This window comes from Astyanax mexicanus, chromosome 14 (genome assembly GCF_023375975.1).
Source record: "Astyanax mexicanus isolate ESR-SI-001 chromosome 14, AstMex3_surface, whole genome shotgun sequence".
Lineage (NCBI taxonomy): Eukaryota > Metazoa > Chordata > Actinopteri > Characiformes > Acestrorhamphidae > Astyanax > Astyanax mexicanus.
In genome coordinates this window covers 3,808,962-3,881,050 of record NC_064421.1, presented here as the reverse complement: position 1 = coordinate 3,881,050, position 72,089 = coordinate 3,808,962, and the positions used below count along the sequence as shown (strand labels likewise).

The window sequence follows — 72,089 nt, the reverse complement described above, 5'->3', positions numbered from 1 at the left end:
TTAATATAATATATATATATATATATATATATATATATATATATATATGTGTGTATGTGTGATGTATAGTGCTATTGATTATTTGATGATATTTTTATGATGTGTATTGTGTGTATTTTTGAGTATGTGCAGTAAGTAGTGTGTGTGTGTGTGTGTTTGTGCATATAGGGGATGTGACTTCTGCTTTTTCTATTTCTGATTTATAATATTTATTCAACACACAAAAGCTCCGCAGATAAAGAGGCAGTGTTAGTCAGACAGCACTTAATCTGTGATATAGCACTTTAGCCCAGAGGAGTTGGCAAGAAATGATGAATTATCAGGTTGTCACAGGCTGCTCTCGCGCAGCGCCGCCGAGCAGGCCGTAATCTCGGCGTACGGGTTAAAAATAACCGTGACTGATTCACTCAGAGTGGCACTGACATCAAAGTCCTCTTACTGCAGAAAATGAATTATGAAAACCTTAAAATCTGCAGTGAGGGAACATCTCAATCTCATATTCCTCTGCAGCCTATCAGCCTCGCTCAGGGGGAACCGTGGGCCTGCTGGAGAACGTTCTGGTGTTCCTCACCAGCCATTCTTTACTGGAAACACAGTTACAGACTGGGAATTGTGGGATTGTATTTAAGATATATTGGGATTTAAAACGTGTATCTCAAGAATAATATCCATACCAGCCCATAACGGCTCCAAGTATTTGTTATAATGAACAAAAGAATGAATTAATAAAGTTGCATCCAATAACACATATATCACAATCACGTTTCACACTCACTTTTACACTCATGCAGTCATCCTCACACCCACACACCACTGAGAAGCGACAGTCAATCATGCACAGCCTACTCTCAACCGAAAACCACTGTCCACCTGGAGGACTGCATCCAGCAGTGGTCCTCAAGAGGTATACATTTCATCTGAATATCAATAAATATAAACATCTGCTACAGCATTTCCTCTTACTAATATTTAAAAGATTAATGCCTCATTCACACATTCACAGCTGATGTTAAGCAGAGTAATAGTGGTTGATGAGGCAGATTTTACATATAACTGCTGGTATATATATATATATATATATATAGATAGATAGATAGATAGATAGATAGATAGATAGATAGATTAATCTAAATAAAATAGAATATCATTAAAAAGTTACTTTATTTCAGTAATTCACTTAAAAATGTGAAACTCTATATATATTATATAGATGTATTACACGCATAGTGATCTATTTTAAGCCTTTGTTTCTCTTATTGTTGATGGTCATGGCTTACAGCCAAAAATAAAAAATAAAAAATCAGTGTCTCAGAAAATTTCCTGCTGGAAAATAAAATCTGCATCTTCATAAAAGTTTCATAAAAACGGATTTCATTTTCCAGCAGGACCTGGCACACTGCCCACACTGCCAAAAGTACAAATTGGTCTTATTATATAATATTCAAATTTTCTGATATTCTGACTTTTGTGTTTTTATTGGTTTTATTGGTAGATTCATTTTTAATGTTTTAAATTGATCCTTGCTATAGCTTTTTTGTTTCAAAACCTTTTGGGGTCTATTTTATAGTTAACATTTTCATCTATTTTAGCTCAATTTATTTAAGTTGTGTTTATCTAGATAAGTAGATAAGTTTACTGAAGTGTCAGGGTGCTTTTTCTATGTTTTCTTTACAGGTCTGAACAAAACAGGCATAAGAGGAGAGTTTTGCTCTTGGCTTTGTTGGGTGCCATTGAATGGGTAAAGTGCATAAGTGCTTTATAAAGAACTTTATTCATTTTTATTGTTTTATTTTGAGTGTAATTATTATTTTCAGCAGCTCTGACTGCTTTTGAACTGTCCTGATAGACTAACAGCGCCTCTCGGTGGCAGCTCAGCATAACTGCAATTTCCGAATAATGTGCCATTATTATTAACTGGTATACAGTGTAAAATTAAACACCAGTATGTTTGGGATATGCTTGTAATGTATTCCAAACGTACTGTTGTAATATGTTTGTAATGAGATAGTTGGTCGATTTTTTTAAAGGAGGGATAAAAAAATATTTGAAATTCTACATACTGTGGATGTTTGACATATTATAATAATGTTCAATAATTAATAATAACTTACCAACTAGAACATTTCATAAAGAAAATGTTTATAAAAAAACAACATAATAAGAACTACCTACTACTAACTAACTGCACCAGGAGTAAAGCAGCATAAAGTTATCCAAAAGCAGTGTGTAAGACTGGTGGAGGAGAACATGATGCCAAGATGCATAAAAACTGTTAAAACTCTTAAAACTTTATGAATATGAACTTGTTTCCTTTGCATTATTTGAGGTCTGAAAGCTCTTCATCTTTATTTGATATTTCAGCCATTTCTCATTTTCTGCAAATAAATGCTCTAAATGACAAAATTTTTATTTGGAATTTGGGAGAAATGTTGTTTGTAGTTTATAGAACAAAAAAACAATGTTCATTTTACCTATAAATAGCAAAATCAGAGAAATATTTCAGAAACTAAAGTGGTCTCTTATTTTTTTCTAGAGCTGTATATTGTGGAACATCAAAATATTGCAATCTGATTTTTTTCTTCCAATATCTTCAAGGGCATTCACCACAAATACAGTCAATATTATATTATAATGATTAAACTGGCACTCATCAGGACTGCACCAGGAAAGAAAGATTATAGCACCCCAGATAAGAGCGCCTAACTGTTTGACAGAGTATTATGGGTTGTTTAACACTGGTTTAAAACTACATTTCCCAGCACAACACTGAGTTCTAAACTGTATTCACGTGATTTTTCCCGTTTATTTATCCACCCGTTTTTCATGTAGCCCAGCCTTTATGCGCCAAAACTGTACGACAATTGGTTGATTATTTTTAACGCCTGACTGTTTGTCCAATCCCGTTGCAGAACGAGAGGAACAGGCAACCAATCATGTCACAGGAAGGCGGGGTATGTATGAATACGGGTGGACAAGGAAAAGCGTGCGATCCTCCTGATCAGCAGGGCGCGCTGTGGCGCTGTCAGTCTGCAGCTCTGAGCGCAGATCTACAGCTCATACACAGCGCTGGTCAGTGCGCGGAGATGATGTGGACATCTGCGAAAGGGCAGCCGCGACACTGCAGGACTTCCGTATACACAGTTGTGGACAGCAGTGTGATTTTGTCTAATGTTTTTTAACGAAACTATAACATTTATAACATTACTGACGATGATTATCACCTTTTTGACCCCTCTTACATAAGGTAGTTCACCTGTAATTATCATTGTATTGCTTATTAGCTGATATTTTATTAATTAAGTCAGGATATGTGTGTTTTTTACGGTTTATGTAGCCGTGTTTAACGTTAGATAATATTTATTAAGCTAGTTTTAGCCTTAATTTGCTGTAATTTAGATTTTTCCCAATCTGAATGATCGGCTTTAGCTCTTTCTGTAATATAAATATATAGCTAGCTATATGTTGTGAGGGTTGACCTTCACCTACAAGCCTGCACTGTATACTGCCATTCATAAGCCTATTCATATTCTATATATTCTATATGGCCCATATAGCTTGTGCATCTTTTGAATATATTTGAATATAATTAAATACAATTTGAATATAATTTAAAAAATGTTTATTTCAGTAATTCAGATCACAATTTAGATGTATTACACACAGAGTGATCTATTTTAAGCGTTTATTCTGTTATTGTTGATGATTATGGATTACAGCCAATGAAAACCCAAAAATCAGTGTCTAAGAAAATTAGAATATTATATAATAAGATCAATTGGTACTTTTGTCAGTGTGGGCAGTGTGCCAAGTCCTGCTGGAAAATAAAATCCACATCTCCATGAAAGTTGTCAGTAGCAGAGGGAAGCATGAAGTGCTGTAAGATTTTGTGGGAAAACAAAACTGCACTGACTTTAGACTTGATAATAAAACACAGTGGATCAACACCAGCAGATGACATGTCTCTCCAAACCATCACTGATTGGTGGAAACTTCACACTAGACCTCGAGCAGTTTGGACTGTGTGTCTCTCCACTCTTCCTCCAGACTCTGATCCCTTGATTTACTTTAAATGAAATGTAAAATTTACTGATGATCAGTGATGGTTTGGAGAGTCATGTCTGTCATCTGCTGGTGTTGATCCACTGTGTTTTATTATCAAGTCTAAAGTCAGTGCAGTTTTGTTTTCCCACAAAATCTTACAGCACTTCATGCTTCCCTCTGCTACTGACAACTTTTATGGAGAGGAGGATTTCATTTTCCTGCAGGACTTGGCACACTGCCAAAAGTTGGTCTTTTATAATATTCCCATTTTCTGAGACACTGATTTTTCTTTGGCTGTAAACCATAATCATCAACTTTTATGAAGATGCAGATTTCATATGAATTTTACTGAAATAATTATTTAGTAAATTCTGTGATATGCCATGGTAATAATATGTACTGTGGTATATACAGCCCTGGAAAAAAATAAAGAGAGCACTTCAGTTTCTGAATCAGTTTCTCTGATTTGGCTATTTATAGGTTTATGTTTGAGTAAAATGAGCATTGTTGTTTTATTCTATAAACTACAGACAACATTTCTCCCAAATTCCAAACAAATATATTGTTGTTTAGTGCCTTTTTTGCAGAAAATGAGAAATGGCTGAAATAATAAAAAGGATGAGGCGCTTTCAGACCTCAAATAATGCAAAGAAAACAAGTTCATATTCATAAAGTTCAGAAATCAATATTTGGTGGAATAATCCTGGTTTTTAATCACAGTTTTCATGCATCTTGGCATCATGTTCTCCTCCACCAGTCTTACACACTGCTTTTGGATAACTTTATGCTACTCACCCCTGGTGCAAAAAATCATTCAAGCAGTTCAGTTTGGTGGTTTGATGGTTTGTGATCATCCATCTTCCTCTTGATTATATTCCAGAGGTTTTCAATTTGGTAAAATCAAAGAAACTCATTATTTTTAAGTGCTCTCTTTTTTTTCCAGAGCTGTAGCAGATGTGGGCCTACTTCAGATATAATGATCAAGAGAGGATAGATCAGGATTAAAACAGAAAATAAAAAAATATATACATGCATTAAGCTCTAGTTTTACAGTAAATTAATGGTAGGTGTCAGTGTAGTGGTATCAATTAGGGGTCGGCAATATTATATCGTATACAATATATCGAGACACAGAAATATCATGATATTTAAAATCCATATCGTGATAATAGGGCTGTTCTGTCTTAAAAGTAGTCTATTATTTACTGTGAAGCTTTAGGTGTATTTATTGTATAATTGTTTTAGTTTGCAGTTTATATGCATGCACTAAATAATCTGCAATATTATTTGCTGCATTATATTATTTTATGCTATATTATTTATTTTGCCACATTATGATTATACTGTTATACTATTATACTATATTCCTGAAATGAATTAATTATTTTAGTTTTCCTATATCGCCGAATATATCGTTATCGCAAAAATACCCTGAAATATTGTGATATTATTTTAGAGCCATATCGCCCACCCCTAGTATCAATGTTGGACTATGGATTTTTACTATTTGAGTAGATGTGTATGTGTATGTGTGTTTATCTAATTCAGTCCTCCTCTAATGTTTAATAACAATGTCTTTGTTCATTTGCTTTAAGCTAGTCTTTTATCTTTTATCTTTTATCTATGTTAAATATACGGGTGGAGGAGGTTGACCTTAACCTATAAGCTTGTAATGTTGATCCTGCGTTTAGAGAAAGAAGTGGGTCATCAAGCAAAACATGATCAGCAGAGGTAAAGAAAAGTGTGCAGTTCAGTAGTTTAGGAAATGTACTTTTTTGACAAAAATAAAGAAAACTGTAGAAAATTACATAATCTGCAATCAGTATTGCATATGTTAATATACCACTTCTTTAACTGTATGGAAAACAAACTATTTAATGGAACCTTTAATGTCCTTTAATTTTTTTAACCCAAAATATAAATTATACTATGAAATGTGGAACTTTTAAATTTTTTTTAATTAAACCAATAAAATCAATAAAACATTAAATAACAATAACCAATAAAAAGCTAATTTAAAGATAATAAATTAATAAACTGTTTTTAGTAAGAATTTTGTCTTGCCAAGCATTGTAGGTGTATATATTTAAATATTTCATTAAATATATATATATTTTTAAATATTTATATAATAAGCAGAGAAAGTTATTTTGATATTCTGATTCTTGTGTCCAAATTTAAGATGTTTTTTTTTTTTACTTAATATAAATTTTAACTTCAAGGATTTTTAGAATAGCTTTTTTTATTTGCCCAATAATTAATTTGCTTCTGTCAAGAACCACAACAATTATTTTAATATATTGATTATAATATAATATTATACCCTGAAATAACATGCCATATTACCCACCCCTAATTATCACATCAAAAGACAAATTTACACTGTTCTCATTTCCCTTTATATATCTACTAGATACTATAGATTATATCTGTCCAGTATCATTTATTTTACTTGAATCCTGGATATATATGGAGATATTTGGAGTGCGTTATTAATATTATTAGTATAATGACATTCTGGATCATTGACTTCTGTTACAAATCTGATCAGATTATTGTATTTTTTAATATCTCAGTTAGGGGTGTGCCATATCATATCGAATGCAATAATAAAATTTAAGTTTCTTTTTTTTTTTATTCAATGTTCTGTCATATCGGCAAGAGTATCGTTATTGCAAAAATAGCATATCGCCCACCCCGAGTTTGCATGCACACTTTTACTTCCACTGCATACAATTGATTGATTGATATCATTTTACTGGGTGCTCTTGTTGTTTCCACAGTGCAAAGGAACAAAATGATCCAGACACATTTTCAGAACTTCAGAACCTCTACTATCATCATCAAAACTCTACTTATAAAGCCTTTCACTCTGGAATGGACCATCTTCCAGAAGAATGGCGAGGTTTAAGCGTAAATCCTGCGTCACACTAACTGCTCTGGCCCTGCTCATATTCGTGATCACTGTGATTCTGAAAACCCTGACCCCGGACGACACCAGCGCTGTGGATGCTTTCGGACTCGGGCTCTTTGCTGTTAAGAGCCAGAGAGAAGAAGATCACCTGCTGAGGAACCGGGTAAACGTTGAGATACGGACCAGAGCTCCACACGTCATGACCAGGAAGGTTCCGGAAGAGAAGGAACTGAGTTTCCAGAGCGAAGATCATGCTTTCCCACCGCCCAACTATAACATGCACGTTTTCTACTACATATGGTACGGAAACCCTCAGTTTGATGGGAAGTTCATTCACTGGGATCACCCTCTCCTCCCACACTGGGACGCTAAAGTGGCCGCTGGATACCCAAAAGGACGCCACGAGCCTCCAGATGATATCGGTGCCAACTTCTACCCAGCTCTGGGAGCGTACAGCTCCAGAGACCCGTCTGTTATAGAGGCTCATATGCAGCAGCTGAGAACAGCAGCCATCGGTGAGATTTCAGCTGCATTTACACTCTGAAGCTACCAGTTTTCTTAGACACTTTCTGTCTAACAAATCTATCTAATCCAGGGGTGTCCAAACTTTTTTTGTTGGGGGCCAGAAGGAGAAATATATTTGAAGTCACGGGCCACAGACTCTGTAATAAAACAAATAATGAAATATACCACTTTAAATAATAATTTTTTCCTGATTATTTCATATACAGTTGTGGTCAAAAGTTTACATACACTTGTAAAAAAACATAATGTTATGGCTGTCTTGAGTTTTCAATAAGTTCTACAACTCTTATTTTTCTGTGATAGAGTGATCGGAACACATACATGTTTGTCACAAAAAACAGTCATAAAATTTGGTTCTTTCATAAATTTATTATGGGTCTGCTGAAAATGTCACCAAATCTGCTGGGTCAAAAATATACATACAGCAACATTAGTATTTGGTTACATGTCCCTTGGCCATTTTCACAGCAACTAGGCGCTTTTGGTAGCCATCCACAAGCTCCTGGCAAGCTTCAGGTCGAATGTTTGACCACTCTTCTTGACAGAATTGGTGCAGTTCAGCTAAATGTGATGGTTTTCTTGCATGAACCCGTTTCTTTAGCACTGTCCACATGTTCTCAATGGGGTTTAAGTCAGGACTTTGGGAAGGCCATTCTAAAACCTTAATTCTAGCCTGGTTTAGCCATTCCTTTACCACTTTTGATGTGTGTTTTGGGTCATTGTCTTGTTGGAACACCCAACTGCGCCCAAGACCCAACCTTCGGGCTGATGGTTTTAAGTTTTCCTGCAGAATTTGGAGGTAATCCTCCTTCTTCATTATCCCATTTACTTTCTGCAAAGAACCAGTTCCACTGGCAGCAAAACATCCCCAGAGCATAATACTACCACCACCATGCTTGACAGTAGGCATGGTGTTCCTGGGATTAAAGGCCTCACCTTTTCTCCTCCAAACATATTGCTGGGTGTTGTGGCCAAACAGCTCAATTTTTGTTTCGTCTGACCAGAGAACTTTCCTCCAGAAGGTTTTATCTTTGTCCATGTGATCAGCAGCAAACTTCAGCCGAGTCTTAAGGTGCCTTTTCTGGAGCAAGGGCTTCTTTCTTGCACGACAGCCTCTCAGTCCATGCCGATGTAAAACACGCTTGACTGTGGAGACTGACACCTGTGTTCCATCAGCTTCCAAATCCTTGCAGACCTGCTTCTTGGTGATTCTTGGTTGACTCTTGACCATCCTGACCAATCTCCTCTTGGCAGCATGTGATAGCTTGCGTTTTCTTCCTGATCGTGGCAGTGACACAACTGTTCCATGCACTTTATACTTGCGTATAATTGTCTGCACAGTTGCTCTTGGGACCTGTAGCTGCTTTGAAATGGCTCCAAGTGACTTCCCTGACTTGTTCAAGTCAATAATTCGCTTTTTCAGATCCACACTGAGTTCCTTTGACTTTCCCATTGTAGCTTTTGTAGCTGAGTCTAATCACTGGGTCAAATGAGCCCTATTTAAATGGGCTCATGAGAAGTCAACAGCTGTAGTCAATCAGAATCACTTACAAGAAGTGAAGAGGCCATGACATGAAGCTAATTTGATTGACACAACTCGCTACATCACCAAAATTGACAAATTTTGTTGCTGTATGTATATTTTTGACCCAGCAGATTTGGTGACATTTTCAGCAGACCCATAATAAATTTATGAAAGAACCAAATTTTATGACTGTTTTTTGTGACAAACATGTATGTGTTCCGATCACTCTATCACAGAAAAATAAGAGTTGTAGAACTTATTGAAAACTCAAGACAGCCATAACATTATGTTTTTTTACAAGTGTATGTAAACATTTGACCACAACTGTACATACCATTTTACATGACTTTCTCTCTTTATCTTTGACAGTGTTGTGTAAACTAAGATTTTTCAAATTGATGTTTAATTTCATGATGTCTCTTAATATTAAACTCCTTAATTACGGCAACTTTTAGACTCTTTGCCCCGTTTTTCTGCGCTAGAAATGCGCACCCTCTCCGCTTTTAGACTCTTTGCCCCGTTTTTCTGCGCTAGAAATGCTCACTCTCTCCGCTTTTAGACTCTTTGCCTCGTTTTTCTGCGCTAGAAATGCGCACTCTCTCCGCTTTTAGACTCTTTGCCCCGTTTTTCTGCGCTACAAATGCACACTCTCTCCGCTTTTAGACTTTTTGCCCGTTTTTCAGCGCTAGAAATGCGCACCCTCTCCTCTTTTAGACTCTTTGGCCCATTTTTCTGCGCTAGAAATGCGCACTCTCTCCGCTTTTAGACTCTTTTGCCCCGCTTTTCTGCGCTAGAAATGCGCACTCTCTCCGCTTTTAGACTCTTTGGCCCGTTTGTCTGAGCTAGAAACGCGCACCCTCTCCGCTTTTAGACTCTTTGGCCCGTTTTTCTGCGCTGAAATGTGCATCCTCTTAGCTTTTAGACTCTTTGGCCTGTTTTTCTGCGCTAGAAATGTGCACTCTCTCCGCTTTTAGACTCTTTGGCCCGTTTCTGACACCTAGTGTTCAAACTTTGAATCTCACATTATAAAATCCTGCTTAACAGCGGGCCAACTTATATTTCTAAAATACCTCGCGGGCCGCTCCAAAAAAGGAAACGGGCCGCAGTTTGGACACCCCTGATCTAATCCATGAAGGAACAAATTAGGAATCATGTAGTAACATGATTAAAAGTCTTAAATAAAACAAACAAACAAAAATACCCTGTGAAGCATTCAGTTGCTCTTATCTGGGGTTCGGTAAGGTTAAAGGAGAACTCCAGTGAAAAAAGTACTTACTTTAATGAATAGCACACCTCTATTCTCCGACCGCTTTTCTTTGCACTCTGTACAACGGCCATATTGGGGCATATCTTGCCCTGATAAATCGCTTTTTCCACCGTTATCCAGCTCAAAGTAGCTTCACACCTCTTTGCTAGAATCCAGAAGAGAGCCCTGATATTTAAAACGAGGCATTAATAACTTAAAAAGTGAACAAGAAGCTCATTAAAAACCACTGTTTACATCCTATAACGCTAGCTTTCAGCTCAGAGCGCTACCATCACTGTACTGATAATGACAGGAGGCAGGCTATGCAGAGGTCGGCTCGTGCCTACGACCAAATCACAGCCCTGTGGGCGGTCCTGAGCCGAGGTGGGCGAGGCCATGAACTCACTGGTTGACGTGGACACCCTAACGTCTTTCTAATCAACTTGTATTTCTGAGGATTTTCTTTTTCTAGATACTGCAGACAAGGGAGGCTGAGACACAGTTTCATATGCAGCATCCATATACAACTTAGAGAGACCTATAATATTATACAAAAAACAAGAAAAAGTGGATTTTAGCAGAATGAGGCCTTTAACATGTTTTTCTTCATAGTTTGGATGACTTGAGTATTAATTTACAAAGCAGAACATTTAAAAAATTATAAAAAACACTACATTTAAGGTAAATCCAAAAGGATTGTTTTATAATTGGCTATTTTATCTAGCTTGTGTTCTGCTATGAACTGTAGCCCATCTGGTGTTTGCTGGGGGGTTGGGGGGTAAATAAATTGTGCATCAGTGGAGAAGGACCACCATAGGACTTTCACTTAACCAGAAATGATTTAGGTGGTGGTCCATTCCCAGCCTAACACTGGCATGGCATCTTAACCAGACTAGAACCCTTACTTTACTACAGAACCCTTTATACAGGGGTGTATAGAACATTTGTGATACTATATATAGTAGTATTAGGCAATGTAACCTAAAATATGTATTAATTTAAATTATTAATTAATCATTTTACCTCATTTTTGATTAAATTTCAAATTAACCCGTATTTTAATGAATGATAGAGACCTAATTTATATATAGTGGTGCCTTTCCATTGATAATTGGGGTAGGAGGGGGTTAAAGCCTGTGTAGTGACAGATGGGCTACAATCTGTTAATGAAAACATGCATTGTGCACCAAATAGCAGGTGTTTATGATAAGATGGCATCTTAACTTATATTTAAAATGCATATAAAAAGAAAAAAATATTCCAACATTTAACTTAATTGAATTTAATTAGCAATGTCTAATAGTTTGCAAATAACTGTGAATAATAATTAATGATGTGCATTAGGCCTGTTACTATAATTAAATTGTTGCCTTATTGTACAATAAATAGACAAACTCTTAATAATTTTACTTTATGAGTAGAGTCCATTAGTATAAATGAGTCTGTATGTCAACTTAGCATCTAAACACTATTTTTATTTTATTCTATTTTATTCTATTCTGTTATTTATGGATAAAATACAATTAATACAATGTCAGCTTTGTTTAAAAACAGCAGTTTTAAATATTAGTATAAGTATAATATAATAATATAATAAGTATAATATAAGTATTTTAATATTATTTCTATTATAGTATTTAAAAATTTTAAGGTTTTCAAATAGATAAATAGTCATTACTATTTAAAACGATATATTAAAATTATCATGTTATTTACTGTAATTATTATTATAAATAATAATTTTATAATATTATATTATAAAAATAGTCTTAAAATCACAGTTATAACAATTATCACAGTTATTTCTATGACTATGTCGTACATACAAAGTAGTTATCGTGACAGGCCTAATATGCATAATTATATATTGAAGAATTTTTAATGCGATCAGATTTTGTGAGTTTGTTAAATGTTGTTGTTAAACAAAATCAAAAAGTCCCTAAAATATTGTGACACAGTATAGAGAACACCTGTCAGAATTACAGTCCCCTCTAAAGTATTTGAACAGTGAGGCCGACCTCTTTATTTCTGCTGTAGACTAAAAACATTTAAATTTGACATTAATAGATTGTTTGGAGACAAAAGATCAACATTTCAGCTTTTATTTTCAGATTTTTACATCTGTATTTGATACACAGTTCAGAAGATTCAGCTCCTTCTGTCTGAACCCACAATTTTTGCTTGTGAGCAAAAGAATTGGAACAGATAATCCTAAAGAGTAAAGTAAAGTGAATAAGACTTAATATTTAGTTGTTCAATTGTTTTAGGGTTTTCCTTTACAGATGTTACAGATGAGCCAGGTGTTGCACCCCCACGCCTCAGGAGGTCACTCTCACCTCAGTTTTTGCTCCTGCACACCTGCGTTCTATTGTTCATTACTCTGTGTATATATTGGCGTCTCACCTGGATTCTGGTGCGACGTCTTGTCTGGTTTACCTTGCATTTCGAAGCGTTTATATACTCTGTCTATCCTGGTTACTGTATCCTTGCTCACGTTTTTTGATTCTGATTTTTCGGTTTGCCGCTGTCTGCTACTGTCTGCCTGGATATTGTTTTTGTTGGAAAATAAACCTGCTTTTGGATCCTTACCCTGGTTTCGTGTGACAACAGCACTTACAATAATTCTGTCATCAACTGCTGTGGTTTCCTTGTTCAACCTGTTCAACATCTGTTACTTAGTACACCAGTGACGACTTTCTTCTTCAGGACATTTCATACAGTTGTTTTGAACAAATATTGAACAATATTTGTGCTGTAATAGCTCTGAATGATTTTCCATTTCCTCTCAGCTTCTCATTGTTTTTTTTTTATCCATTACCCATATCCTTTTAGTCTGCACAGATAAAACATTTAGCACTGTTTAATGTTTGAATAATTAATGTATGAGGACACACCTGGTCAATAAAACACACCTGACAATCAATACTTTTGCTCATAAGAAAAATAGGTGGGTTCAGACAGAAGGTGCCGTATCTTCTGAACTCTGTATCAGATCCAGATGTAAATAAATGTAAATTAAAGCTGAAATGTTGATGTTTTGTCTCGTATTAATAATTTAATATTAAACTCAAATGTTTTCAGTCTACAGCAGAAATAATACTTTTGGAGGGCACTGTGCTGATTATAATATCTATTTCTGTATGTTCAGGTGTTCTGGCAGTATCCTGGTACCCGGCTGGGATGAAGGATGATAATGGTGAACCGGTCGATGACATCATCCCTCTGATACTGGAAGTTGCTGATAAGTATAAAGTGAAGGTACGACTGACTGTGTTTAGGTGTTCAGGTGTTTAGGAGAACTAAGGTAATGTAATTCATCTGTAGTGTATCTGTGAGAAGATGCTTCATACCTCTTGTATTCAAATCTACACATTTCTCCTCCACAGGTCGTCTTTCATATCGAACCGTACAAAGGCAGAGATGAAAACAGCATGCTGGAAAACATCAAATACATTGTGGATAAGTGAGTATCTGCTACAGCTTTTATACAGAAACTTTCTATTTTAATATCTTCATATTTGGCACAACTTGATGAGATGAGGATGAGTCTTTCCACAGGGTTGTAAAACAAATGAGAAGCTACTCCCTGCATCAGTTACAGTTAAATAACTTGTTGCCAGCTGAAGCATAATTATCACCCATATAGTAATTATTATCCAATTGGAGGCTCTCATCTATTTGCACAGTTAAATCCAGGTGGTGAACTTTTTTGGGCTGGGCAGTGTAGTCTAAATGGTTATTTCTTTTGGGACTGTATTTTTCAGAGGTGAGTATTATCAGCCTGTAGCCTGCTGCTAACCCCGGCTAGCACTGCTGGAGCATCATTAGCATTAGCCACTAACCGTGCTAAGCACTAGCTCTTTCGCCATTCAGGTTAAGTACGCTAGCTAATATCCCGCTGGCTTACCGGAACACTCAGTGTTCCTTGGTGTAGCACTGTCAGGTGGCATTAGCCACTAACCGCAGCTAGCGGTAGCGGTTAGCTGCTAATGATAATATTGCTGCACTTAGCCTAAGTGGAAATCTACAAATCTAAGCTTATTGTAAATAAATGGAAGCGCTTTACTCACCAAAATAAAAGTTTTCAGGAGAGAAATCTGTGTAGATTAACATCCAGTACTCGTTTGACTTTAATTTTTTTTTTTTTTAAGAATTATTATTTTTATTATTATTTTTAGAATTATAATTATTTTAGAATTATTATTTTTAATTTTAAGAATTACAGTTTTGTTTACTTAACTTAGCTTAGCTTTATAGGTCTTGTAAAAAAGAGGACACCCCTGTTCCTTACTAGTGTCGCATAATGCGCCTTCAAATCCATTCCTCCTTATGTATGAAAATAGATCAGAAAATAGATGTGTATTTTGTAAAATATACAGATTTTTTTTTTTGGTATATGGTGTTTGATTGCTGAACTACACTGTATGTGCAATATATTTGGAACAGATATAGAACAGAATAGAAGTACTGACAATACAATAGGGCTCTCTAGAGAACATAAAGCTCTATATTGAGCTGTCTCAGGCATACATTGGAATTTAGATACATTTTTCCATCTTCTATATGTATTATATCAGAGATATGCATTGTAAGAGATATGCAATTGGATATTTTCTTGTCACATGCTTCTAAACACAGTCACACACGCTCTGAATGGGGTTTAAATCTGGTGATTTTGTTGCCATGACATCATCTTCACTCCTCAACCCACTCCATTGGCTGATGAGTGGTGTGGGGTCCTGCATTGTCTGTTTTGGCAGATCAACAGAGAGAGACCCTTTAACATTGCATTAGAGGAGACCATCTGAACCTTTTTGAGCAGAAACACGTGGTTATGTTCACATTTCTATTTGGAAAGCCAATTAACTAATCCCTGTTCATATGAACATATGAACCCTGCCAATGCTGGTAATGGTAATCACTGGTAATGCCAAGGATACGCACAAGGACAAGCCTCTTCCCATAAATGTGAAGTCAGACTCCTCCTCTTTTTGATCTGATGCTAATGCAGCATCACTAGGTAGCACTGAGTAACTACTGTCACAATTGGAGTTATATATAAAGGGAGAGAGGACCATCTACCCACCCAGAGAGAGAATAGCCAATCCTGCTCTCTTAGACTCTGAGATCTGGGGGACCAAGAGCTCAACAATAAACTACATGAAATTCAACTTTTTTAAAACGGACAACCTTCAAACACAACTCAAGATCAGATCAGACAGTTTACACAAGATGCCGAATAGGCCACTCAAAAATAACACATGGACATCTTTTAAAAAACACTGAAATACCATCTTGTCAATCTTGTAACACCCCACTAACTATGAAACACATCCTCATCGACTGTCCAGCCCATAACGATATAAGAAAATTTTACTATCAAGAAAATAACATGAAGGACCTTTTTGGAAAAAACCCACCAGGGAAGATTTTAAAGTTTTTATCGGATCTTAATCTTAAACATCAAATTTTACACATATGTAGTGACTTATGTAATCTTTGAATCAACTATACTATATCTACACATATAAATCCAAGTTCATGCCACAAATAGCCTAATTTTGTGCTGGAATGGCAATGAAACCCCAACAACCAACCAACCAACCAACCAACCAACTGAGATCTGGGAATCAAACCCGTAACCCTTCGACCACTGTGAAAACATGGTGTCCTTTACCTCGTTTACCTTTAGCAAAAAGAGCCAATCAGTTTGCTGGTTACACCACAAGTGGAGGAGGGTTAACATGCTCATGGAGAAGCTTCCACTTGATGTGGAGATCTGCACAAGCGCAGTAGCCATAACAACATAACTGCTGAAAATTGACAATTTTATCAAGTTTGTTTGGTGATCTAAAACATAAAATTTGACAACAAGATAATGCACTGGGAGTAGAGAACGCAATGCCATAAGTGACTACAAGAAAACTCCTGAGCACACTATCTTTAAATATCTTTAAAAATTAATAAAAATTAATTTATTGAAACGTGGCAAAGTAGTAAAAACTGCACTTTTTACAGTGTTTCCTTGCTCTGGGTAATTATTCACTTTTTTCTCTTGTGGATTTTTCTTGTGGATGCCTATGGATGGCATAGCCTTCTCTACTTCCACCCCTGCAGTGCTTCTTCTTTCTATAAAATTTGACCTTCAGTTTTCAATTGTTTGTTTTTTTTCCCATTCACTGAGAGCCTGGTCTTGTGTGACGAAAAATTACCACATTTTTCGGACTATAAGACACACCAGATTATAAGGTTCACTATCAATGAACATCTATTTTCTGGACTATTTTCATACATAAGGTGCACCAGATTATAAAGCGCATTAAACAACACTAGTAAGCATGCTTATATTGAAGTGAGAGCAAGGGTGTCATCATGTTTCCCTTCCAATGGGAGGAAGCGAAGTAAACAAAACAAAACTGTAAAAAAACAAAACAAAACTGTAATTCTTAAAAAAACATTTTTTTAAAAGTCAAATGAGCGCTGCATTCTAATCTACACAGATTTCTCTCATGAGAACTGTTTATTTGGGCGAGTAAAACGCTTCTGTTTATTTATAGTAAGATTAGCATTAGCATTAGCCGCTAACCGCAGCACTAGCAGGATGTAAATGATGCCCGATAGCGTTAGACTGAGGAACCCTGAGTGTTCTGGGAACCCAAGGTGCTTGCTATCAGCTAGCAGTTCGTCCCACATAGCTTGTTTTAATACGGCATGCAAACTACAGTCCAATAAACTCACCTTTAAATGGCGAAAGATCTAGTGCTGTGGTTAGCGGCTAATGCTAATACTGTTGCTTCCAGCCTTAGTGCTGGAGAAACTTCACTGAAAACTAAACAGAGTGGCTTTACTGCTTCTTAATACCTGACTGGTAGAATGCATAGATAGAATGCATAGATACATAAGATGCATAGGATTATAAGGTGCAATTTCGAAATTTCGTGGGAAAATTAAAGGATTTTAATATCTGCCTAATAAGTGTATTATAAAGTGCATTACAGTGTGTAAACAGCAGTGTATAGACAAGATAGGAGCCTGAGAGTCCCTGGAGTAGAGCCTGTTGTTATGCCAGGCCAGTGGATAAGTATTATGATGAGTTGGGGTTATGATCTTCATGATCACTCACTGTAATCTTCTCCACAGCCTGACCCTGACCTTCTGCACCAGCATCTAACCATTCCTACAGTGACTCATTACTCACGCTCTTCTCTGACACACAGGTACGGAGAACATCCAGCCTTCTTCAGATACAGATCTCCCTCAGGGAAGCTCCTTCCTCTCTTTTACATTTACGACTCCTACTTGCAGAATCCGGATATCTGGGCCCAGATGCTGAAGACCACCGGCAAGAAGAGCATCAGGAACACGCCGTACGACGGCGTCTTCATCGGCCTGCTCGTGGAGGAGAAGCACAAGAAGGAAATGCTGGCCGCCGGCTTTGACGGCATCTACACCTACTTCGCCACTAACGGCTTCTCCTACGGCTCCTCCTACCATAACTGGAAGTCCATTAAGGACTTCTGTGATAGAAACAACTTGATCTTCATACCTAGCGTAGGTCCGGGCTACATCGACACCAGCATCCGCCCCTGGAACTCTCAGAACACGAGGAACCGCCTCAACGGGAAGTACTACGAGACGTCTCTGAGCGCGGCGGTGGCGACCATGCCTCAGGTGATCTCCATTACGTCGTTTAACGAGTGGCACGAGGGCACTCAGATTGAGACGGCCATTCCTAAAACAGGAGGCCAGACTGCGTACCTGGACTACCTGCCCCATAAACCTGCTGTTTAATTAGAGATCACACGTAGATGGGCCATAAAGTTCAGCGAAGAGCAAGAGAAGTGGCTGGAGAGACAAGATCAACTGTGAGAGAATGATGAGTGAAGACACCTGTGACTAATAACAGACTGATCTTAAACTTAATCCTAATCTTAATAAATAAATTAATGAAAATTCTGCAACAATTCTACTGGCTTTTATATGATTAATGTATATGAGGTTTAAAATTGAGATGTTGAATTGCTGATTTTAGTACAGTGATTACAGTACAGTCAATTACAGTCTGAATTTAAGCCATATACAGGGGTTGGACAATGAAACTGAAACACCTGTCATCATTTTAGTGTGGGATTTTAGGTTTCATGGTTAAATTGGAGCAGCCTGGTGTTCAATCTTCATTAATTGCACATTATTGCACCAGTAAGAGCAGTAAGAGTGTGAAGGTTCAATTAGCAGGGTAAGAGCACAGTTCTGCTCTAAATATTGCAATGCGCACAACATTATCCAAAAAACATAAAACCACGGCTGATCAAATCACGACAGAATTCAATGTGCACCTCTCCTGGTTCCAGTTTCATTGTCCAACCCCTGTATACTGTTCAGTAGTATGAAAATTTATATAGTTTCTCCTAATACACTATACAAATTAAACCACGTTACTTGATCTTTGATACACTGTATATCCAGTTGCACTTAAGCCTGTTACAATAATAATTACATTATTGACTAACAATAAATACAATAAATGGACATGGCCTTAATAATGTTGAACAAGCTGATATAGTGTGTCTATTGTGTTCATTTTAGTGGTGTCACTCGATTAAAATATTTATTTTCAGATTAATCACAACAATATTCTGTGATTAAAAATGATTAATCGCACTTGTTCTTCTTAAGACACACAAGTTTTTTTTAATAGTGGATATTTAAATGTTAATAAAAGAATGAATGTAAGAAATGTAAAATGCAATTATATTTATATTAGTGGTGAAAATATATTAAAATACTGATTATAATGTTTGAGGTGGGATAAAGTTGAAGAATGCATGATAAATTGAATAGAGGTAACTTTTTTTTACTTTATTATAAAAATCTCAGCTTGGTTTTAAGGATTTCTGAATTATAACTTAATTAACTGAGTATAAAAGAGCGTTTTCACACCTGTAATTGTTAAAGTATCTATAGTCTGGATCAGTTGATGAGTTTGTTTGTTTACTTGGAGCGTTTCTCCCTCTGTCTGGTTTGTTTTCACACAGGCAAAAACTAAAATATGCACCAATAAACCACACAAGCACGTTGTCTTCTCTGATTGGTCAGAGATGTCTGGCACGAGAGCAAGAAAAAATATATATATAGTGAGAAGAATATGTGTTTTGGTGTATATCTGTATATCTATGCAGTGTACAGAAAAATGAAAATTTGCCGCTGCGCTTTTAAACACAGTGTTTTCAATGGGAAGCACAGCACAGATGTGAGCAGTGAACGCTGCACATACTGTGCTTGTAAACAGCATGGAGCAGCAGAGATAGTGTTAAGTCATAGCAGTATATTATCTGGCTAATTTATCAGACTAAACGGCACCATATTAGCAGTTTAGCTCAATTAAAAAGATGTATATTTGATAGCTGGGTCAGATCGAGACCAGATCTTACCACTTGACGTATTTAATTGCCATAAAAAAATAATAATGTGTAATTAATTCCAAATTAATCACATGCAATTACGCTTTAACATGAACAGCCTTATTTTATTTGTATGTTTTTACACATACATAACAGTAAACAGTATTTAAGTTATTCATGCTAAATGACCAATCTGTGCTTTAATAACTGTGGCTTCATACACACAGTGTGCACAGACTGCTGAAGTGCTGTTTAATATTGTTTTTGTTATACCTGTATATAATCGTTATGTCAGTTGAATTTTATGGTTTTAAAATTACAATAATATTGTTTATCACGTTTGTTTCTTTGACAACATATCGTCCAAAAACAATTGTTATTGTGACAGGCCTTGTGTCACCCATTGCTGACACAGATGTGCAAATGCACACAGCTTGTCTAAACTAAATTAAATTAAATTGGTAATCAATATCCCATTATGTTCAGAATCATAATCTCATTATTTTGAGATACTAAGTATTATGTTGAGATGTAGTCTCTTTATTTTGAGATACGAAGTAGGGGTGGGCGATATGGCTCTAAAATAATATCACAATATTTTATGGTATTTTCACGATAACAATAAATACTTTTGGCGATATGACAAAACACTAAATTAGAAAAAATATTTAGAACTTTATTATTGCATGCAATATGATATGGATAACTGAGATAATAAAAAATAACAATTTTATCAGATTTGTAACAGAAGTCAATGATCCAGAATGTCATGATACTAGTAATGCACTCCAAATATCTCCATATATATCCAGGATTACAGTAAAATAAATGATACTGGACAGATATAATCTATAGTCTCTAGTAGATATATAATGGGAAATGAGAACAGTGTGAATTTTTCTTTTGCTAAAAACGGCAAAAAAGTAGCACCCTGATGTGATAATTAGTGGTGGGTGATATGTCAAGATATTTCAGGGTATAATATCGTTCACGATATTCAAAACTTTTGGCGATATTATCGCGTACGATACGATATGGCACACCCCTAATACTAAGTCATAATTTTTAGATGTTATCTCATTATTTTAAGATACTACGTCATTTTGAGATACGAGGATGCTACTTTGAGAGGTTACTGATCTAAAATATGAAACATATTCTGTTTTGTTGTTTTTCTTCATAATTAAGATGAGGTTAGTATTAATCTACTATGCACATTTTAAAATAATAAAAAAGCACTGTAGTTAAGGTGTGTCCAAACCTTTTACTAGTACTTATACATTATATGCCAAAATGAATATATATGTATATAACATTGATTCAACCTTAATATAACGTTGATTAAACCATAAGTAAATGTTGATGTTGAGGTCTGAGGTCATTCATATGGAACTTTAGTGATGTCATAACATTCCGGGCCTGTCAGCAGCGTCTCCGTGGCAACCGGCCCATTCCAGGTTCTAAAGGAAGCAGTTTAGAACCCTGAGCCTCAGACAGCAGTACAACCTCAAGGTAAGAGGATCTATCTATCTATCTATCTATCTATCTATCTATCTATCTATCTATCTATCTATCTATCTATCTATCTTGTGCTTTATTGGCATGAATGTAATGAAATACACTACTGGAGCATTAGCGACTAACTGCTACACTGAGGAACCCCGAGTGTTCCGGTAAGCCAGGGCGAAATTAGCTAGCGTTTTGTCCCGCGTAGCTTGTTTTAACACAGTAAACACACAGACTACAGTCTGATATACTCACCTCTGAACAGAGAAAGAGTTAACGCTTACTATGATTAGCAGCTAAAGCTAATGCTGCTCCAGCAGTGCTTGCCGGGCTTAGCAGCAGACTACAGGCTGATAATACTCACCTCTGAACAGCCAAAAAGTTAGCGCTGAGCACAGTTATCAGCTAAAGCTAATGCTGCTCTAGCAGTGCTTGCCGGGCTTAGCAGCAGTCTACAGGTGGATAATATTCATTTCTGAACAGCTAAAGAGCTAGCGCTGGTGCTAGAGCTAGCTAGCGGCTAATGCTAATGCTACTCCAGTCTTAGTGTTGGAGAAACTTCACTGAAACTCCTGTATAACTCTGTACTTCAGTGGAGTGGCTTTACTGCTCCTTAATACCTGACTGGTAGAATTCATACATAAGGAGCACCGGATTATAAGGAGTTCTGTCAATTTTGGGGAATTTTTTTGTTTCCTTCCAAAATGTTTTTCTCTGTTTTTTTTTTTCTGATAAAGGTTCAGAACAGAGACCAGAACTTCAGAGAGTAGAACTGCAGTGATCCAAGATCCAGGATGAAGTTGGTTCAAGAGATTTGTTGGTTATGGAGAGACTTTGTCTCATTTTTCCGTGATGAGAGACGAATGCAGGAGCAGATGAACCAGGAGGCCATGCTGCTGCAGCTTCAGACAGACAGGATAAAGTCGGAGAAGAAGCTGGAGAAGCTCAAGAGGCAGATGAAGAAGATAGAGAAGGAGGAGAAGAAGCTTGAGACAAAGAGGAGGCAGAGAGAGATGGAAAAGGAGAGAGAGCAGAGGAGAGAAAGAGAGTGGTGGAGAAGCCAGACGGTGCATGATTGCCAGCCGGAGATCGTCTTTGATAGGAAGAAGGAGCGAGGCCTCAGGAAGAGTGAATTCAGTGTGGAGCGACAGAGCTCACTCCTCCTTCAGCAGATCCAGAGCCAGAAGGAGAAGGAGCGTCTGGAGTGGAGAGCGAAGGAGCACATGCTGAAGAAGCAGCTCGAGAAACTAAAGGAGCAAGTGAGGCAGTTAGAGCAGTTCAAGGAAGAAAGAAGATGCAGGAGCTTCAGGGCGAGGCAGTCGCCACCTCCAACCTCAGGGTTCGAGGAGGAGCTCAGGAGGCAGCTGGAGAACCTTCAGACTAGACTGGAGGCCCAGCAGGAGCTTGAGAGAAAGAAGGAGAAGGAGCGAGAAGAAGATAGAAGGAGAGAAGAAAAGAAAACGAGGATGAAGCAGAGCCTTGAGGAGCTGGACCAGAAGCGCCAGGAGATGGAGGCTCAGATAGAGGTTGAGAAGAGGGCAATGATAGAGAGAGAGATGGGTATTCAGGAAGAGACTGAGAGAGAGAGACAGGTGGGGAAGGAAAGAGAACAGGAGGAGAGACAGCTCCAGAGAGCTCTGGAGGAGAAAATAGAAAGAGAACTGAAGGAGAAAGAAGAGGAGTTGGTTAGAGAGAAGAAAATAATGGAAGAGAAGGAGAGAGAGATGAAAAGGAGACTGGAAGAGCTTAGGAAAAAGATGGAGGAAGATCACGAGAAGAGAAAAAGACAGATGAAGAGGCAGTACGAGGAGAGAGAGAAAGAAATGGAGAGGAAGATAAAGGAAGAAGAAGAGAAACAGAGAGAAGATATGAGAAAAATGCAGGAGGAAGAGGAGCTTATTCTGTGGCGCCAGAAGAGCGAAAGAATGAGAGAGGAGGAAGTTAGAGCTGAGAAACAGAGAGCACTCGAGGAGAAAGAGGAGGAGATGGTGAGGGAGAGAGAAAGGATGGAAGAAAAGGAGAGAGAGATGAAAAGGAAGCTAGAGGAGCAAAAGAAAATGATGGAGAAGGAGCAGGAAGAGAGCATGAGAGCGTTTGAGAGACGACAGGAGAGGAGGAAGAAGAAGATGGAAAAAAGGATGGAGGCGATTCAGCAAGAGATGGAGAGAAAGAGAGAGCATGAAAAGGAGGAAGAGGAGATAAGAAGGGAGACTGAGAGAGTGCAGGAGGAGAGAGCTCTAGAAGAGATAGAGAAAGAGAAGGAGAAAGAGATTAGAAGAAGGGAGAAAAAGAGAATGCAGGAGGAAGAGGAGGAGAGAAAAAGGGAGATTGAGAGAGTGCTAGAAGAGAGAAGGCAAAAGAAGGAAAAAAAGATGAGAAGAAGGGAGATAGAGAGAGTGCAGGAGGAAGAGGAGGAGAGGAAAAGGGAGATTGAGAGAGTGCATGAGGAGAGAGTGCTAGAAGAGAGAAGGCAAAAGAAGGTGAAAAAGATGAGAAGAAGGAAGATAGAGAGAGTGCAGGAGGAAGAGGAGAGAAAAAGGGAGATTGAGGGAGTGCATGAGGAGAGAAGGCAAAAGAAGGAGAAAAAGATGAGAAGAAGGGAGATAGAGAGAGTGCAGGAGGAAGAGGAGGAGAGAATAAGGGAGATTGAGGGAGTGCATGAGGAGAGAGTGCTAGAAGAGAGAAGGCAAAAGAAGGCGAAAAAGATGAGAAGAAGGGAGATAGAGAGAGTGCAGGAGGAGGAGAGAAAACAGGAGTTAGAGAGGGAGCAAGAGAAGGAGAAAGAGATGAGAAGAAGGGAGACAGAAAGAGTGCAGGAGGAGAGAGCTCTAGAGGAAAGACAGCGAGAGAAGGAGAAAGAGATGAGAAGAAGGGAGATAGAAAGAGTGCAGGAGAAGAGAGCTCTAAAAGAGAGGCTGCAGCAGGAGGAGGAGAGAAAACAGGAGTTAGAGAGAGAGCAGGAGGAGAGACAGCGAGAGAAGGAGAAAGAGATAGAGTTAGAGCAGGAGGAGAAATGGAGAGAAATGGAGTCTAAAGATAAAAGAGATGAAGAGGAAGAGGCTGAGCAGAAAGGCAGGAAGTCTGAGCTGGATGTGCAGGAAGTCCAGAAGATTCAGGAGGCCAGAAGAGAACATATGGCCCGGGAGATGCAGAGAAAGAGGGAACTGATGAAGAAGAGGTTCTCTTCAGAAGAACGCATCTTTAGAACAACTGAAAACGGGAGCAGACACTGCGGCATTGTGGGTAAAAGGAGAAGCTGTGGTTTGACTCAGGAGAAGAAAGAGCAAGAGAGCCCTGAGCAAGAGGAAGAGAAGGAGGAGCCAATCTCCATACCCCGGTTCATCATAGTCAAATCCCTGAACCCCATTGCTGAGCCTGAGGAAGTTCCTGAGGTGGCTCAGGAGAAGAGCTCCACTGGCTGTGAGGAAGTCAGCCCTCTGAAAGAGCCATCAGAGACCTTGGAGGCTCCAGAGGAGATCACAGACAGTGGGGTAGACCAGCAGCAGTCCGTCTTGGTGCCACCCTTTCACAAGGAGATGGTACAGTGCTGTGTGCAGCAGTACAGAGAAGACAAGAACAAGACCCTCTACTCCATGTACACCGAGAAGAACTTCTTGGTAAGTAATGTATGTAATGGCCATAATTGAGTACATAGCAACACGTCATAGCAAAAATGTCAAAACGCCAGGGTTTATATAGCTAGAAATTCCTTAAATCAACACTTCCAACATGATTTAACGATGATATGAGTCATTGGTTCTTATTACTGGATAAAACATCATCAACATTTACAGTGTAGAAAATGGTAACTTGCTCTTATAGCCTACAACACTGTGACCAGGCAAACTTAAACCATTATTAAAGGAAGGTAGCCTTGATAGCGGTTTAAGGGTTAAGACTACACACTGACGGTAGGTTAGGGTTGAGGGGCGCTACTAAGAAACTGTAGGTAACGTACAAATGAGTGCAAATGTAATACTTTTCTCTGTCCATCTACTTCTTCTGCAGTTACTGATGTTCGCCAGGAAGAACAAGTCCAAAAAGGCCTATGAAATCACAATGTGCAATAAGTTGTGCCTTAACGAAAAAATTGTGGCTGAACTAAGGTACGTCCAAATTTGTGACCAATCGTGAAAGAGTTTAATTCATCTCTCTGAGTGGATCAGAACCATGTGCTCTAAAGCTTCTCTGTGTTTCTTATAGATACAACAGCAGTGCTACAAAGTTCACGCTGCACAGAACGAACCCTGCTAAAGAAGAAGAAGACATTTTGACCATCAGCTATGTGAGTACATGCAGTTACTGTATAAATATATACATATACACACACACTACTATAGTACTAAACATATACACAACACATGGCTTACCAACATTGTATGTTCTCTGTTTGTAGAAGCTCAGCCTTTTAAAGGATGACAAGACCAGCGTTATCTTACACTGCATGTGCAAGAATGGGTCTGAGGTAAGTTTTTAAAATTATTTTAAGAGTTAAAGAGGACAGACTAGCCTGTCTCACACACTTTGTTTCGCAGTATCATCAGTACACTGTCAAAATTGTTGAGGAAAAGTTGAGAAAACTCAACATTTCAAGATAGCGTGCGCTATAGATCAGTAAAATAGGACTGTAAAAACGTAAAATGACACATTTTACATTAAAACAAATTTATAAAGTGGGCACACATTTATATTTTTTGTTCATTTGAGTTAATTAGTCACACTTAGTAACTTGCTCTTTTAGCCTACAACACGGAGGCCAGACTATAGTTAATATACACTATTACACAACACATACTGTATATATAAATAAATCCCATTAAAAAACAAGCAGCAGCCTGTGGGGAATGACTACACACTGATGGTGAGTGAGGTTGCGGAGGGCACTATATGCTAATAGGTGAAAACCCCTGCAGAATTGTTCAGTAGACCCCATTCAAGTAAAGAGTCAAACTGAGCATGTGCAGTAGTGCAAAGTAAAGTAGTTTGGTTTGGTTTGGCCCCGACTACAATAAGGATCAACTACAATTAGCATTAGCATGTTAAACTTTTTAATTCAGTTAAACTTATTAATGTTGGTGGAGGCAATTAGTTTCATATAGTTTAGATAAATATATATAAATATATGACTTAAAAATCATCACATTAACGTGAACAATTTTGAGTTTTGTTTTTTATGGTGATAATGCTTATTAAACCATTGCGTTATTGGGTTAAACTTGTGTTTTTTTTCTTTCTATTGTTAACAGGGAAATCCAGCCGGCAGGTGTGGGAAAAAGATGAAACTGGAGAACAAGAAGCCATTCTGGAACCCGGAGAAGCGCACCTACTGCCTCGACTTTAAGGGAAGAGCTGCAAAAGCATCAGTGAAGAACTTCCAGCTCATCTCTCCCGAAAAACGTGAGTCTACTAGGTGTTTCCATTTTCTCTCCATCAATCCGCCTTTCTTTTCTTCCGCTGTTGCTCTGCGCTCTTATGTTCCTCACGTCTGGGTTCTCTGTTTGTGTTTCCACAGCGGACCATATCATGATGCAGTTCGGGCGGAGAGATGAGAAGTGGTTCATTCTGGACTACAGAGCCCCTTTTAGTGCTCTGCAAGCCTTCGCCGTGAGCCTGGCCTGCTTTGAGGCCAAATGAGCACCTGTTCGGGCATTATATTCGATTAATGTGGTGGAATGTGATTTTTTATCAATAAGTTTATGACCAGAGGAGGATGGGTCTCCCCTGTGAGCCGGGTTCCTCCCAAGGTTTCTTCCTCCAGCTTTGAGGGAGTTTTTCCTTGCCACTGTCGCCTGTGGCTTGCTCACTGTGGGATTTATGAGTAGTTATCATGTATTGTTGGCTCGATTGGGGCCGGTGTTGCTGCACATTTTCATTCAAACCCAGGGGTGTCCAAACTACGGCCCGAGGGCCATTTGCGGCCCGTTTCCTGTTTTGGAGCGGCCCGCGAGGTATTTAAGAAATAGAATGAAAGTTGGCCCGCTGTTAAGCAGGGTTTATATAATGTGAGATTCAAAGTTTGAACGCTAGGTATCAGAAACGGGCCAAAGAGTCTAAAAGCGGAGAGGGTGTGCATTTCTAGCGCCGAAAATTGGGCCAAAGAGTCTAAAAGCGGAGAGGGTGCGCATTTCTAGCTCCGAAAATCGGGCCGAAGAGTCTAAAAGCAGAGAGAGTGCGCATTTCTAGCTCCGAAAAACGGGCCAAAGAGTCTAAAAGCAGAGAGAGTGCGCATTTCTAGCTCCGAAAAACGGGCCAAAGAGTCTAAAAGCAGAGAGAGTGCGCATTTCTAGCTCCGAAAAACGGGCCAAAGAGTCTAAAAGCAGAGAGAGTGCGCATTTCTAGCTCCGAAAAACGGGCCAAAGAGTCTAAAAGCGGAGAGGGTGCGCATTTCTAGCGCAGAAAAACGGAGCAAAAGAGTCTAAAAGCAGAGAGAGTGCGCATTTCTAGAAAAAAAGTATTATTTAAAGTGTTATATTTCATTATTTGTTTTATTACAGAGTCTGTGGCCCGTGACTTCAAATATATTTCTCCTTCTGGCCCCCAACAAAAACAAGTTTGGACACCCCTGTTCTAAACAAGCAGCAGCACATCCTAGTCCACCACATTGCTAAATTCCAACAGTGATAATCTAGCTCACGCCAAAGTTTTGGTGGCTCAGCAGGACACGGCTACACTGGTCGTCTCAAATCCAGAACATCTTTTCAATTTCTTAATTTAATTAGAAAATAAAATATCTATTGAGTAATATGTGCGTGTGACTGACAGTACTTGTGTTCCTACTCTTGTTAAGTGTATGATGGATCTGTACTCTCAACACAAACACCAGACTTTCACTTTTTATAGTATAGATATATAAACCTCAGCTCACCCCCTGCATGCATCTCAAAGTACAACCACAATTCCACACCACTAACATGTAGATTTAGGTAACAGCAGGGTGTGAATTACACAATGATAATTGGGGGCGTCAAGTATTTCTTCAGGTTGTAAATGGAAACCAGTACAGCGCAGGACTACAAGTCTTACAATCCTTACAGTGTCTCACTTTCATTATATATCAGCTAAGTTAGCACTTATATACCACACAATAACCTTTATAGTCATAAATAATATATTATGGAGCGAAATCCACAGTTAATCCTGCAAAAACAAACAATACTATACAATGATATTGGCTATTCTACAGGATCTCTCCCACAGGAATCGTTTCTTATTTAATTCTAAATAAATAGAAAATAACAATGCAACTAAAAATTTCAGTAGATAACGCCCAGCTTTTGTCCCATTTCATCCCCATATTTTGACACTGTCACATTTTACAATATTAAATGTTAAGGGAAGAATTGTAGAAATATATTTATATATCTAATATATATATATAAGCTAATGCCTTTTAAAAAGCTTGCCTATTCTTAATTTTCAAAGTAACCTAATAAAAAGATTTAAAAAAAAGTTTTAACATAAACTATTGCGATAAACCAGTTTACTATAAAACTACTCATGCGTTTGTCATACGTTTTGTTTGTCAATGTTGAAATCCAATTTAAATGTTCTGTTCCACCTTAAAAGCGTCAAAAATTGTAGCTATTAGTAATAGTAAGACATAATAGTAGACATTCTTAGAGTACTCACCTGGATCCTGTGCAAATGGCGGCATCCGGGTCCTTAAGGTCTTGGTAGAGACAAAGGATTGTCCTGAGGCAGGGGGGCCTGGGGAACATGTGGAAGGAAAAACAGAGAAAACAATACATTACCATCACAACATTATAATTAATATTTACCTGGACTTCTAAATGGTTGCATGCATGTCTTCTATACTATAAATATGTAAATAGTGTACAATAACAATTGTGTACAGTTGTCTTACCCACAGACGGGTACATTATTTGGGGGGGCACTGGTTGAGTGTGGCTGGTATGCCGACAGGAAGGTATCTATTTAAAGAGCATTTTGGTGGTAGCTGCCAATCCACCTTAAAACTCCTTCCAGTGTATAGTGTGTAAATAGTTTTGTATATATTGTATGTTTCGTTTTGTTTTTGGGTTTGGTGCTTCGGTGGTCACAATAAACACTTAAAAAAAGGAATACTTGGTTCCAGACTGTTTTTATGTCTCTACATCACCTCTCTCCGGTAACCTCCTGACCACTTGTCTTCACACTACCACATTCTATATTGTTTATTGTTTTAAAAAAGTGATTGTGCTTTGTTTTTTTATGTATACAATTTTTATATATATATTTTTACTTATAGTTTTATGACTTTGACATGTTTTTAATGGGATGTGCAGCACAGATGCGAATTTTCAATGAGCAAAAACACAGATTTCGGTGCAGCAGAAGCGCAGGATCATAATGATTTCAACTGTGTTTCGGCCAATCACAGAACAGCTGAGTGGTGCTGTACGACACAGTGCATAACAAGTGCAGGTACCAGCCTCCTACGGACTATTGCCTCCAGCTAAAGATGATATAAGAACCAGGATTAGATGATGCTTCAAGGCCCAATGGTGGTCCATGACCCACAGGTTGAGAATCCCTGGTCTAACCTGGCCTTTGATGATCAAGATGAAAGCTTGAAAGCCTACTCATCCATGATAAAGCACAATTAAGCGGCATTACGCATGATTTCCTTTCAGCTTAATGGTTTAGCTTTTTATGCAGCAGGAAATATACTGGTTTACTTATTCCAGTCAAGCTGTTTGTTCAACATGGTTATGCTGGTCATATGTGTATGGAGTGAATTTTGTGACAAAAGTTTAAACAAAAAAATTAAATCCGCAATCAAAATGTTAAGAATCTAAAGCAAAAATTGTATGTTGCAAAATATAGCATATATATATTTAAAAAAGTATATTTGGTTACTTTATTATCCTTTGCAGTTTTTTGAAAATTATTTCAGTTTAGATTTTGCCAGTTTTTGATTTTATTTTTGTGTTTTTGTGAATTTTTTTATTTTATTTTATTTTTCTGTTAAAGACTTTTGCTTCTAGAATCTCTCCTTTGCTTCTGCTTCAGTTTTTTGCCTCTGAGTTTTGGCACACTTTTCACGGGTGGGCGGGGCTTAGAAGAAGGCGTCCCATGTTTGGAAGAATTCTGGAAGCTGGCAGGGTGGGCGTGGTCAGTCTCAGACAAGGGTTCAGGGAACCAGCAGCAGTCAGTCCAAAACCAACTGACCAATGGAGACTCAAGGCGAACGCCTTCTTCTAAGCCCTGCCCACCAGTGAAAAGTGTGGCAAAACTCAGACAACTAAAGCAGAAGCAAATGAGAGATTCCAGAAGCAAAAGTGTTTAACATAAAAATTCACAAAAACACAAAAATAAAAGACACAAAAACTGGCAAAATCTAAACTGAAATAATTTAATCTGAAAAAACAGAAAATTCACAAAAACACAAAAATAAAAGCAAAGACTGGCAAAATCTGAACTGAAATAATTTTTAATTAACTGCAAAGGATAATAAAGTAACTATATATCAAAATATATATTTGCTATATATTTTTTCGCTTTTGAATTTGCAACATACAAATTTTGCCTTTGATTCTTAGCATTTTGATTGCAAATTTTATTTTATTTTTTAGGCCCAAAATTCACTCCATATATGTGCATTATGTGTAGAACGTCTTGCAGCCACATGTGCTGTGCTGCTTCTCATAGCAGGGTTTTAACTGCTAACTGGTATATATCCCATGAATATCTTCACTCAGAAAAGCTTAAAAACTTCACACTTTCTGTGACTGAATACAAATGAGTTATAAGCTATTGCTCAAATAAATAAACATTTAAAAACTGGCCTTTTCTTGGCTTTCTTGTAATAAACAGGTGGCCGTGAGATGGAAAAGGTTAAGAACCCCTGTGTTAGACCATCTGGAACCAGCTACCTGGTTCTAATAATATAATTTACCCATGATTGTTCCTTCAAGCTGTGTCCTTTAACACTCCGCACACAATCTCCTCACATCTAATAAAGCTTTATAAAGCTAAGTTAGATCAGAAGGAGCATGCTGATCAATAATCATGGCTCATAAAATATTGGAAAGCAAAAAAAAAAGTTTTTTATTGGGCAGGTATAATATGCCATTGGATATGGCATAAAAATAAGAATAGGGAGATTTAGTTTTTGTATCAAATAGCAAAATAAATACATAATAATAATAATAATAATAATAATAATTGTAGTACATATATGCCTCCTATTTTTTTATTGATATATTTAATAAAATATATTTAATCTGTTTGAACGTCATTATATTGTACACTGCTTTCACGGATGCTAAGTCATATTTTGAGATACAATGTCATTGATTTAAGATCTTATCTCATTATTTTGCGACAATAAGTCATTATTTTAAAATGTTATCTCATTATTTTGAGATACAGTCATTATATTAAGATATTAAACCATCATTTTGAGATTCTTGTTCATTTGAGATACTAAGTCATAATTTTAAGATTTTATCTCATTATTTTAAGATATTAAGTCATTATTTTGAGATATTACAATGTCATTTTATACACAATCTCATTATTTTGAGATACTAAGTCATATTTTTGAGATGTTATCGAATTATTTTGAGATACGAAGTAATTATTTTAAGATTAGTCATCATTTTGAGATTCTTATTAATTTGTGATACCAAGTCATAATTATGAGATGTTATCTCATTATTTTCAAGTCAAGTCAAGTCAAGTAGTTTTATTGTCAATGCTGCATATGTACAGGACATACATAGAATTGAAATTACGTTACTCTCCTTCCCAATTTTACAGCAAGTACAGATAATGGATAATAAAGAAAAATAAAGAAAAAGGGGAGACACTATGTGTACAATACAGCAGCAGGGACACAGACATACATGAGACAGAACAAGGTGCAGTAGTGGTGGGGGTGAAATAGATATATAAATAGAAATAAAAAGAAATAAATATATAATCTAAATCTAAATGAGTGGGAGACACTATATGTACAATACAACAAAAACACAATAGACATTTGTGAGACAGAAGATAATAGTGCAATATTAATGGTGATTAAGATCAAGTGACAATATAAATAGAACCCGTATAACAGTAGTGCAATGTTGTATCTAGCTTAAGGCTGGTAAAGTTCTTAAAGTTCCCAGTTCTTGGGGAATTAAAGTGTGTATGACAGTGCAGCGTAACAGTAGTGCAGGTATTGGGTGTGTAGTGCAGGTCCTTTACAAAAGTTACAGTACTGTGTGTGTTCTAGTGCAGAGTTTCAGTACTGTGTTGGTGGGAGGATGTGGGGTCAGGATGATGAGAGTGTGTGTGCTGTGGGCAGGATTGGGATGGGGGGTAGTGCGGGAAGAGAGTTCAGCATCCTCACAGCCTGATGGATGGGGCTGTCTCGCAGTCTGCTGGTCCTCGCCCCGAGACTCCGCAGTCTCCTCCCTGATGGCAGCAGGCTGAAGAAGCTGTGTAGTGGGTGGGAGGGATCTCCTGCCAGACGGAGGGCTTTCCGCGTGAGGCGGGAGCTGTACAGGTCCTGAAGGGAGGGGAGAGAGGTGCCAACGATCTTCTCAGCTGCTCTCACGATGCGCTGGAGGGTCCTGCGGCAGGATGCTGTGCAGGCCCCGTACCACACGGTGAAACAGCTGGTCAGGATGCTCTCGATGGCCCCTCTGTAGAAAGTGGTCATGATGGGGGTGGGGGTTCCAGCTCTTCTCAGCTTGCGGAGAAAGTAGAGACGCTGGTTTGCCTTCCTGGCCAGTGATGCTGAGTTGGTGCTCCAGGAGAGGTCCTCTGTGACGTGCACACCCAGGAACTTGGTGCTGCTCACCCTCTCCACAGCAGTTCCGTTGATGGACAGAGGAGTGTGCAGTGTGTGAGTTCTCCTGAAGTCCACAACAATCTCCTTAGTCTTCTCTGTGTTCAGAGAGAGATTGTTGTGTTTGCACCAGGAGGCCAGGCGGCTCACCTCGCTCCTGTAGTGTGACTCATCGTTGTTGCTGATGAGACCCACCACCGTCGTGTCATCCGCAAACTTGACGAAGAGGTTGGAGGTGTGTTCTGGTGTGCAGTCGTGGGTCAGCAGAGTGAACAGGAGGGGGCTCAGTACACATCCTTGGGGAGCCCCTGTGTTCAGTGTGGTGATGCTGGATGTGTTGCTGCCAACCCGCACTGCCTGTGGTCTACCAGTCAGGAAGTCCAACAGCCAGTTGCACAGGGAAGTGCTCAGCCCCAGACTGTCCAGTTTGTGTATGAGCTGTTGGGGGATGATTGTGTTGAATGCTGAACTGAAGTCAACAAACAGCATTCTGACGTAGGTGTCTTTCTTGTCCAGGTGTGTGAGGGCTGAGTGGAGAACAGTGGAGATGGCATCATCGGTCGAGCGATTTGACCGATATGCAAACTGGTAGGGGTCCAGGGAGGAGGGGAGTGAAGACTTGATATGGTGCATGACTAGTCGTTCGAAGCACTTCATGAGGATGGGGGTGAGTGCAACCGGACGATAGTCGTTGAGACAGGATGGCGATGCCTTCTTAGGGACAGGGATGATGGTGGTGGCTTTGAAGCATGTGGGAACCACTGCCTGACTCAGAGAGGTGTTGTAGATGTCCGTATAAACCTCTGCGAGTTCCCAGGCACAGTCCTTCAGCACACGACCAGGAATGTTGTCAGGTCCAGGAGATTTTCGAGCATTGATCCTGCTGAATGCTCTCCTCACACTGTCTTGGGAGAGCGTTAGCACCTGGTCACCAGGAGGAGGGATGGATTTCTGGGCGGGTGTGTTGTTGAGTGGCTCGAACCTTGCGAAGAATCCATTCAGGTCGTTCAGCAGAGATGTGTCGCTGTTGCAGGTCTGTGGATGGGGTTTGTAGCCTGTGATAGACTGAATCCCTTGCCACAGGTTCCGTGTGTCTCTGCTGTCGCTGAAGCGTTGGGATATCTTCTTGGAGTACTGCCTCTTAGCTTTCCTGATGCCGCGGGACAGGTTGGCCCTGGCTGTCCTCAGGCCTGCCTGGTCTCCAGCTGTGAAGGCTGCATTTCTAGCCTTCAGGAGCTTGTGGACCTCTCCTGTCAGCCATGGCTTCTGATTAGCCCGAACAGTGATGGTCTTGAGGTCGGTTACATCATCAATGCACTTGGTGATGTAGGCAGAGACAGTTTCTGTGTACTCCTGAATGTCCGTGGAGTTGTTGTGGGTGGCAGCCTCTCTAAACATGTTCCAGTCTGTTGTGCTGAAACAGTCCTGAAGTGCCTCTGAGGAACCCTCTGGCCACACTCGTACCTGCTTCAGAACTGGTTTGGAGACTTTAACCAGTGGTCTGTAAGCTGGCATTAGCATAATGGTGAGGTGGTCAGATGCTCCGAGGTGGGGGAGGGGGGAGGCTCTGTAAGCCCCTCTTTTTGTAGTAAAGAAATACTAAGATACTAAGTCATCATTTTGACAATCTCCTTAATTTAAAATACTAAGTCATAATTTTGAGATACTGCAGTATCATTTTGAACCACAATCTCATTATTTTGAGATGTTATCTCATTATTTTGAGATGCTAAGTCATCATTTTGAGAATCTCCTTAATTTAAAATACTAAATCATTATTTTTAGATTTAGTCATTTTTCTGATACCATTTTTTCCAAAAGCAAACTACATCTTTGAAAAACGACTATAGTATTGCATAATAATGAGACAGTATATCAAATTATTATTTTTTATGTAATATATGCTTTTTGTATATGTTAATGGAGGCTTCAACAGTCTACCCAGCAAGCATCAAATAAATATATTCAGGAAAATATGTTCAGTTAATATATATTCAGTTAAATATATTGAGTTAAATATATTCCCATATTCCCAGCGTTGCGCTGCTTCACTGCTTCACTGGAGTGCAGATCAGTCCACGCTTCACAGAGCCGCATTGCATTGGAAGGCTGGCGCTATTATTTCATTCCCCACCTGTATTCCGCTCCATCCCGCCTGCTGCCAAGCTGCGATTGGCTGTGTGCTGCGCGAGTGCGACACAGCGGCCAATCACGGTGCGGAAGGCGCGTTCGGTGGTAGCCAATCGCTGAGGAGGAGAGGCGGGAGCTGCCGGAATGCGGGTGTGGGAAAAAGGAACGGCAAAACGTACGGGTTAACGGTAAACAGTGTAAAGGTAACTGGCGCGTGGGCAGCCTGTAATTTCAAATCGCGTAACGGTCGCTGTGGGAGCGGTTTTAGCGGGCTAGTTAAACTAGCTGTTTTTTCCTCTGATTATGCGTCGAAAAGTGGGATTTTTACGCGAAATTTGACGCGATACTCGGTGATATCGGGCTGAAATGGGTTAGAGTATCGTCTGGACCAAGCTAGCCGTGTCAGATATTAGCCCGACTGCTCGTTACCGCCGCTGAGGATTTTTCCAGATGTGTGATGGCGGGAATCTGAGGTACGATGAAGGCGAAAAGCGATAGCATGATGCTAATTTCCCTCAGATAAGGGAATGGTAAGTGGGCACATCTCTCCTTTTCTCTTCCCTCCCCTCTGCCTCAAAGTGAGGGGGGATGCGAGCAGAGCCAGCCTCCAGTCCTCAGTCTTCATCACATTAACGTTAACATTGGCTTAACGTTGCAGCTAATTTCATCACATTTCATCACCTTCCATCACAGTCCTGTGCATTTCTGGGCTTTTCTGAGCGGAGAAAACGTGGACAGTGTAGCCTTGACTCATTCTGACGACCTTTCAGGACGAACACAATGCGTTTAATCTCAGAACTGGCTGTAAAAACGTGTGGTTAATTCAGAAAAAAACGATTTTTACAGAAAAAAACGAGTCACTGGTGTGTCCTAAATAAGACTGTTGACCTTCAGTCAGTCATCTTCAACAGCTCTAAATAAAATCACTGCTCACCTTGGATGGAGAGGACTAGCTAGTTAAATGATGTCCTCTCAAAGCCAGAGAGAGAATACACACACACATACATACACACACATATACACACACCCCTGAGAGCAAAGAACATTGAATAAACGTTCATTTTCTTTGGTTGCATTAGCTAGCCTACATATTTCAGTGTTGAAGAAAAGCAACATTTAACATTGACTTTTATTAATTCACTGGTTAATGTTGAAATTTTGTCATTCTGATATTGAATCAACGTTCATTTTTTAATTGGTTGCCTAAGCTACATCTTTCAATGTTGAAGATTAAAAAAGCAACATTTAACATTAATATTAATTAATTGGTTAGTGAATAAATGTTATTTTTTGGGGGGTTGCACTTCCTAGCTACATCTTTTTATGTTAAACATTTAACACTGACTAATGTTAATTCACCAGTTAGTGAATAAATGTTAATTTTCTTTGGCTGCACTAGCTAGCTACATCTTTTAATGCTGATCAACAGTAATAGTCAATTTTAAAATGTTAATTCATTGGTTAGTGTTGGAATTCTGACATTCAGTCAATGTTCATTTTCTTTGGTTGCATTAGCTACATCTTTCAATATTGAAGATGTTAAAGAAAAAAGCAACATTTAACACTGATTTTTTGGTTTTTGACTATATGATAGAATTAGTTTGTTTCTTTGGTTAGCTAGCCTACGTCTTTCAATGTTGAAGATGTTGAAAAACAATATTAGTCAATGTTAAATGTTTATTCATTGGTTGGTCTAGAAATTCAGACCTTTCTGACATTGAATCAATGTTCAATTGGCTGTGTTAGCTACATCTTTCAATATTGAAAATGTTGAAAAACAGTAGTAGTCAATGCTAAATGTTAATTCAATGGTTAGTGTTGGAATTCTGACATATAGTCAGTGTTCATTTGCTTTGGTTGCATTAGCTACATCTTTCAATGTTGAAGATGTTAAAGAAAAAATGCATTTAAGAAAAAAATAAACATTTAACTTTATGGTAGTCTTTTATTGTGGAAGATGTTGAATAATAGTAGTAGTCAATGTTAAATGTTAATTTATTGGTTAGTGTTGAAATTCGGACATTAAATCCACGTTTCTTCTGGTTGGTTGCATTAGCAACATCATTCAGTGTTAAAGAAAAAAACATTAAACACTGTTCTAACATTTAAAAACACGGACGTTCTAACATTTAATCAGCATACATTTTATTTGGTTGCATTAGCTAGCCTACATCTTTTAATGTTGAAGATAAACAACATTTAACATTAACTAAAATTAATTTATTGGTTAGTGAATGGTTGCATTCACTACATCTTTCAATGTTAAAGATGTTGAAAGTCAATGTTAAACGTTAATTCATTGGTTAGTGTAGGAATTCTGACATTGAATCAATGTTTATTTTCTTTGGTTGCAATAGCTATCATTCATTGTTAAAGAAAAAACATTTAACATTGACTAATAATAATTCATTGGTAACATTAATTTTCTATGATTGCATTAGCTACACAATTCAATGTTGAATATGTTGAAGAAAATTAATTGAAATTCTGAGATTCTAACATTGAATCAACGTTAATTTTCTTTGATTGCATTAACTATGTATTTCAATGTTGAAGATGTTGAACAAAAACGACATTTAACTCTGACTAATGTTAATTCATTGCTTAGTGTTGAAATTCTGACATTCTGACATTGAATAAATGTTGGTTATATGCATTGCATTGATTGGCTAAGTTCTGACACTCTCCTATACTCTTATTACTATGCTTTTAGTAATACCATCATTTTATTTCAACGTAAAATCAGTGTGCATAGATAAATCAGTTCTGACATCAGAGATCAGATTAACGTTGTTTTAGTTGCACTTAAAACAGAAAACGGAAAAATGAATGTTGGTTCAACATACTTTAGCTATCTGGGACACAGGCAGGCAGGCAGGCATGATGGATGTATTTTGATGATTATTTTTAGATGGTGTAATAATAATAATAATGTTATTTGTATTATTCGTATAATGCCTTTTCTGTTATCCCAAGAAAATAAGGACAATTAGAGCCTTTCCCATCTTTTTCTCATTTATCTCTCATTGCTCTTTTTCTCTGCCATCCTAAACACATGAGCTCCAGCCTACTACCATTCTGCATGCCCTAAATACATCACAATATATTCCAAATGAAATGGCTGGGCTTTTTAAAGCAGTCATACGCCAGCATAGAGCTGTGCTCCTCTCCCTCATGGCTTTATTTCTTGCATAATATGCAAGAGTATTTTATACAGCCTGTAAGAGGCCCATAGGCAGAAATTAGAAACCTAGAAGAAGGTTTGTGTGAATGAAAACAAGTAGTAAACAGGCTTTGAATGAGGAAAACATAGAGTAATTTGGTGGATAAATTGATCATTTTGTTAATTACAGTTTGTTTGCTTGTATACGAAATATAAAAAAGACAGAATTGAATGTAAGGAGTGTAAAGTGACTGCAAAGTACAAGTATAGTATAGACACCTAGTTCAATTTACAGCTCTAGAAAAAATTAAGAGACTACTTCAGTTTCTGAAATCAGTTTCTCTGATTTTGCTATTTATAGGTGTATGTTTACGTAAATGAGAAATGGCTGAAATAACAAAAAGATGCTGAGCTTTCAGACCTCAAATAATGCAAAGAAAACAAGTTAATATTCATAACATGTTTAAGATTTCTGAAATCAGTATTTGGTGGAATAACCCTGGTATTTAATTACAGTTTTCATACATCTTGGCATCATGTTCTCCTCCACCAGTCTTACACACTGCTTTTGGATAACTTTATGCTGCTTTACTCCTGGTGCAAAAATTCAAGCAGTTCAGTTTGGTGGTTTGATGGCTTGTGATCATCCATCTTCCTCTTGATTATATTCCAGTGTTCACTTATGTATAGATGTATTAGATTATTTTTGTCAACATTAATCAAACTACTATTATTTTTACTACTAATCAACTACTAATTTATCAAATAACTTAAAGGGGGTTTGTGTGTAGCTGATAACATAATGGAACGATGTACAGGCTGTAGTATCAGGCTGTGATGTTAGTTTAAGGCATGGGAAGGTATCTTACACCATGCACAAGGCGCGTTGTGATGCTCATTGCTATCTTAACCCCCGACAACAGTCTATTTACACTCCTTGTGCCATCGTTTAAAAAGCAACAGTGCTTGTGAATATATCTACACTCATATGCATGGTAGTTTTGAAGTGAGTTGTGTTCAGGGATATTTATGGCATATTGCTATCTTGGCAACGGAAAACACAGTTGCACCACTGACTGATTTGAACCCCTATGCAGCAGTTTGCAAACCCAATATATCATAAAATAACATGCTGTTCACGTAAATGAGCTGCTGGAGCACCTTGGCAGATTCCTCTGCTAAGAAGTGCAGAAGCGATGCGCTGTTAAACTAGCAATCTGCCAAAGTCAGAGCTCATCTTGTTCCTAAAAGGAACGCCAAGTGACAAGCTGATTGGTTATTGCACATTATGCTTAAAACACATTCATGATTAATTAGGGGAATTAGTACATGCCCTTTGCACGTTTCGAGCAGCACAAGGTGTACTTTACCTGTCGTTATGATAGCAAAGACACACTGACACGCCCTAAATCAAGTTGCACGGTGCACGGCCGACGGCTCGCCTATAGATGGCTACAATAGAACCCATGCTCTAACTTGTACACCACCATAAAAGTAACAAAGGACTACAAAACGACGATAATCGATCGTTAAAGCAGCTGAAGCAGATGATGATAACAGCGTTTGCACTGCTAGCACCACAGTATAGATAGCTGCTCTTCATGAGGCAGGTGGTCCATGTGGTAGCATTACGTTGTTGTTATGATACGTGCTAACTACGTGCTCGTGCATAGCTACCATATATACATCTACACATCTACAACAAAGCTTACAGAGCACCACACTGTTGGTCTTTGTCCAGAAAACTCCCACACTAGAAGCCCGAGGGCGAGTTTTTAGCTGCTGGTTCCTTGCAGGAAAATGGCTGCATTTCAACTCTCACACTTCTTACCGTTTCTTTACATTTTTTAATGCATTTCTAAGGGTGGTGCAATATTTTTAACGCACTATTCACTTTGCTAATGTGCGATTTGGGACACAGCCAATTCAAATGAACATATTTTTTAATCAGTTACGTCAATTAGGTCAATGAGTTGCCCCAGCCCTAAACTTAGATAGTGTACAGTGAAGGTGCAATGTACAAAAAATATTGGTATCTAGGTACCCAAGCACAGTATATGCAAGGTCTGCAAAATATAGCAAAAAAGCTGACACTTTGTAATTTTGCTGTTTGCTGCTAATCCAGCTTGTCATATTAATAATGTATTCTATGCATCCAATATTGCAGTCACGTAAATCATACTAGGCAGATATAATCTGTCTTTGGAAGATACGGCAAGTAAATTGCAATAATGTGAATTTTCTTTTTTGTATCAAGCAAGAGAATAAGCACATTTTCGTAAACTGTTTATGTATGTTATTGAACATTATGAAAACAATGCTGAAATGATACACCATGCAACCCTAATATATATGTATATACAGCTCTAGAAGTTTCTGTGATTTTACCAAATTGAAAACCTCTGGAAGATGGATGATCACAAGCCATCAAACCAAACCAAACTGCTTGAATTTTTGCACCAGGAGTAAAGGCATAAAGTTGTTTAAAAGCAGTGTGTAAGACTGGTGGAGGAGAACATGATGCCAAGATGCATGAAAACTGTGATTAAACCAGGGTGAGTTATTCCACGAAATCTTGATTTCTGAACTCTTAAAACTCTTAAGTCTGCACAAGCAGCAAGCTGATTGGCTCTTTTTGTGCGACACCAATACTAACCAGACTGTAACCAAATGTACAGAACACAATGTATCAAACACATCAACCACGGTTTAGCCTCTCGTTCAGATGCATAAAAACTGTGTTTAAAAACCAGGGTTATTCCACCAAATAATGATTTCTGAACTCTTAAAACTGATTTTTGTTGTCCGTAGAATACAACAACAATGTTCATTTGACTCAAATATATGCCTATAAATAGCAAAATCAAAGAATCTGATTCAGGAACTCAAGTGCTCTCTTGTTTTTTCCAGTTTTATATATACAAATATGCGGCAATTATTATGAACTTCATCTCCGGATCTATGAAGTCTCAGTTATGTCATGTTTGAGTGCAGAATGCTGTGATTCTGTACCCTAGCTTAAGAGGATTTGGTTGTGTGCATTGATAAGCCTTTTTAAACAGCTGTCACATTCTGTCAACGCATGAGTTTATTCCAGATAAAAGCCGCTAAAATGATCCGTCAGTGCTGAGATCTGAAGCTAAAACTGCGCTCCATTAGAAAGATACAGCAGCCTCAGATGCTGACCTTTCCTCGGCCTCAGCATTAAGGCAGGCTACTGAACTTTAGAAGATGCTCCTGACAGAGCGTAACAAAGAACTGCGGCAGGATAGAGAGGAAAATGAGCGAAATGAGCAGCAGCTCATCCTCAGTGCTCTTGTGTGTTGTTTGGGTACGTCTTCATGCAATATGCATCTCTGCAAGTCCTGCAGGAGACGGCTGCTCACGAAGCTCTCCTGAAGATGGCAGTATTCCCATGTACTGAGATCAGATGCACCCACACACACTTTCACACACATAAAACCCTCACCTCCTCCATTATTATGTAGGACGATTTAATAAATGGGCTAATTTATTGTTTCACTCAAAGCTTTCAGAGCGTTACATCCTGGTACACGTTTATTCACGCTATGCTGCAGTTTGTTTTGCGAGATAGACGAGGAGAAATGAGATAATTATTGTTTCATCTTTCCTGAAGGGATCCACGCAGAGAAAACCCGCCCTTCCAAGACTGGACCACCTGGAGGCTCAAATCTGTGCAGCCCTTTGTAGCTACATCCTGCTTTTTTACAACGAAAAAAAGCAGCAGACAACCTGAAACGTAGCACCTGCTTCCCAAGACCATTTTCCCTGCCTGCAACAGCAAACCTACCAGGTAAAGGAATATATGGAATTACAGGCATTACAGTAAATCCTAAGTACATATCTGTTTATGTGTATAATAAATAATGATTAACAATAAAACAACTTGAGTAGAAAAACTAAAGTAACAGCCCAAAAACACAAGAATCCCAAAAATACTGAGTAACATCTAAGACTACAATGGAGCTTCATATCTTGTTAGCTTTTTCAGACTGACAACCCAAATATAATTTGTCATATCTACCCTACTTTTCGCACTATAATATGCACTGGATTATAAGGCGCATTATGCGACACTAGTAAGGAACAGAGGTGTCGCTGCTGGGTGGCAATATTGTAATTAATAAACAAAAAACATTACATTTTTTAAGTCAAATGAGCGCTGGATGTTAATCTACACAGATTAATCTCCTAAAAACACCTTTTTATTTGGGTGAGTAAAGTGTTTTCGTTTATTTACAGTAAGCTTAGATTTGCAGATTTCCGCTAAGGCTAGCCGCGGTTAGCAGCTAATGCCACCCGACAGCGCTACACTGAGGAACCCTGAGTGTTCCGGTAAGCCAGGCGATATTAGCTAGCGGTTTGTCCTATATAACTCGTTTTAACATGGTAAAAACGTAGACTACAGTCCAGTATACTTGACTCTGAACAGCAGTTAATGCTAATGCTGCTTCAGCAGTGCTAGTCAGGGTTAGCAGCAGGCTACAGGCTGTTAATACTGACCTCTGAACAGCAAATAAGCTAGCGCTTAGCGCAGTAAGTGGCTTATTTTAATGCTGCTCGAGTCTCTATGCTAGAGAACTAAACTGAATCTCCTGTATAACTCTGTACTTCAGCAGAGTGGCTTTACTGCTCCTTAATACCTGACCGGTAGAATTCATACATAAGGAGCACCAGATTATAAGACGCACTGACGATTTTTGGAAAAATTAAACTATTTTAAGTGCACCTTATAGTGCAAAAAATTATTATTTTTTTTTATTATTTTTGCTGTTGGTATGTTTGAAAAGGGAAATCTGTAAAAAGGGCTGTATACCAGTGGACTAAAATAAAAGGAGATATGATCATCAGGCTTCTTAATTCTTACTGGAAAATTAAATCCACATCTCCATAAAAGTTGTCAGCAGAGGGAAGTGCTTTAAGATTTTCTGGGAAAACAAAACTGCACTGACTTTAGACTTGATAATAAAACACAGTGGATCAACACCAGCAGATGACATGACTCTCCAAACCATCACTGATCATCAGTACATTTTACATTTCATTTAAAGTAAATGAAGGGATCAGAGTCTGGAGGAAGAGTGGAGAGAAACACAGTCCAAACTGCTCGAGGTCTAGTAAGAAGTTTCCACCAATCAGTGATGGTTTTGGAGAGACATGTCATCTGCTGGTGTTGATCCACTGTGTTTTATTATCAAGTCTAAAGTCAGTTCAGTTTTGTTTTCCCACAAAATCTTACAGCACTTCATGCTTCCCTCTGCTACTGACAACTTTTTGGAGAAGCAGATTTCATTTTCCAGCAGGACAAAAGTACCAATTGGTCTTATATAATATTCAAATTTTCTAAGACACTGATTTTTGGGTTTTCATTGGCTGTAAAAGAAATAAACACTTAAAATCGATCACTCTGTGTGTAATACATCTGTATAATATATGAGTTTCACATTTTGTACTGAATTACTGAAATAAAGTAACTTTTCAATAATATTCTAATTTTTTGAGATACTTTTAAATGAGCTGCTTTTAATTTAAGATCATGTAAAAAGAAATTATATGGCACACCCCTAACTGAGATATAAAAAAATACAATCAATTTATCAGAAACAGAATATCATGATACTAATGATAATGCACTCCAAATATCTCCATATATCCAGGATTAAAGTAAAATAAATTATACTGGACAGATATAATCTGTCTCTAGCAGATATATAATGGGAAATGGGAACAGTGTGAATTTTCTTTTTGCTAAACACAGTAAAAAATATAATGTTGGCGATATTATTGCGTACGATACAATATGGCACACCCCTAGTTTATACACACTGATATACTCATTCATACTTTTTTGCAGATACTGCCCTATAGGGGTGGCCGATATGGCTCTAAAATAATATCACGATATTTCAGGGTATTTTTGTGATAACAATATAGGAAAATATAGGCGATATAGGAAAACTAAAATAATTAATTCATTTCAGGAATATAGTATAAGAGAATAACAGTATAATCATAATGTGGCAAAATAAATAATATAGCATAAAATAATATAATGCAGCAAATAATATTGCAGAATATTTAGTGCATGAATATAAACTGCAAACTAAAACAATTATACAATAAATACACCTAAAGCTTCACAGTAAATAATAGACTACTTTTAAGACAGAACAGCCCTATTATCACGATATGGATTTTTAATATCATGATATTTCTGTGTCACGATATATTGTATACGATATAATATTGCCCACTCCTACTGCCCAATGCTGATACTCTGCATTAGATCAGACACCACCTGTCATCCATAGGGCTAGATATTAAAATGTAACCTGTTTATGGTGCAGACTGAGGTATTATTGGAAAGAATATTTGAACAGTGAAGTTATGAGCTTTGCTCGTTCCTAAATGAAGACAATGAACCCCGAGTGGCTTTTGTTTGTAGTTTGTAGTTGTAGTTTAAGCATGATAGCCTACTTTTAGATTATCTTAAATTATGAAAGACTATCTTAAATTAAGAAACAAAAGCTTTTTTCTACTTTTATTGGTTTGTACATGAGTATTTCTACCAGTTTATTAAAGTTCTGTACTGGTATAACACCAGTTTATGAATCTTCTTATGGTACTCCACCAGAGTTACATGGCAGCTCAGCATTGGTGGTTCAGTGGTAGAATTCTCGCCTGCCACGCGGGGGCCAGTTGTGAAAAGTTGTAACAGAAAAACAGCCAATAGGAAGGAAGCTTAATTTTTTCTTTGTCCAAGGTGCTGAAATACTTTTTTGTGCCTTTCATTACTTTAAATTCCACAAAATACAGGGTATAAATACCTACTGAAGTATTATAAAACATGGGAAGTATGAGAAGAAGACACTGAAAATAGTTTTACTTTGACTGAAAAGTTATTCCCTTGTATATCATTAATATTAATAATATCATAATTTACCTAATTGCAAAAGTAAGATAAGTAAAACATTAATAAAAACTACTTAGAACACTGAAAAACTGCTTTTGTTACCCGTCCCCACACTCTAACTATAAACTTTACCATTAAATATAATTATTAAAGTCCTTCAGCGATGTATTTTTTTTGTGTTGTTGTGCGACTCCTATCTAAATCCTATCTAATGTAATCCAAACCTTTTTAAAATAACAAAACCATACTATTTAAGTAAAAATACACATTTTAGATTTGTCCCTTTGTAACACTTATTCCTGTGACCATAACTAATTACCCCATCTGAAATATCTAAAAGTCACATCTAGTTGGTTCTTCTGAAGACCACGGGAAGACCAAAAAGTTCAATCTGTCCTGTTAGCTAAATTAATTCTTGGATCTTATTGGTTAATTTTTAAAAATACAAATTTTGGGAAAATCCCTAGAATGTGCTCATGCTATTTGCATAGCCACCATTTAGCTATTTTTTATGTTTTTGCTAATTATATGCTAAAAACTCATTATTGTTACTTTCATTCCTGTTAAGGCTCGGGTTCGATTCCCGGCCAATGCACAGCACATTTTTATTTTTATTTTTTGCATATTTCCCTTCTGTGAGAATAAAACAGGATTATTAGGGTTCAAGCACCGAAGGTGCGTAGAACCCTATTGTTTTTGCTAAGATTTTTCTTCTTCTTCTTCTTCTTCTTCTTCTTCTTCTTATTATTATTCTTTTTCTCCTGTAAAAACAGTTGTGCAGCCTAAACCGTAAGTCATAGAGAAATGAAACTTGGTAGGTAGATGTAGGATCAGTGCATCTCGGTGGACAACAAAAATGGCACCGATTGGTCAAGTGGTGGCGCTATAAACAAGGAAATTCATTTTTCACAATTTTCTCAATAACTCAAAAACCATAAGACCTACATTCAAAATTCTTTTTTTGATGGATTCCTTGGGTCAATACCAACAATTTGGACCAATTTGGACCATGCACTTCCGTCTATATAGATTTTGTGCTAATTTGCACAATATGCAAAACCTACTTTTGCAAACTAGTCCTAGGAATTTTGACCAATCCTGGCATGTTTGGTATCAAAACACTCGTGAGAGCATGCGCTTCAATATTCATTAAGAAAAAGTTGAAATATGTAAACAATATGGCCGCCATATGCAAATTAGTCCTTCCGGATATATGCCCCATTCACTTCAAGAGGTAAATTTGGAGCACTGTTTCTCAGCAACCGTGCAACCTAGCAAGTTGAAACTTTGCATGCAGAATCTATCATACAGCCTCTAAAGGATGTTCAAAGGGCAACTTAATCAATCAACATGGCTGAACACCATCAGCCAATCAGCATTCAGCAGACATTTTGGCAGGCTGAATGTTGCCCAATCTGGATGATATTTGGAAGTTATGTTCAGGTGGAGACACTGTAGTGACCTGCAAAGTGCTGAAACAATCCGCCCACTGGGGGGCGCTGTTCCAAAAAAACGAGTATATGTCAATCATGCTGTACTATTTTGACATCTAATTGTTTTTGCCATATTTAGTACAATGGCTCTGACAAATTTCTCAATACAACTATGTTTAAAAAGTGCTTTGTTCATTCATAATTGCTAATTGTTTGAAAATAGCTATATTGAAACTACTCTCTGGATATTTGGCCTATCACCTCCATTTCAGTCTTGCTGCACACTGTAGAGTCTCTAGGTAAATGTTCATTAAAAACATTTGTGAAAATTTCACATACAATACTCTCCAGGCATCAAGCAATCTGTGCGTCCTTGGAATTTCTAACCTAAATTGCTGTAACTCTGCAGTATTTGCTGTAATCTCACAATGTTAAAGACCTCTGTACAATATCACTCTGATGAAGCGCCATTTAATACAGAACTAGATTAAGAATAACTTGACATTACATGTCATATCAGAACATTCACTCCTTTGTGCCTCTTCTCAACATTAATAACAGGTGAAAGACTTTTGATCATTTCTAAATGTGACAGAATGTCTCCAATTGTGTCAGACCTTCTTACACATCACCATCCTATGCTCTAGTAGGCACCATTGTGCTAGTTGGTGCTTGATGAAGCGCCATTTAATTCAGAACTAGATTTATAATAACTTCGTAATTACATGTCATATCAGAACATTCACTCCTTTGTGTTAATTTAAACTTGTTTGGTCAAACATTTCAGCTTGTTCTGCAAAGGTTCAAAGGTCAATCTGAATACCACTTTGTGAACATTCTGGTTGAAGCCACCTGATCAATACCAATAACATGTAGACACCTTTTGACTAGTTCTAACTCACTTAATGAATATCCTACAAAGTTCACTAGATTTACATGTGAATTTAAGCACTGATCAGGTTGAAAGGCCTCTGCTCAACATTAATAACAGGTGAAAAACTTGATAATTTCTAAATGTGACAGGGCATCTCCAATCATATTAGACCTTCTTACACATCACCATTCAATGCTCCAGTAGGCACCATTGTGCAAGTTGGTGCTTGAACCCGATGATTGCCGCTTGCGGCTATATTCTTTTCTTATAATCGTGTAATGAAGTGATATAATGTAAACCTTGTGAATAGAAAAAAATATATATATAACTCAAATTTAGTGACTACAATGGACTGGAGAAAAAGCAAATTAATTTCCTTGTTAATATTAATGAGTAAAAATACAAAATACATGAAAATATAGTGTAAGAACATTAAACTGAGTAAATTAAACCAAGTTCCACCAACCAGATAAATATTGGTACAGAAAATCAGTTAAAGCAGTATTATTAGAGAAGTTGTATTTTCTTGCTCCTTGGCTCCCTCTGCAGTCAGGAAGTGTAATTTGCACTTTAACTTACCCCTAAATGACATGCTTTACCTTTATAAAATATACTTAAAAGCATTAAAAGTAAGTTCAAATTAGGTAAAGAATACTAAAAGTGCATTTTCTATTTAATATACTTTACGAAAATACACATTAAATATACTTTCTCTGTCTTTCCATAATTGTTTTGTATTTTTAAGCAATATGCTTTAAATTGTACGTTGTGTTGATAGAAAATATATGTACTGGCAATAAATATATTACTGCCTAAAGTGTACTTTTTAGTGTATTTTTTCCAGTAGCATTAAGGTGTACACAATATGTGCATCAATATGCAAAATTTACAATATACTTCCAGAGTACTTAAATCTACTTTAGTTTGCAGGAGTTGTACGAAAAAGCACTCAAAAGCAACATTTTTTAAGCTTTGATGTTGTATTTAAATATAGCTTATTTAAAGCTTAATTGAAATATACTTAAGTTGCCATAATTTGTTCCAAAATAGTACATTTAGTATGTATTTAGTATGTAAGTACACATTTAAATTTTAAAAAGTATGTAATTTTTCATGTTTAGTATACTTTAAAAAAATATACTTAATTACACTTTTCTTTTAAAGGGTAAACAAAGATTAAAGAGGTAGAGTTACATTATACAGGAGTCTACTCTAATATGACTAATATATTTTTATTCATGCTTTACCAATGCTTTAAAGTGCAGGTAGTAGTGTGCCAAGCCAGAATAACAAATATAGAGATGCTGTTCTCCTTTTTACAAGCTAGTGGAGTCTCAACATGATTCTGAAGCAGTTATTCATAATTAAAAGTATAGCATAATTCTACATTACAGTGTAGTTTTATTATGTGTGCATGTTTAAATATATACAAATATGTTTATGATTATTCCTTCAGTGATTCTAAATTATGATTTTAAGTTCAACTTCTGTTTTCTAAATGTAACAAGCAGTACCATTAAAATTATGCACAAACTACTGTTTCCTTCACATTTACATTTTCACATTCACAAAAAACATCTATAATTTTTTAGGAACAGTAATAATTTTATATTTAAGCAATAATTCACGAGAGGTAGTGCTATAATGTGTAAACACTCCATTTGTAGCTGTGCTGTTTGGCTTGTAAGCGCTGCATCGTTGCTAGGTTACCTGTATGTGGCGGAGTAATACATGGAGTTTTTACATCCAATTTTCTATTTTTGCATTTAGAAGCGGTCAGAAAATTAAATGAGTAAATGTTACACTGACCAGATTTCCTTCTACAGCTCTGGAAAAAAAATAAGACTAAAAACTAAAAAAATAAAATCAAAGTGTGCAAGACTGGTGGAGGAGAACATGATGCCAAGATGCATGAAAACTGTGATTAAAAACCACCAGGGTTATTCCACCAAATATTTGATTTCTGAACTCTTAAAACTTTATGAGTATTAATTTGTTGTTTTCTTTGCATTATTTGAGGTCTAAAAGCTCTGAATCTTTTTTTGTTATTTCAGCCATTTCTCATTTTCTGCAAATAAATGCTCTGAATGGAATTTTTAAGAAATGTTGTCTGTAGTTTATAGAATAAAACAACAATGTTCATTTTACTCAAACATAAACCTATAAATAGCAAAATCAGATAAACTGATTCAGAAACTGAAGTGCTCTCTTAACTTTCTTTTCAGAACTGTATACGTAAAGATGTACGATTTCTGTTATCAACAATCAAATGAATTTAATTAATCTTACAGCCTTACTATGATTAACTACATGCTATTAATGAAATTCTTTCAATAATAAGATAAGATCTGTAAAATAAAGATCAAAAGTAAAGTTAAAATATAATGAAATATAATAGGATAAAAAAAATATATAGAGAGATATAGAGGAATAACATGAATGAATCTAAAGTGCAAACTTTACCACAGCAATTCCTGATAATGTTATTCTTTTTTAAAGGCCAGAGTATGCCATCTGCACCAACCCACAGGATTCTACGACCCCTTCTGCTTGGTACCTTCTTACTGGGCTGCTTTGTGACTTTGTTTTTGATGTACATCAAACCGTCCACTAGCTGGTTGTCAGGCCCCGTCGAATCGGAAACCTCCACTGCCCGCGTGAAGAGCCTGCTGTCCAACAGGAGCGAACAGAACCAGACCACGGTGCTCGTCTGGCTCTGGCCTTTCGGAGAAACCTACGACCTGAACGTCTGCGGCTCTCTCTTCAGCATCGAGGGCTGTTTTATCACGGCCGACCGGAACCTTTACAACAAGTCCGATGCCGTCGTTATCCATCACAGGGACATCAGCACTGACCTGTCCAACATGCCGCCGGCGTATCGGCCTCCCCTTCAGAAATGGATTTGGATGAATTTGGAGTCGCCGTCGCATTCGTCTCAGTTACCCGGGATTGAAAACTTGTTCAATCTGACTCTGAACTATCGGCAGGACGCTGATATCGAAGTGCCTTACGGAGCCATCGTCGCGTCTCCGTCTGAGGAAGATTTCGTTCCGCCGAGCAAGAACAAGCTGATCTGCTGGATCGTGAGCAACTGGAACCCTGATCATGTCAGAGTAAAGTACTACAATGAACTGTACAAGCACATCGAGATTCATGCGTACGGCCAAGCGTTCGGCGAGTACATATCGGATCAGGACTATTTCCCCACCATCGCCAGCTGTAAGTTCTACTTGGCGTTCGAGAACTCAATTCACAAAGACTACATCACAGAGAAACTGTACAACCCTCTCTCCGTCGGCACGGTGCCCGTGGTTCTGGGCCCACCGAGGGAGAACTATCAGAATTTCGTGGAGGGCGATGCCTTCGTCCACGTGGATGACTTCTCCTCCCCGAAGGAGCTGGCTGAGTATCTTCTGTTTCTGGATAAAAACGAGGAGCTCTACCTGAGGTATTTTGACTGGCGCAAGCACTTCAAGGTGAAGAAAGCCTATTTCTGGGCCGAGCACACTTGCCTTGCTTGCGATTACATCAGAAGGCACAATGAGTACAAGGCTTTTAATAATCTCGACAAATGGTATTGGGGTTAATGGTGAGCCGACACCTGGAGTTCGGCCGAATCCGATTTCTCAAAATTCTCAAGCTCTCGAGATTTCCATTTCATTCGAATCAGACGAAGAAGGGAGGGAGGAGGGTCTCCCGTGAGCCACATAGATTGCCTGGTTTTATTTTTGTATGATGTAGATGTTAATTTATTTTGCTAGTCTTCGCTAGTCTTTGCTAGTCTCTGCTAGTTTACACCATCCTCCATATTTATTCGTTTGAATGCAAAGAGCGAGAGAGCGTATTTTTAATTATTATTATTATTATTATGTGACGACATTTGCTACTGTGTGTTTTTCTTACTGCCTTCTTATTTAACACGCAGACACACCTCAACGTTCAATGTGATTCAGAACGGCGGTCCACCTGCACACATATGCTGTACGTCTGCATACACTACTGTTGTCGACCACACCTTAAAAGGTATCGCCACAGACGGAATAATCATGTAACCGTTATAAATATATTTGTGTATTATTTATTATTTCATTCTGACGTGACGTCGTAGATGTTAGTGTTCGTCGGTCATCATCTATGCAGTGTTTACAGAACTGAACTGAATTTGTGCGTGTAGTCCATCTGCTGTATTGTGTGCAATTTGTGTCTTTTTATTCTTTCGTGTCTTTTTTTGGACGATATCTGCCTTTATTTTTTATTTTCTCTCTCCATATTTTTGTACGGACGTAACTTGCACAGCCAGGTGAGAGAGTTTTGCGTTTTGACTGCAGTGATGTGTAACGTCACACGGCGCAACACTGGCATTACTTTTTTATTATTTCTTCAGCTACAAAATGAGTTTAACTGCATTCATACACACAGTGGTAGCACGCAGCGCCTGGGAATGCATCACAGTACTGTACTGTATTTTTTTTTTTTTAAATATTTAAATGTTGCATTATCTTTTGTCTAGCAGATGGTAAAACACTGAATTGAGAGCACAAGTCCAGAATGCATATGGCAGTGTGTGGGACTGCAGCATTCACATGCATACAGATAATCTTTTAGCAAATGCCACCATATGGGTTTGACCAAGTGCATGCATGATTTCACTCGCTGTCATGTTTTCATCGTGTGTTTTTTTGGGACAAGGTTTTTTATATTAGATTTTAGTTTACATTCACTGCAGATGTCGTTAATAAGTTAATGGAGGGGAAAGCATCCCTTTATTTTAGGGACATCATAACTCTACAAAAATATAAGCTTCGCAAACATGGTGCCAAAGATTTCCTTCCCACAGGAGATCATGAAAGACCAAGAAAGAAATATTGAACTAAATAAGTTAAATAAGTGAAAAAGCTAAGAACGTATTTTTGAAATGCGTAGCAAGCACATGCCAAATGCTGTGCTAAATGCAATTTAGCTCCTAGCACAGTTAGAGTAGGCTTTATTTAAATTAAAATAAAAAATATATTTTCTCATTAGTAGCGCTCTATCAACGAGATTCATGAAGCCACCCCAAGTCGTCAGTAGAACAGTTTTCTCTGCTTGCTGGAACAAGAGTGAATTAAGCTCTGCACTGAATCTACTATGGGGTTTGAACAGTTACTGTATATAAGAGTGGACGCTTTGCTTCGCTGCTTTTCCTTTCCACTGAAAAAACAAGCCAAAAATGTCTGTCATTTTATCAAATTTTCAACCAGAGTTTGCGCAGTAAAGATCAGAGGTGGAGCCAGACTTTCCTATAGATTTGGTAGGCCTGCACCCTTCTCCTCCCAGACCAAGCGTCTCAGACTGCCATCATTGAGTTTACAGTGCAGCCTAAAGGACTGGAAATAGACTGTAGTAGATTTTTCCAAACCGTTCCTCAAATTACAGCTCTGTTAACACTGTTTACTGCTGAAATCAAAGCCAAACAAAGCTGCTGTGGTCCAAGTGAAGTGAAGTTTGGTTTGGTTTCACACAGGCACAAACCAAAACGCACCAAAATGTTCACCAATAAATCACGCAAACACATCATCTCCTCTGATTGGTCAGAGCTGTCTTGCACGGGAGCAAGAAAGTATCTGTGCAGTGTAAAGCTGCTTTAACACAGAACGCTGTTGCGCTTTCTGCTAAACACAGTGTTTTCAATGGGATGTGCAGCACAGATGTACACGCACTAAACTGAGTCGCGCAGCTGCGAGCAGTGAACTCTGCACAGAGCGCTCTCTAGGTGTATAAACAGCATGGAGCAGCAGAGACAGCGTTTGTTCATAGCTGTGGTAGTAAACCTTAATTATATGGCGTTATCTTGCTAATACTATATCATTTTAAACTGCACCTTATCAGCAGTTTAGCTTAAAGCAGTGGTCGGCAATAGACGGCCCGTGGTATGAAACATCGGGCCCATGAGGTTGTTTGAACTATAATGAAAGATATTGGAAAAAATAAAAAATAAAATGCTTCTCTGGTGAGCTTTTGTTTACATCCTCCCCTCGGCGTGACTTTACTTTCCGTCCGTTCTAGTTTTTCAGCCCGTTCTTGGGCTCCCTATCTCCTTATAAGGCCGTTTTTCCCCGGCCATGTCCCAATTCACTATTTATTTTTTCCTTTTTTCTTGGGTTTACCTGCTTTGAGATCAACTGTTCTGCAATTGAGTTCAACAACCCTCTGGGCTGGAGAGCTGTAGTAGCACTCCATCCCATTACACTTCATTTTTCAAAAGCCACCATGTAATGGCTTGGAAAACATCTGGGCCTACTTAATTGCCGACCCCTGGCTTACAGAATAGGAGTATATTTGACAGCTGGGTCAGATCGAGACCGGATTACGTTCTTACTACAAGCGAACCGCTTCAGAGTTTGTTTATGATCTGCACCCGAGTGCGATTGCTGTCTTCACACCTGCTCAATCGAACCGAACTAAGGGTACGAACAAATCAGAGTCCGTTTAAACCAAACCAAATAGTGCTGATGTGAAAACTGGCTGGTTGCAGTACAACATGAATTCGTAAAACAGTTAATAATGACTATGAACATGCAACAACATTTCATTTCTATTGCTATTACTTAATGCTGCAGGTCAGATCATGAACGGTTACAGCAACTTAATTGTTAGGGTAGAAACATACTTGCTGTTTGCCCATGCGTTCGCTTAGACAACCGGCTGCATTGTGAATGTGACTGAGAACCCAGAGAACTATGTGCAATTTAACTGTACCGCCGAGCTTAGCTACTGTCGCGTGGAGCTTAGCTACTGTCTCGCGGAGCTTTTTAACTGTGCCGCGGAGCTCAGCTATTGTCCCGCGGAGCTTTTTAACTGTACCGCGGAGCTCAGCTATTGTCCCGCGGAGCTTTTAAACTGTACCGCGGAGCTCAGCTATTGTCCCGCGGAGCTTTTTAACTGTACCGCGGAGCTCAGCTATTGTCCCGCGGAGCTTTTTAACTGCACCGCAGAGCTCAGCTACTGTCGCGCACAGCTTTTTAACTGCACCGCAGAGCTCAGCTACTGTCGCGCAGAGCTTTTTAACTGCACCGCAGAGCTCAGCTACTGTCGCGCAGAGCTTTTTAACTGTACCGCGGAGCTCAGCTATTGTCCCGCGGAGCTTTTAAACTGTACCGCGGAGCTCAGCTATTGTCCCGCGGAGCTTTTTAACTGTACCACAGAGCTCAGCTACTGTCGCACAGAGCTTTTTAACTGCACCGCAGAGCTCAGCTACTGTCGCGCAGAGCTTTTTAACTGTGCCGCGGAGCTCAGCTATTGTCCCGCGGAGCTTTTAAACTGTACCGCGGAGCTCAGCTATTGTCCCGCGGAGCTTTTTAACTGTACCACAGAGCTTAGCTACTGTCGCGCAGAGCTTTTTAACTGCACCGCAGAGCTCAGCTACTGTCGCGCAGAGCTTTTTAACTGCACCGCAGAGCTCAGCTACTGTCGCGCAGAGCTTTTTAACTGCACCGCAGAGCTCAGCTACTGTCGCGCAGAGCTTTTTAACTGCACCGCAGAGCTCAGCTACTGTCGCGCAGAGCTTTTTAACTGTGCCGCGGAGCTCAGCTATTGTCCCGCGGAGCTTTTAAACTGTACCGCGGAGCTCAGCTACTGTCGCGCAGAGCTTTTTAACTGTACCGCAGAGCTCAGCTACTGTCGCACAGAGCTTTTTTAACTGTACCGCGGAGCTTAGCTACTGTCGCGTGGAGCTTTTAAGCTGTACCACAGAGCTTAGCTACTATCGTGCAGAGTTTTTTTAACTGTACCGCCGAGCTTAGCTACTGTCCTGCGGAGCTCTTTAACAGGAGGACAGTAGGTGAGCTCCCCGAGACTCTATGAGCTCCGCACAACAGTAGCTGCACCCGCAAAAAAAAAAAGATTTTTTAAAAATGAGAATCGATTCTGAATCGTTCAATGTTAGAAACGCGATTCGAGCGTTTCAAGCGAACTGCACACCCTAGGTGTGCTGTTGATTGAGTAAAGTAAAGTAAAGTAAAAATCAGTCCTGGTTTAGAGATTTATACTTTTTTTACTTTGCAAGCGCAAACAAGATGGCAGCTTCTATTTCTTTCTCTGACATCTTTTAGCTTTGAAACAATTTGAAAGGGAGTGAATGGGGGCGTAGCGTCTACTCTTATACACAGTCTCATATGGTTTCATATTATATCATGACTATATCGGTCAGAAGATGCTGCAATATGCCAGTATGATTTTTTTTTTTGCTTTATCACAAAACAGTGCTTTGAATCAGAATTGTAATGTTGTCTGTGGATTGCACATGATTTAAACATGATTAAGCAGCGCTGCAGCTGCTGCCAAACGTAAGCAGAAAGACGGCAGTTGTGCTGATGCGCGTTTTATTTCGCATTTATTCATACTGAAAGCGCTGTTTTTTTCCAGTGCTCTGTAATCTTAATGAATTTTGACAGAAGGTGTTGCTGGTTGAACAGTGAGCTGTTGGTTCCAGTTCACAATATTCTCTGTATTGCTCTTGTGATCAGATGAAAACTGATGAAATGAACACAAACTGGACTTTATTTGTTTCGTTTTTTTTACACTGTTGTTTCATGCCAGCTGTACACAGTTCTATTTTCTGACCAATCCTTAATGTTTGTTGATGAAGAAGAATCAGCTGTGATCACTCTGTATGTACTGTAAATAACTGTTTGAGGATTTCTAACCTGTAGCTGTTGGATACTGTGAGGACAAATTGAATGCACTGAAACGTGATGAGGAAAGTAGGCCTTTCGTGATGAAGAGAAACGGAGGAGAAGAAAAGGCCAGGCCATTCTCCTCCGGCAAAGGCAGCGCTCCCAAGGAAAATGGACGGTTTGAGGATTAGCACTAATCCTTTTGACACTATCAGACTGATGATGCCTTCTAGAGGAAATTCATCCGAGAGTTGGCATTTATACCTATCCCTGAGTGTGTGATTCATTGCAACAGTGGCTGCTCTCACTCTGACTCAGAGTACGTCTCAGAAGTGACGAAAAATGTGAAGAAATATCAAAAAACGAGAAGAAAAACTTTTCTTTATGGTTTTGTGTTTGTATATGTACACGTTTCTTTTGTGAAACAGGTTGCTTCCTGACTGCGATCATGGAACACATTTGTACTGTATTTTCATCATCGTCCTCGTTCTCTTTTTCTCTCTCTCTCTCTCTCTCTCTCTCTCTCTAATCCTCTCTCTCGCGCTCTCACTCTCTTTCTCGGCACAAACTTTCGCTGTGAGCTCTTCGTTCCCTTTAAAAACGAGCAGTCTTTGCATCTCGACTCTTGGTCAGTGGTGTATGTTTCCGGCTCGGTGCCCCCGCTGGATCGTTGGATCGTACGTGTAGGCTGGTGACACGGCGGAGTGGGTTCTCTATGCATTACGGACTCCCATCGGAAACGACCTACATTCCCTATGTGCAAAAGTACTGGAGCGCCTCTTGAGCCGATCATTGCAAAATACTCTGCCAAAACATTGTTTGCCAAATGATTTATCGTAGATGTCTGTTAGTGTCATGAAAATAAAGTGACTAAATTAAACTGCACTTGTGTTAAACTGTCTGCTGTGAATCTCAATCTATGTTCATTAACTCTAGGATGTTTTGGTGTTTTTTCTCAGTTTTTTTGTTTTCAGCTCCTCTTCCAAGTCTTATAACACAGTAATTATATCAGACAGACACATGCCCTGATCTCTTTTACTCCAGAAGACATACGGCTGCTCAAAAATATAATCATTTAAAATATAAAAGGAAGCAGAATTGTTATATTTTCCTGGAACTGATCATGTTTTTGAATGTACAGACTTTAAATATATTCACACCTAAGATATCTTTTCAAAAATGGTTAGACTAGAGTGTTTATGAGTTAAAAGCATAAGAATATTGATGATATATAGTTAATTACATGGTTTATTAATTATTACTTTGACAATATACATGGCATACAGCATCAGGTGGATTTATTTTTCTTGATAATCAATAATCACACCTCTAGGATACATTTAAAAAAATGAGCACTTAGAGCAGACTATGCCTTTCAGTATTTTGAGGATCAGGACACACAAAGAAAACTATATACAAAAATGTAAACTTTTTAGTCTAAATAAATAAAAATTTAGTTTAGTGCAAAATAACTACTTAGTAAAAATGTGCGAGTAAAATAATAAAAACTATATAAAGTAGTGCGCACACCATAGCTAGCTTTAGTTTGAGTAAAGCAGGTAGTTTCACACTTTTTTTTCTGTGGACACTTTTGAGTCTTTATTTACTGATATTATTTGGTTTGAAACATCATATAAATATGTTTGAAGCACTAAAGGTAAATAATATTGGTTGGGGAAGGAGATTTTTCACTTTTTTAGGTGTTTTTCTCTCAATGGGTTTCTTGTAGATTTAGCTTTACCGCACTGGGATGTGATCACTATTTTTAGAAAGAGTAAGCTCCACACTTTCCAACCATATATGGATTATGTTTATGTGTGAAGGGTTTCCTGAGTAATTAAGCTGAGAACACAAGGTGAGATTTTGGACAGAAAATCCGTCCGTAGGGTTCTAAGGGTTAAACACTGCTAGAATATGAGATACATTAGATATTGGCAAGAGTATACTGCACAAACCTTGAGTATATTATTATTATTATTGTGATTATACTACATTTAAAAAAAACTATCCGATTGATCACAAGAATATTCTATGATTAACTGCGATTAATGGCACTTAATGATTCAGTCTCCAGTGTCTCAACAGTTTGTTTTTCTCTGTGCTAATATTACCACATATTTTTTTTCCCCACGGAAATCAGTTTATAAACCATATTCTACTATATTTTTGTAAGAAGGTCGGGCTGATGAATTGATTGACAGCCTTGCCTGGAGCAGATAGATGATCTGCATTTGATTTATAACGCTATTTGAGTGATAGTCGAGATGCCGTGTAGGTAACTAGCTAGTTAATCAAGCTATTATAAGTGGTGTCAGCCGATTCAAATATTTAATCTGATTAATCACAACAATGTTCTATGATTAACTGCGATTAATCGCACTTGTTCTTCTTAAGATGTAAGTTTTTATAGTGGATATTTAAAGGTATTAAAACAATGAATGTAAGAAATGTAAAATGCAATTATATTTATATATTTATAAAAGAGTGTTTTCACACCTTGTAGTTGTGTTATAGTTTCTATGATCCGGATCAGTTGATGAGTTTGTTTATTTATTTGGAGCTTCAGTTTCTCCCTCTGTTTGGTTTGGTTTCACACAGGCATAAAAACCTAAACGCACTAAAATGTGCACCAATAAACCATGCAAGCACATCGTCTCCTCTGATTGGTCAGAGCTGTCTGGTGTGGGAGCAAGAAAGTAAATATAGTGAGAAGATTCTGTGTCCTAGCACGTATATCTGTTCAGTGTGAAGCTGCTTTAACACAAAACGCTGACAACTTAAATGCTGTGCGAGTAGCGAGCACAGCACAAAACATGCTCTCAGTGTGTAAACAGCATGGAGCAGCAGCAGAGATAGCATTTGTGTTAAAAGCAGTATATTATCTGGCTAATATATATCAGATTAAACTGCGCCTTATCAGCAGTTTAACTCAATTAAAAAAGTTTGATATTTGATAGCTGAGTCAAATCGAAACCAGCTCACGCTCTCAGATCACTAGATCACTCTGTGTGTTTAATACATATATATAATATATGTGTCATGTCCTGACCCTGTTTCCTGTCTGTCCTCGTGCCTGTGTGTGTTCCACGTGACCTGTGCCCCTTTGTTCTGTCCCAGTACTTTTCCACCTGTGTCAATTTGTAGCTCCGCCCCCTAGCCCCAGGTGTTTTTTGGAAACAAAAGGCATTATTTTCAGGTTTTTACTACACAACAAAAAGGTACCCATTCTTTACATTGAACAATTACTTAAAAAAGACGCTATGACATGAATAAACGTAAAATGATCAGTAAAAAAAAAACATTACGCAAAATCTTTAAAGTTGGTAAAGGAAAAAATGCAGGTAAATTTATTTCCTTTTTGGACAGTTTTAATTTCCTTAAATAATCCCTTTATTAATTTAAATTATTTAAATTATTTTTAATAATAACACAATACTTACTACTGGCCCCTGTTCATTTATGTCCTGAGATAGTTTCATCAAGAGGAATGGTCATCAGTACATTTTATTAGTTACAGCACTTCCAGTCAGCCAGCTCACTTTATCACACCAGAACAGCTGAAAATACCTGTTACTCTTCCCACCTTTTACACCAAATTAATCTGAGCAGTTGATCAGCCCTGCTCTAAGTTTTTATTCGTAAGGAAGACTATCAAATGGCTTCTCCAAAACGGAATTTTCCACTAAAAGATCGCTGATTCGCTCATTTCGCTGTCAATCAAAAAGGGACTCCGCCTCAGACAGATCATCCAATCATCACGCAGAAGCTGAGCGTCCGGGCCGGTCGAGGCCAGCCCACTGCTCCATAGACCGCCAGAGACGCTGAGCGTCCGATGGGCGGGACAAAGCCCAGCATTTATCCAATGACTCGTCTGGTTTGGCCGCGCGCTTTGCTCCGCTATTGAAGTCTGTGCACTGTTTAAAGCAGCGCTGTGAAGCTGCGGGAATGAGTGAGAGGAAAGCCGCGGTGTTACCAGTGATAAGAAGCTGATTCTGAACTAAGTTCAGCGCGGTGTAGCGCATATTTAATCAGTGACATGTACACACAACAGTATATATTTAATCACTTATTTTTTTACATTTTAGGGGAAGCTGAGCTTCCCTTGCAGTCTTAGAGCAACCGCCACTGCTTCCTAGTCTGTTTATGTTATCTTTACATCCTCGTTTGTTTTGGTTTATTTCTTTGTTCTGTGTTTACTTGTTTTCTTTGTTTCTTTGTTATACTTTGTTATATTGTTGTTTTGTTATACCTGCTTTTATGTCCGCTCTCCTCGTCTCCCTGCCTGGGTCAACCGTGACAATATGAGTTTCAAATTTTGAACTGAATTATTGAAATAAAGTAACTTTTCTAGGATATTCAATTATTTTCAAGATGCCCCTGTATATGGTATATAACAGTGAACCTGTGGTCTACTGCTGCCAAAATGTGCAACCACATACATACATCTGCTTTGTAATTGGATGATGGAGCTCATAAAGTGGTCCGTGTATTGAAAGCTCTAAGCTAAATGTCTGTAATGAAGTGAACTGTGAGTGTATAATCAATTTCCACATATCAGTATCCACACATTGCCTATATTGGTTACATTAGCCCACTTTAGCCCATCCACACAAGCTTAAATTACCACACACAGTCAGGCCGACACAGCCTCCAATCAGTCGCACATCCGTGGCTGAGGTCTGGAGGTTTAAACACCTCTAAAATAGGTTCTGGGAATCTATATGCAAGGAATAATAGGCCCAGCGCATCCAGCAGCCTGCAGCCCACACCGCACCGCAGCCAGCCGCTGAGCTGTGTGTTTTTTCAGCCGGTATAAATAGCCACCACATGCACTGTAAGTTGATGGATGACACCAATGGGACGATATTGCCATGCTAACCACCAAATCCTCCGGCTGTTGTCGGTGACCCCGCGGGCCGGTGATACTCTGGCATTTTGAAGTTATCCTCCTGAACCCGCTGAGTTTACTCAGCCTGCCCACATCACTGCTAACAGCTGCTCAGAGTCTGGAATAGATCCACCGCTCGAGATTACTGAGGAACATACAGAACTATAATACATACAAACACAATTTCAGGCCATTTTGGAGAATTTCTATTGATGGGTTCATTCATCAAGAAAGTCTGACGCAGTGTATGTGACACTTAGAAACTCATTTTTCATTGGACAGCTAATATACTGTAAAAAATACTAAAGCATAAAGAACATGTAGGAGTCATATTATTAGTATTAGTATTATTGGGGGTTATATAGAGGTTATTATAGATAGATACATTTACATACAGCTCTGGAAAAAATAAGAAATTACTTAAAAATGACGAGTTTTTATTTTTTATTTTACCGAATTTAAAACCTCTGGAATATAATCAAAATATATATTTTTTTTTTGCACCAGGAGCGGCACAAAGTTATCCAAAAGCAGTGTGTAAGTTATGAGTTGAGTTATAGGCGAGCTGCCGTATAGGCAATAGCTAGTTAATCATGCTATTATTAGTGGTGTCAGTCGATTCAAAGATTTAATCTGATTAATCACAACAATATTCTATGATTAAATGTGATTAATCGCACTTGTTCTTTTTAGGATGTAAGCTTTTATAGTGGATATTTAAAGGTATTAAAACAATGAAAGTAAGAAATTTCAAATGCTATTATATTTATATTAGTGGTGTTAATCAAAATACTAGTATATACTTGAATGTTTGAGGGGAGATAAAACCCTGGACGTGGGGCGCTGGAATAAAGAATGCATGATAAATTGAATAGAGGAAACCTTTTTTTACTTTATCATAAACATCTCAGCTTGGTTGTGAGGATTTCTGAATTAAAACCTTTTAAATCTTTATCTGAGTAAAAAGGTTTTCCAAAAGTTATCCCAAAGCAGTGTGTAAGACTGGTGGAGGAGAACATGATGCCAAGATAAGGAATAAACCATCAGGGTTATTCCACCAAATATTGATTTCTGAACTCTTAAAACTTTATGAATATGAACTTGTTTTCTTTGCATTATTTGAGGTCTGAAAGATCTGCTTTTTTTGTTATTTCAGCCATTTCTTATGTTCTGCAAATTAATGCTCTTAATGACAATATTTTAATATGGAATTTGGGAGAAATGTTGTCTGTAGTTTATAGAATAAAACAACAATGTTCATTTTACTCAAACATAAACCTATAAATAGCAAAATCAGAGAAACTGATTCAGAAACTGAAGTGCTCTGTCATTTTTCCAGAGCTGTTTATGAACTATAGGGGTTATTTCAGATCACTACTCATATATACAGTATAATACAGCATAATGTCACATTATTGGAGTATATAGGCACAAATATTACACATTTGGTCACACAGTTATTACATATACAGTACTAGTCATATGTTTGTTTTTTCATTACTTTAAAATGTTTTGCATTGTAGATGAATACTAAACTCATCCAATGAAGAAAAACATACAGAATTATTTAGTAACCAAAAAGAAAGTGTTGAACAAACCCGAATATACTTCTTAAAAGTAGCTACTTTTGCATAGATGACGGCTTTGCACATCTTGGACATCATTTTCTCAGTCAGCTTTATGAGGTAGAGTTACCAGGAATTCAGGCTTTCAGTTAACAGCTGTGCTGAACTCATCAAGAGTTAATTACTTGAAAAGTAAAGAACTAACTAAGTAAAGAATGTGTATTTGCAAAAAAAGACCATCAAAAATGTTATGATGAAACTGGCACTCATCAGGACCACCACAGGAAAGGAAGAGCAAGAGTTTCCTCTGTTGCACAGGATAATTTATCAGAGTTACCAGCCTGAGAAACTGCAAGTTAACAAAGTCTGGATGACTTAGATATTCATTTACAATGTAGTTAGAACATTTACATTAAACTTAAAAATGTAATTGTGAACTTTTGACTGGTACTGCAGATGTCTATACATGTATAAATCATGGACCATACTGCCTATACTATGTATTACTCTCTTCCATATTATCAAACTGTATGTGGGACATGTCATTATAAATACATATGGGACATGTGTAAGACTCCATGTCCTGGGAATGTGTGTGTGTGTGTGTATGCTTATGATGAAGGCTTGATTACTCTGTATGTACATGTGTGCATAAATATCAGGGATTATGAATGTGATGTTATTCTGCTATATTATATATTCAGGGCCTGTCTTCTGGATGCAGATTAATGTCCACATGGATCCTCCTCTGTAGATAAAACCTGTTTAGTCCGGTATTTCCCTTAATCCCAGTCTGGGAAAGCCAGCGCTGCATTTACAATTCCCCACATGATGACAACCGTGCAGATAAATCAAATATGTGCACTTAAAAACGTGATTTTGTATTTTAGTAAGAGAAACTAGTGATTTCACATTGATTCAACTCAACAAGAAAGTGTTGGTTTATAAAACATACATTTTCCCATTTGCTTTTAGCACCATATACAGGTGCATCATTAAGGACAAATGCTTAGGCCATACCCCAGGGTCCGGGGGACGTGTGCAGGTGTGATGAATCACAGTATAAACCAATAGGGAGTGGGAATGGTATATGTTTATACTTCTCTACATCCAATCACAATCAGATTCCCTCTATCTGGATGGAGAGATATATAAGGCGAAATATATGTGCAGTGATGGGCCACAGACTCTATAATAAAACATATAATGAAATATACTACTTATAATAATACATTTTCTTAATTACTTTCATTTACACACCATTTTACTTGACTTACTATCTTTATCTTTGACAGTGTTGTGTAAACTAAGATTTTTCAAATTGATGTTTTGTTTCATGATGTCTCTTAATATTATACTACTATTTAGGCAACTGATTCCTGACAAATTAAATATTAAACACGCTTCACTCTGAGCTCAGTTAAAAATAGTCATTTCCCAACATGCCTGAAACGTTCTGCATTTGCTGTCCATTTTTCATTTCTTTGGAGTTGTTCGACTCTTTGGCCCGTTTTCTGCGCCATAACTGAGCATTCTCGCCGCTTTTACACTCTTTGGTCCATTTTCTGCACTACAACTGCGCACTCTCGCTGCTTTGACACTGTTTGGCCCGTTTTCTGCGCCACAACTGCGCATTCTCGCAGCTTTTAGACTCTTTGGCCCGTTTTCTGCGCCACAACTGCGCATTCTCGCCGCTTTTAGACTCTTTGGCGCGTTTTCTGCGCCACAACTGCACACTCTCACCGCTTTTAGACTCTTTGGCCCGTTTTCTGCGCCACAACCGCGCATTCTCGCCGCTTTTAGACTCTTTGGCCTGTTTCCCGTGCTACAACTGCGCATTCTCGCCGCTTTTAGACTCTTTGGCGCGTTTTCTGCGCCACAACTGCACACTCTCACCGCTTTTAGACTCTTTGGCCCGTTTTCTGCGCCACAACTGCACACTCTCGCCGCTTTTAGACTCTTTGGCCTGTTTCCCGTGCTACAACTGCGCATTCTCGCCGCTTTTAGACTCTTTGGCACGTATTCTGCGGCACAGCTGCACACTCTCGCCGCTTTTAGACTCTTTGGCCTGTTTCCCGTGCTACAACTGCACACTCTCACCGCTTTTAGACTCTTTGGCCCGTTTTCTGTGCCATAACTGAGCATTCTTGCAGCATATAGACCTTTGGTCTGTTTCCTGCGCTACAACTGCGCACACTCGCAGCTTTTAGACTCTTTGGTCCGTTTTTTGTGCTACAACTGCGCACTCTCGCAGCTTTTAGACTCTTTGGTCCGTTTTTTGTGCTACAACTGCACACTCTCGCGGCTTTTACACTCTTTGGTCCGTTTTCTGCGCCATAACTGAGAATTCTTGCAGCATATAGACTCTTTGAGCTGTTTCCCTCGCTACAACTGCACACTCTCGCAGCATATAGACTCTTTGAGGTGTTTCCCACGCTACAACTGCACACTCTCGCCGCTTTTACACTCTTTGGCCCGTTTTCTGCGCCACAACTGCGTATTCTCGCCGCATATAGACTCTTTGGTCTGTTTCCTGCTCTAGAACTGCGCACTCTCGCCTCTTTTACACTCTTTTCTGACACCTAGCGTTTACACTTTGAATCTCACATTATAAAAACCTGCGGGCCAACTTTAATTTTATTTCTAAAATACCTCGCAGGCCACTTCAAAAAAGGAAACGGGCCGCAAATGGCCTGCGTGCCGTAGTTTGGACACCCCTGGGATAGGTTTTTTTTTTTTTTAACAATGACAAGCCAGAATAAAAATGAGCTGAAATGAAATAGGAGTAACGAGGATATTTTTAAAATGTAAAAAGTAGAAAGTTCAGATAATTGTATGCAAATGTAAAATTATTACTCCACTTAAGTATAGATAACCTACATTTGTACTTAAGTAAGGTAACAAGGTATTTGTACTTCATTACTAGACACCTGTGATCCCACATTCATAGTGCCCCACCCTTGTACTCAGTTTCCTCTGCTGAGAAGCGCAGAAGCACTGGGCTGTTAAGATATCAACGTGCCAAAGTCAGAGCGCACCTGACTCTTAAAGGGAATGAAGAGCATTTACATTTACATTTAAGGCATTTTTAGCAGATGCCTTTATACAGAGGGACTTGTAGGGACTACAACAGTGCTTCGTTGTTTACTTTAAAATATTCATAGCTAGTTTGTAGAGACTAGAAACAAGAGATACACCAAGCTTGGTAATGTTTAGAACCCTAGGAGAATTCTTTAAAAAAGATGAGTCTTCAGTCGGCGTTTGAGGACCGTGAGTGACTCTGCTTTTCCTACACCCAGTGGAAGTTCATTCCACCACTTTGGTGCTCCAGCACAGAGAAAAGTCGGGATGTTTGTATGTGAGCAATTGTGCAAGTGACACGCTGATTGGTTTATTTTACATTATGCCCAAAATTAACCACACCCATGACTAATCTATAAGAGAATTAGTTTGCGCATTTCAAGAGTCGCAAGGTGTACTTTTCCCAGTGTTACGATAGCAAAGACACACCGACACGCCCTAAATCAAGCTTATAAATCAAGCCTATAGATCACTAAAATAATAGGGCCGTTCTTTTCAATTCCAAGCTCATTTCAGTGGGGGAATTATCTGTGGTCCAGACTCCCTGAAGAAATCTCTCTACCAGCACAGTGTAAACTCAGCTTTTCATCTTTTCATTTCTTCAGACTCTGGGTCATCAGGGAGAGAGGAGAGAGCTGAGAGAGTATTATCGGTGCAGAATGATCTGGTGAATTCAGGTGAGTTTTTCTGCGAGCGCTGTCTCTCTGTCTCACCCTCGGCTGTATGGCCGTCTCTCTGCGGGGGTCTGGATGACACCAGCACTTCAGACGGTCTGGGAAGGGGTGTACAGTTCTGCAGGATCAGAAGGTTCTCCACTGTGTCTCCTTGTCTCCTTCTCTCCTGAGCCGTATCCGGTTCCAGCCGGGATATCACCGAGCTCCAATTGACCGGATTGTGTGAGGTCAGTCATTACGGTGATGGCCAGCCAACGGCTCCACTTATGCTGTCAGCGCCGGGTTAAGCAGCTGTCTGGCCTGTGAAACATGGCTCTGTTATTCAGAGAGAGACGGGTCTGAAGTGTTCGCCCTCTCTCCGCTGTCATCAGAAAGGGGTTAAATCAACAGATTCCTTCATGCAGGCTGAACTGTCACCGACACCTCACTCTCAGAGGTAATGGCTTTCAGATAAGACTCGCAGAAGCCGAGCTGCACTTTAAGCGCTGATCAGATTAGCTGAAAAGCTCAAAACAGCAAAATAGCGAAGCGGCAGAAGCAGCAGCAGCGTCTCTCTTCATCTCTCTTCGTCTCAGGCTTACAGAAAACAATCTAAATCAGCAAGACGCTGCTTTGCATTTCAGTCAACAGCTAAAGATACCTGCCTGAGCTGCTGAGCTTTTGAAGTCAGTCAGAAGAGAAGAGATTCTCTCATACGAAGCTTCTCTTGTTTTTGCAGCAAACAACAAAACAAACAAAAAGAAAAAAAAGTCATGGAACTGCAGTATGTAGTTACTGAAAGCGAAGTGTTACCGTTAGGGGACGGCTTGGGAATGCTCCCACCTGGCCAGAGGGCTCTGCCAAAGTCAGAGCTCACCTGGTTCTTAAAGGGAATGAAGAGGGAATGACACACTGATTGGTTTATTTTACATTACACCCAAAATAAAACACACTAATGATTATAATAATGAGAAGTGACGAGATGTGTACTTTTCCTGTCGTTACGATAGCAAAGACACACTGACACTCTCTACGAGTAGTACAGTAGTCTAAAGCGCTGCCACTGTGATCAGAAGATCGCTGGTTCAAATCATTTTTTTTAATGCAGCCTGCCATCAGCTGTCGGAGCCCTGAGAGAGAGCACACGCAATTGTCCTTGCTTTTTCTCTCTGGGTGGGTACAGGACAGTAGATGGCGCTCTTTCTTTCCCCTCATCACTCCTAGGGTGATGTTAATTAGCACAAGGCTGCGTCTGTGAGCTGTTGTATCATAACCGAGTAATGCTAAAGCATCAGCAGCAGTTCAAAAAGAGGCGGAGTCTGACTTCATATGTGCTAGTCATCACTTTCCTGGTGTTGTAGAATCACTAGTGATAGGGAGGAGTCCTAATTAGTGGGTTGGGTAATTGGCCATGTAAATTGAGGAGGAAATGGGAAAAAAGAATATTAGAAATAAACTAGCTGGTTATCTGACAGATCGATTAAAACTCAACTAGCTTATTTAACCAAATGCAGACCACCAGTCTGCTCCAGGCAAGGATGTCAATCACTTCATTCCTATGTGTAGCTCGACCTTCTTATGATAATATAGCAGAATATTGTACATAAACTAAATTCTGTGGGGAAATAAAATATGTGGTAAAATGAGCACAGAGAAAACTAACTGTTGAGACAACTATGGAGACGGACAGACGGTTCAGAGAAGGCTACGCATCTTACTGTACTCCCTCTATCCTTTCTTACAGTGAGTATTTTTAGCTTTTTGTTTGTCCTAACTTTGTAGGTTACTCCACACACACACACACACACACACACACACACATAACACATTTAAACCCACAGAAAGATGCATCCACTGACAATTACATAAGCCACAGGATCATATCAGCGATGCCTAGCAACTCCGTCTGTTTGTCTGTTTCTTGTGGGAGGAGCCAAAAACCAGCCGCCCAGATTAATCTAAAGGCCGCCGTGCGATTTGTCGGAGCTAAAAGCCCCGCGGTGACGGCTCAGAACGCATGTCCACTCCCGAACACGGCGCAGGGTCATGTAGACATTTGGTATGCATGTTGGGATGAAGAGACACGAATGCTGGGAGACGATAAGGATGCTGGGAGTCGGTATTCTGCCCGCTTTAGCTGGGAAAACTGAGTGTAGGCATGATAGATTAAGCTGCTGAAGTGCTGCAGCTACTGAGCTATTTTTGCCCGTGTATCTGGCTGAAAAATGATACCACAGCATGCTCACTTTAACCATTCAATTACAAAGGGGTTGGATGCGCTTCACACCTTAAACTCCACAGCAATATAGCACCTTAAAACGGCCCTGCATGTTTTTAAACTCCACAGTTAGCAATTAGCTCAGTGTTTCACTGCATTTACAGAAAGAGTTCCTAAAGCTAATGAAGTGACATACAGACCTTCTTAAATTTGCCATTTTTAAAACTATATTTGGCTATAAATATAAAGAGTCCATGCTCTACATTGCAAAAAAATCCATAATCCATTGGCAAGAACTAGACGAAATATACAGCTGATGATGAGTTTCTTTGATTTTACCACATTGAAAACCTCTGGAATATAATCAAGAGGAAGATAGATGATCACAACCATCAAACCACCAAACTGAACTGCTTGAGTTTTTGCAAAAGCAGTGTGTAAGACTGGTAGAGGAGGAGAACATGATGCCAAGATGCATGAAAAAAACTGTGATTAAAAAACAACCAGGGTTATTCCACCAAATATTGATTTTTGAACTCTTAAAACTTTCTGAATATGAACTTGCTTTAATCACAGTTTTCATGCATCTTGGCATCATGTTCTCCTCCACCAGTCTTACACACTGCTTTTGGATAACTTTATGCTGCTTTACTCCTGGTGCAAAACTTCAAGCAGTTCAACTCATCATTTTTAAGTTCTCTCTTTTTTTCCAGAGCTGTATTTATTATCCTGTTGTGAATTAACCTTATTTTAAAGTGGTACCCTAAATATTAATGCTTATAATTTCTTAACTAGTGTTAATGAATAATAAGTTGAGATATTGTGTTGTATGCTTATGGTTAAGTGTTACCATGATCTGTGCTTTTGGTGAAGGTTTTTCTCCTGATGATGAACGTGATGTTTATTCAGCCATGACTGGATAAACTGAAAGAAATCCCCTCTCTAGGAAGTCTGGCTGTGGAGAATCAGTTCACAGCTCCTTTCAGCTGATGCTCAGCCGAGCCAAGGCAATGTCAGTGGTTACTAAGACGCTTGGCAACCAGCAAGCCTTTGGCACTGGATCACGCTCGCTAAGCCTTCAGCAACTGCCTACAGGCCCTCTCCATTACACACACACACACACACACACACAGCCAGGCATTGGGTGTCTGAGGACCCAGCGCCATGAAAATGTCAGATATCTGAGGTTAATAGAGTGTTAGCCATACAGCTAATACGTTCACAAAGCAAAAAAAATTGACACCATCTTACTATACAGCTTTAAAGTCTGCTTGGATTAAGACTGACCTTCTACACTATACAGTATCCGTCAACAGAGACTATGAAGGAACACATAAGGAATCATGTAGTAACTTAAAAGTCTTAAACAAACCAAAAAAACTCTTGCTCTTCCTTTTCTGGGGTGGTCCTGATGAGTGCCAGTTTCACCATTATAATGCTTTTGATTTCAAAGTTCTTGAAATTCTTCTTTTTTTAGATTAACTGACCTTAACTGATATTTTTTTCTATTTTCTATGCCATAACATAGCAGGCCACAAAAAATATTCTGTTTTGTAAAATAAAGTGTAATGGGATGGAGTGTTACAGACTAGTAGTATCTCTCCAGCCCAGAGGGTTGTTGAACCCAATGGCAGAACAGTTGATCTCAAAGCAGGTAAACCCAGGAAGAAAGGAAAAAGATAAATAAATAAACACACCGCTCCTCATGCGGGATCAAACCCGTGTCGTCAGGGTCGCGCTCCAATACACTACTGCTGCCCCGGCTAATGAATTGTGACATGACCCGGAAAAAACGGCCTTATAAAGAGATAGGGAGCCCAAGAACATGCGGAAAAACAATAACGGGTGGAAAAATGAGAACTGGCGCAAACTAAAGTCACGCCGAGTGCGACAGAGAGACAGACAGGAGAGGGATGTCAACAAAAGAAGAATTTTATTGATTTATTTATTTTCAGAGGTTTCATGCTTATGGGCCACATCTGGCCCACAGACCGCCCATTGTCAACCACTGGATTAGAACATTACTCAAATATTCACTATTCTCTGTATACCTGTAACTCTACCTCTTCACTACTTTACTTTAACTGATGCTCTCAAACACTTTATTAAGAGACAAGAAATTCAAGTAATTAACTCTTGATGAGTTCAGCACAGCTGTTAACTGAAAGCCTGAATTCCAGGTGATTCTACCTCATAAAACTGACTGAGAAAATCCAGCAGAGATGAGCAAAACTGATCATCTAAGTAAGAGGAGCTACTTTTGAAGAATGTATAATATATATATATATAAAATATTTTCATTCATTAAATAGTTCCATATGTTTTTCTTCATAGTTTGTGAATGAAAAAAAACATCATTTTAAGGTGAGTACAGATGTTTGGCTGGTACTGTATCTGACCTTAAGTCTCTAAGACTAAAGTAACGAATGAAATGAATGCACTCTTTACTTTAAGTTGCACCCATTTTTAATGCAGAGGTGCAAAAGCACACTCACAGCTTGTCTAGTCCCTGTAAAGCAATACTCCCCATAGAACAAACAAACAATTATCACTCTGTAGGTAGATGTATAGATACTAGTGTTTGATAAAATACTTCTGTAGAAGTTGAAGAATCAACTCAAGCTTTTTACTCTTTAAGTAAAAGTGTAAAAGTATTGCATTTAAAATTACTTAATGGTGACTGGTACTCATAAACTGATCCGGACCATAGAAATCAACTACGAGTGTTAAAAACGCCCTTAGTGGTTGGCAAATTTGCCTTCCAGCACTGGGGTCTTGGGTTCAAGTCCGTATCTGGGTGGAGTTTCCATGTTCTCCCTGTGTCTGTATGTCTGTGTGGGTTTCTTCTGGGGACTCTGGTTTTCTCCCACAGTCCATAACATGGAGATCAGGTACATTGGCCAGACAATTGGATACCATAAAAATTGCTCTAGTGTGGGAATGTATGTGCGACTGAATGCCCAGTGGATATGGATTGGTACTCTGTGCTGGGTCAACTCTTCAGTTTCCAGATGCAGTCCTCCAGGTGGACGGTTGTTTCCGGTTGAGAGTACGCTGTGCGTTATGGGTTGCTGCTTCTCACCGGTGTGTGTTGACTTTGTGCCAGGGGCGTTGCCCTGGTATGTAAAAATCTGGGGCTCAGCCCAGTGAATTATATTAGTTTCTTAGCTGATCAGTTGGATCCGGTGGAAAACATACAATTTTAGGGCAGAGAGCAGGGTTAAGAAACTAATTTAAACTAATTATAGAACTAAATTCTGGCTATCTTCAACTTGCTAGCCAAATACATTATCAGTAATTATAGCTTAGAGTAATCCTGCAAACCTAAATTAATAAAAACAATTTGAAAATAAAATAGTTATTGGCGGATTAGGTACATCAGGGCAAGTTAAACATATATATAGTTTTATTTTCTCAAACCTTGATCTGTGTGTTTTTGATTCAGAGACGAGTCTTTTTAACCAGCTATCAGAAACATCTCATCACAGTTTACATGGTTAGTTCAGTTACCTTTCTATTAGAAAAATCGCTGTATATGCAGATATGTTTTAACATC

At 38.5% G+C, this 72,089-nt stretch overlaps 3 protein-coding genes across 5 annotated transcripts; all 3 read left to right on the top strand.

Moving 5' to 3' along the window:
- Positions 1 to 3,092: 3,092 nt before the first annotated feature.
- manea (mannosidase, endo-alpha) lies at positions 3,093 to 18,809 on the top strand. Its single transcript, XM_049463332.1, has 5 exons — positions 3,093 to 3,244; positions 6,825 to 7,470; positions 13,400 to 13,509; positions 13,638 to 13,714; positions 17,469 to 18,809. Exons 2-5 carry the CDS (start codon positions 6,939 to 6,941, stop codon positions 18,040 to 18,042), a joined length of 1,293 nt encoding a protein of 430 aa, XP_049319289.1. The 5' UTR covers positions 3,093 to 3,244; positions 6,825 to 6,938; the 3' UTR covers positions 18,043 to 18,809.
- A 2,451-nt stretch (positions 18,810 to 21,260) lies between these two features.
- On the top strand, positions 21,261 to 27,407 carry LOC103023408 (golgin subfamily A member 6-like protein 22). Of its 3 annotated transcripts, none has more exons than XM_049463326.1 (7): positions 21,261 to 21,325; positions 21,896 to 24,775; positions 25,167 to 25,264; positions 25,362 to 25,443; positions 25,555 to 25,623; positions 26,405 to 26,555; positions 26,671 to 27,407. In XM_049463326.1, the coding sequence occupies exons 2-7, from the start codon at positions 21,953 to 21,955 to the stop codon at positions 26,790 to 26,792; spliced, it is 3,345 nt and encodes a 1,114-aa protein (XP_049319283.1). In that variant the 5' UTR covers positions 21,261 to 21,325; positions 21,896 to 21,952; the 3' UTR covers positions 26,793 to 27,407. The 3 variants fall into 3 exon arrangements, with proteins under 3 accessions (XP_049319283.1, XP_049319285.1, XP_049319284.1); XM_049463328.1 differs by lacking the exon at positions 21,261 to 21,325 and having other exon boundaries at positions 21,353 to 23,638; positions 23,855 to 24,775; XM_049463327.1 differs by lacking the exon at positions 21,261 to 21,325 and having other exon boundaries at positions 21,354 to 23,638; positions 23,738 to 24,775.
- Positions 27,408 to 35,142: 7,735 nt separating this feature from the next.
- On the top strand, positions 35,143 to 57,029 carry fut9a (fucosyltransferase 9a). The gene is made up of 3 exons (XM_007233649.3): positions 35,143 to 35,600; positions 41,871 to 42,047; positions 49,974 to 57,029. Exon 3 carries the CDS (start codon positions 49,982 to 49,984, stop codon positions 51,059 to 51,061), a length of 1,080 nt encoding a protein of 359 aa, XP_007233711.1. The 5' UTR covers positions 35,143 to 35,600; positions 41,871 to 42,047; positions 49,974 to 49,981; the 3' UTR covers positions 51,062 to 57,029.
- The last annotated feature ends 15,060 nt before the right edge of the window (positions 57,030 to 72,089 follow it).

What these genes read in the sequence shown, in the direction of transcription:
- manea (XM_049463332.1), top strand. Translation starts at nt 6,939, where the DNA reads ATGGCGAGGTTTAAGCGTAAATCCTGCGTCACACTAACTGCTCTGGCC. An exon ending in GCTGAGAACAGCAGCCATCG is followed by an intron (nt 7,471 to 13,399) that starts GTGAGATTTCAG and finishes CTGTATGTTCAG; the next exon opens with GTGTTCTGGCAGTATCCTGG. An exon ending in CTGATAAGTATAAAGTGAAG is followed by an intron (nt 13,510 to 13,637) that starts GTACGACTGACT and finishes TCTCCTCCACAG; the next exon opens with GTCGTCTTTCATATCGAACC.
- LOC103023408 (XM_049463326.1), top strand. Translation starts at nt 21,953, where the DNA reads ATGAAGTTGGTTCAAGAGATTTGTTGGTTATGGAGAGACTTTGTCTCA. An exon ending in ACACCGAGAAGAACTTCTTG is followed by an intron (nt 24,776 to 25,166) that starts GTAAGTAATGTA and finishes CTTCTTCTGCAG; the next exon opens with TTACTGATGTTCGCCAGGAA. An exon ending in GCTCATCTCTCCCGAAAAAC is followed by an intron (nt 26,556 to 26,670) that starts GTGAGTCTACTA and finishes GTGTTTCCACAG; the next exon opens with CGGACCATATCATGATGCAG.
- fut9a (XM_007233649.3), top strand. Translation starts at nt 49,982, where the DNA reads ATGCCATCTGCACCAACCCACAGGATTCTACGACCCCTTCTGCTTGGT.